Source organism: Daucus carota, chromosome 4, assembly GCF_001625215.2.
Source record: "Daucus carota subsp. sativus chromosome 4, DH1 v3.0, whole genome shotgun sequence".
Classification (NCBI taxonomy): Eukaryota; Viridiplantae; Streptophyta; class Magnoliopsida; order Apiales; family Apiaceae; genus Daucus; species Daucus carota.
In genome coordinates, this window is record NC_030384.2 from 28,124,467 (window position 1) to 28,188,029 (window position 63,563).

The window sequence follows — 63,563 nt, forward strand, 5'->3', positions numbered from 1 at the left end:
GCCACTTCTATAACTAAGTTGGGTTCTAACGGTTGAGTAGCACAATTCAATTTATCCACAAAGTTCTTTGATATAAAAGACTTAGTAGCTCCAGAATCAATTAATACTTTTGCATCTAAAGAATTCACAATAAGCATACCTGCAACCACATCTGAGTCCTGAACAGCATCTTTCATCGTCATATTAAAAGTTCTGGCTCTTAGTTGTACTGGAAGTGTCGGTGTTGGTGATCCAGCTATCCTCAGAACATTTGCTTGTTGAACAGGCTCCTTGCAATCTCTTGCCATATGGCCCAACTTGCCACACTTAAAACATGTCACGCCCTTCTTGCCCGAAGTACTAGTACATTCTGAAGAATAATGACCCTTCTTGTTACATTTGAAGCATGTGATGTTAGGCTTGTTACAGATTCCAGAATGCTTCCTCCCACAAGTCTTACATTCTGGGGCCGGAGGTCTATTACCTTTCTGTTGCTGATTCTGACCGGAGAAACGGTTACTCTGTCCAACATTTCCGGGCTTGGATCCTTGAAATCCTTTATTGGTTGGGTTGTCAGAACCTTTCCTGAATTTACCTTTAGACTTTCCACTTGATTGCCCTTGACTTTCTTCAGACCTTTCAAATTTTCTTTTCTTATTATCATTCTCTCTTTTTGACATCTCACTTTCACCTTCCACAATCATAGCCTTCTGAACCACTGCAGCATATGTTTGGAGTTCAAAAACGGCCACTCGACTACGTATCCATGACTTAAGACCTTGTTGAAACCGTTTTGCCTTTTTGTGTTCCGTATTCACATACTCTGGCACAAACCTTGCCAATTCTGAAAACTTTGCCTCATATTCTGCTACTGTCATACCTTCCTGCTTCAATTCTAAGAACTTGACTTCCAACTGATCTTGTAAGTATTGAGGTAGATACTTTTCCAAAAATAACTCCGTAAACCTTTCCCACGTAATAACACCATCTCCTTCTAAGGTCTTGGTGGACTCCCACCAAAAATTTGCCTCGTCTTTCAGGTAGAAACTTGCATATTCCGTTTTCTTATTTTCACCCACCTCCGTTAAAGCAAAAGCTTTTTCCATTTCCTTTATCCAGGTTTTCGCTTTAATTGGATCTGTAGTTCCCCTAAATTCAGGTGGGTGGAGGGATTGGAAAGCTTTAAAGCTTCCGACTCGAGGAGCTTGGGGCTGCTGGTTCAAAGCAGCGGTTTGCAGCTGAAGAAGACGGAGAATTTGAGTCATGGTAGGGTCTTCTTGATCCCGACCTTGATTCTGATTACCCTCATCTGGGTTTGTTGGTGTGGTTGACATTTTTCTGATGAATAGACAAGCAACCTATTAGGCAACATGCTAACATGGCAATATATCATAAAAGAATCTCTTCTTATCCACCTTATATATATAATTCCAACATTTTAAACTTTTAGCACATGCAGCTCTATTACCACATAAGTTGCTTGCCATATCATAGAAATCATAAGGTAAGAGTTCAGGGTATTATTCTGAAACATAGGTATTAAGCATAGGTATTATCTGAAACTAATGTGAAAGGAACAGTATGGTGCAACAATGTTATGAAAAGAAATGCATAGGTAGTTATAACGATAATCAGGGTTACAAAAACAAGTTTGAAATGAAAGACAACACAATAATGTGGCTACATGATCAAATAAGGGGGAAAACTGAGAAATATTCCATAAGTGTCACCAGCTGCAAACCAACTACTACAACCAACAAAACAAATCTAGGATAATATGGGTCATCTTGATGACTCGGCACCAACTCAAGTAACTCCAATCCTACTGGTGTAGAGATACAACAACTACAAGTCACATATTCCATCCACCTGGCCAACTTATACACCTTATAAGCCTAGCCTTGGCATCACAAGTCAATGACGCTCATCTAAACGTCTTCGACTCTAACTCAGACACGCTATTCTACTCTTATAAACTTAACTCGTTAAGACTATATCCAATAATCTCAACTGAACCCTATATGGGTTGGGAACGCACAATTAACTTATGTGGTTCTCCTAAGGCCTGCCTATTATAACTTGTTTCAGGGACCAAAACCTGTAGCTCTGATACCAACTGTGACGCCCTCCCAATCCGGGGTCTAGATTGAGGAGTCACAAATCAACTTTAACATGCACAACCTGGATTTAGCAATATAAATACTCAACCCCTTTACACCACAAGGATCTTTAACAGGTGATGGTATGAAACAAGTTACAACTACTAACCAAAATAATAAGTTATAAACTTATTACAAACCCTTAATAAATAGCATCAACCATAATTCCGACTTGGAATTATATAAAACATCTCAAAGGTACTGTTTACAACGGTCCATACTAACATACTTACTCCCCACTGACTATCCAAAGCGTCCTCTACCTGAGCTGGTAAAGTAATCTAATGAAACAGAGAGGGGGATGTAGACAGTCTAACGAACTGAGCACCTAGGACTGGCCATCTTCCTCTTGCTTAGCTGTCAGGGTTAGATAAACAACAGAATGAGCTACAAAAGCTCAGCAAGTAACTATAATGAACAAATAAATTAAACTATTCAACAAAATAAGATGGAGAGTTTTCGATTATAGACTAAAGTTACAAAGGTCATAATAGAGATTCAAAGTTCAGGATCATTACATAAAAACTATTTTTGTAAATGAATAATTCATAAAACATTCCTCTTTTCAAAACTTTCGTAAAATTACCCCTTTCATAACATTTTCCTTCAAATCAATCCTTTCATCAAAACTTTATTTTCCATCACAAAAATATATCATTTTCAAAACAGTCCAACACCTGGACAATTCTTTTCATAAAACATTTTACTCGATTGGAGTGTATAACGCTCTGGATTGCACGGGTGATCAGCCACGTACAATCCCCATACCGGACTTTACAGTCCCTCTGGACGTGAATAGGGTACCCGAAAGGCAACTTATTTGGCCTTTCAAATGCCAGCCCTCACTGGTCTTCATAATGTGCCAGCCCTCACTGGTCTTCATAATCAAATAGCTGGACCGGCGTTACTCGGCCACTTACGCCTCCAATCAATAGAATTCCGTGGAAAACCATTAAATTGGAAAACTTTCTTCTTTAAAAATATCTTTCGTTTTAAAAAAAAAACTTACCAACTTTCCAAATCATTTGGACACTTGCAATCACTTGCAAGTTTAAAATCATTCTTAATTTCAAATATAGAAACAAGATCCATATTCTTGTGGAGGTCAAGCATATGGAAAGGAAATATTATTCAATCAAAAGATAGATATTCAGGATAAGAATATACTGGATACGGAAACATGATCTTCATGAAAGAGCTCGCGTTCAAAAGTGAGACAATATATTCAATGAGAAAGGAAATCAGGCTTTCATAATTCAAAGGGTAGTTCAGAGGTGACAGTACTTATCATCATTTATCAATAAGTTGCTTAAGAGAGAGAGGAAAGTTACTTGCCTCAACTCGTTTTCCACTTGATAAAGTAATCCTCTAACTGTCACCTAATGGAGTCTTTCCTTTCTTAAGCTTCGCGACCTCGTCTTTCGAATCTACACGCGTAATAATGCTAACTTTAGTATCCCTTTCAATACTCAACATTCACTTAGGACGTCTAAACTAACCTACCCCATCGATTCACGTATCATTTACTCGTATATAAACTTCATACAAATACACATGACATAATCACATATAACTGTAACACGTAACACATAATAACATTTGTCACATAATATATTATAAGCAGGTAAGTTAATAAAATACATAGGCGCGCCTCTAAAAATTATTATTATTATTATATATAAAAATTCTGGCAGCACCTCCTTTGTTTTATCAACTTCCAGTCGGACTCAAGCCGACACCAACAACCCAAAACAACAGCATAATCAAGTAAAACTTCTATTACAAAAAAATATACATATATATATATATATATATATATATATATATATATATACCTCATTTAAAACCAACCAACAACTTTATTGTCTCATCTTTCACCATTTAACTAATACCAAAGTTAAAATTTTATAACTCAAACCAAAAATCTAATTATTCCAATAAATCCGGAAGTTCATTTACTTAAATTTTCATATTAAACACTTTTCCAGACTCATTCATATAGCCCTTCAAATAAATTAAATACTGATTTCAATATTCTAGCCAATGACAGCTCGCCACGTCATCATCTTCTTCACCACATCAACCAGAATTTCTCTCTCCTCGAAGTCAACTGTCATAGCCAAACTTTGACCGCCTATAACTCATTCATTTTTAATCCGATTAACATGATTCAAGAGCCTATTCCAGCTAATTTTTCACAAGGAATTCAAATATGTCATTTATTTTAAAATCAGAGTTCATATAAGCCCTGAACGAACTGATTTACAGTAGCAGCCATTCCACTTTATTCCGGAAAAATATAAACACATAATAACATAATATACTCATCATATGAACACAAAACATTTAGTCAAACATCAACAACACATAACCAAACTAATTAAACCCTTTTCAAAAATCCAACATGCAACTCAGATTTCACATTTAAACAAGATAATATGAATATTTTTTTGGACTCAAAGTAGCATCATCGTCCCCGCCGGCTCACCGGAGCTCATCACCGGCGGCGGCAAAACCCGGAGGTGCCCGAATCGGGTCTCCAATCACGGGTTTCACCAATGAACCATCGTTTAAGCCAAAGCCCCATGCTAATTTCATCAAAAACGAAGCATATTTTCAGAAATCAAACCCGCCACAAAGTGGGTTCTTCAAAAAATCAGACCATACATACAACTATACATACATACGAGCAAGTATCAAGAAGATGGTGACGAAAAGAAACTCAATTCAAGTCTCACCTCCAAGAGAGAGCAAGAGTTTATATCTAGTGAGAAGAGAAACAAAAGAGATAGGGTTTGGAGAGTTTTGCTCGCGACCCAGAAGAAGAGAATGGGGGGTGGGGGTCTGAATTAAGGGAGAAAAACGCAGGGGGTATAATGGTCATTCTGCATTAAAAACTGATTTTAACTTTACATTAATATATGCTGAAAATCCTGAAAGTGAGCTTGTAAATTATAAAACTGCTATGAAATTGCTCTGAAGAACTCGAACTATATTTTTAAAATATAGAATATGAAATTACCTCTCTCCCCATATTTTAAAAATAATTTTTGAGCGCATAGATTATTTTATATGAATTTTACAAGATAATGCACAATAATTGAAATAATGACTAAATAAATCATTTTAAAATAGTAAATCACTAAAATAGATTCAACGATCATTTTTAAAAAGTCTCTAGGGATATTCTAGAGATAATAAAGCAAATTACATGATTTTATCACATCTCAAATATTTTACAAAAATATGTAAGCTCATATACTCATAGTTTCACATGATAAAATATTTAAAATTATCTAAAGCCACATCAATCACATATTCCAACACGTACAAGTCATATAGCACGTAATCATACATCCCACAATCAAATCTCATACTTTCATTTAATTAATGTATCAAATTATATTTATTTACACTTTTCAATTTCCGTCATTTGCGTAAAATCCGATATCCTTTATCGGTCATAAATTCACTTATCCACATAACCGTATCAACACATACGGGTCACAAGATCATGTACCCATATATTTCCCATAAAGTTAATAACCCACTCATTTCTCGTTTAAATCCTCGTAAATTATCACTTTTCGGTTCCTTGACCGTTGACTCAAATTCATAAATCATATACCACCTCATCCAACTGGAATATAATATAATATTTATTTATTTTCTAATTTCACATAAAATGGCACATTTGCATATAATATTCGAAATACAAGTCGCGAAATTCCCGGATATTACAATTTGGGAGAAATGATACGGGACTCGCTGGGAGAGATGTCTAGGGTCTTTTTTTTTCTTCGGATCAGTCTGTTGGGAATTTAGGTATCATTAAACACTCATGACTCAACTACCATATCAACGGTAAAAAACTGAAAATAACTCATTCCAACCAAATATAACAATCACATTCTTTTGATATAAAATATGGGATGGCTTGAGTAAGTTTAATTTTTTTTTAAATAAATAAAGAATTGGATTGGAAGTTAGATGTTGATAAGTTAATTAAGTGTCTGAAAAATAAGTATAAACTCTGGGAAAGAAATTAGCATTTTCAACTCAAAAATATTTTTACTTATTTACACAAACGTGTCAACAAAAACAAAAGCTGAGTAGCCAAAGCTGCTCCGGATAACAAACACGCGGAATTTAAGTGATTTTTTTTTGTCAAGAATTCAAGTGATTTTGACTCGAATAAAGTCTTTGATTTATTTAGATGGTTTGAGATACAAAATTTTGACCCGGCTGGAACCAACATTTGCCCAGCCCACGATCCGCCTCCATTGAACACACGTTAACTTATTGGGAGTCGATAAAAGTCTATGAGATCGTTTGGGTGAGCTTAAAATAAATGTTTTTTTGCTTAAAGTAAAAAGGTGAAGTAAAAGTAGAAACAAGTTAAGACTTGTAAGTGATTAAACTGTTTGAGAAATAAGCAGAAATCTTAAAACAAAAGCGGGTAATCTTAACTTTTTTTTAAGTGCTTGTTGACTTTTTACACAAACAGTACAAATAAGTGCTTCTAGAAGTCGGTTTATAATTACCCGCCAAACACCACCTATATATCGAAATTGCTCTTAAATACAATAAAATTTCTTGAATATGAGATCGTTTGGGTATTACGAACACATCATATGACTTCTCCGCAGCACACCAGCAATGGAAGCAATGCTTAGCTTTGGACCGACAATAACAAAAAATTACAGGGTTCCCGCTGAACTCCGAGCAGTAAAACACAATGCATACACCCCTTGGATGTTCTTAATTGGTCCTCTTCATCGAGACAAGCTTGAGTTGAAATATATGGAGAAGGAGAAAAGGAGATACATGTCACATTTCTTTGACAGACTAGAAGAACAAGGCAACTATAAGCAAACATTTGTAAACAATGCTGAATCAAGCGTAAAATCTGACCAGACATTGGCCCGGGATAAGTGTCACAAACTTTTAATAGAACTGGAAAATGAGGCTCGAGAGTGGTACGCTGAAGATATCGATTTGGACAAACGTCAGCTAGTGGAGAGACTGCTCCTTGATGGTTGTTTTAAACTTGAACTCTTTTACAAGTAGAATCAGGTGAACTTACAGAAGAATAAAGACGATCCGCTATCAGGTAATTTGGCGATTGTAAGAACTCTGAGAAATGATTTGATGCTACTCGAGAACCAGATACTACCTTTTTTTGTTCTGCAAAGGCTTTTTGACCTGATACCGAAGAATGCATCTGTTGGCTATCCAGAAGTTTCTCTTCAAGAGTATGTTCTTCTGTGAAAGTTATGAGCAGCTTGATTCGCTCCCCAGAAGACGCTGATTTACTTGAGCGTTTAGGAATCATCAGCATAAAATCAGCTGAAACAGATATGAATGCTTCAATTTTCTTCAAATGTCTATGCAGAGAAGTTGTTTTGGTAGACTTCTGCTATGCAGATTTGTGCAAGAAGGTTAATGATTATCATATCCCTGTTTGGAGGTGGCGCAGAGTGAAAGGATATTTCAGAACTCAGTATGTTGAATGTAAACAAGATTATTGCCAGCGTTCTTTAAAATATTTAGTGACATCTTGTATCGTCGTTCTGGGATTCTTGCAGGCTTTCTATACCATTCGAGGTTATTATTATCCTCCATACCATTAACACTCGTTTCTTACTTGAGATCTCTTCAGAAACAGACTCGCCGCTCCATGCTTTGCTACTGTCTTCATCCCCCTCTTAATAATATGGTCTTCATCAAGATATGACTTCGAATGCCTAGCTACCCTCTCTTTTAAGAATATTAGTTCAGTTTGTCTTGTTGTTCTGTGATATAAACAAGAGCCAGCTTGGCTTTTGTGAGAAAGACTATGTATCTGTATTATGTTTTGTTTATTACAAGTTGATGAATGTTAATATGGTAAAAAGTTGTTTATTACAAGTTGTTTTGTTTAGCTAGAAGATTAACTGAATTGAGGTATGTTAGACGGAGGAATTTGGTAATCATTAATAAAGATGAGGTTCGTAGCCGGAACTAAGATATGAGGTGGTGGTGTTTACTCTAACTTACAATTCAATGCATCCATGTTGATAATGATAAATACTTGCCATTAATTTACAAATTACTGAACCAGCATTTCGAAATGAATAAGGAATTGAATGCTTTGTATTTACTTAAACCTACAGTCATAAAATGAATCTGCACATCACCTAAAAATCTTTAGACTATCTCTAGCTACTATATAGATCCTAATGTATCCAAACAAACAAATTAATGTGGTAGAGGCAATGAAGTTTTATGTACAGAATATTTGTTACCAGCTGGGGAACCACAATCAGAAATGAGAATTATATGAAACTGTAGCCAGATCTGCAATGACCATAGGCAACTTCTTGATGTAAATGATAAGTCTCCTTAAACTTTCCCTTGCTATTATAGTTAAGTCCAGAATGTCATCAGCGCTAGTGTAGATCCAAAGGTCGCTGGAGTTTACTCTCTTCAGACTGTCCCGACAGAATGGGCATGACTTGGAGCGGGAATGCCTGCAGGAATTGTACCACTTGCATGAAAATGTTTGTTTACACAATCAGGGAATTTTTTTGTAAAAGTTAAACTAGCAGATGCAGAACCGTGAGGATGTGATCCTAAGTATCACCCTCTTTTGATGCTCACAATGAGATGCAACAACTAATTACCACACTCGGACATCTTTATTTTATCCTGGGACGTACTTTCTATATATTACTATGTTGATAATTTATGATCCCGAAAGTAATGGAAATGCATATTGGCTACCATACCAGAGAGCAAGCATTTCTGTACAAGCACTCGTGATTGAGTGATCACTTCACAGTTCACATACTAGTATTAATCGGATTGATAAATATGATTCTGAGTCACATAGTAACGAAAACAACAAAAACAGTATGAGCTATGGCATAATGTGGTCATGTTCTACAGATGAGCTAACTGCTCCTAATTGAAAGGGTCGTCTTAATCTTAAGTGCAACCTTATTCAAGAAACCGAGAGCAGGTTTTGGCAAATGCTTAGGAAAAAAATCAGGAGTACACTTGAATGCTGAAATTAAATGTATTTGTATGTAACACACTCTGATGTTGAGTTCCCCAAGCTTATTTAAGAAGCTGCTAAATAAATTATGTTAATATTCAAACTAATGTCATCACTAAAAAGTTTGTGCAAAGAATTGGAACATTTCCTTACCACTCTCTATAGCACTTCATGCACAAGTTGTGATTGCAACTGGGTAAAACAATCTTGCTGTTCATCTCCATGCAAATGCCACATTCCTCCTCTCTCTCTATTTCAATTTCACTCAGCTTATCTCCATTCATCTCCTCCCTTCTTCTAAACTTTGTTGCACAAAGCTCTTTCTGTTTCGTATCTTCAATATCACTGATTCCGCTTTGAAGTTGCAGCAGCGAGGGGAAGATCACACCTATTAATGATGAGAAGATATGAGGACGAAAGCTACAATGTTTTTGTGAGTTTTCAACAAAAGCTTGTAACTACACGATTTTTAGAGTAAACAAGAGAGTAACATTCACTTAGGAACTATGCAACTCATGTAAAGGATCATACACAGAATATTTTTATTTCCAATGAATCACTGACCATAAAACTCTTTAATACTAGCTTTTCGCTCATGAACATACATTGATGTCTTGCCACCCTCATATGCCTGCAACGAACCAATCAAACATCATTCAACTTTAAAAGGCACCACAAGGGACAGAACAATCTATGCATAAAGCCAGAGATCTAACCTTATAAATTAATATCCTGAGCAATCCGAGGGCACCAGCAAGATGACAGTCGGTCCATTGAACAAGAAAGAGAAAAAAATGAGCACGAGAGCTGTAAGACAATCTCATCTGCAAGCATGCTCCATCATAGTCCTCGGGATACTCAGAAGCCCTGCATTTCAAAACAGAACATAAACCTCTGAAACTAATAAGTAATTCTTTTAAAAGCTCAAAATTTAAATCCACAGATTCTGACTACAAAATTAAAAGCCATAAAGGAATCACTTATAACTTGGCGGCAAAGGCCATCTCTTCCCCTTCTCGGTCCCATCCTCATTACAAGTTCATGATCGAGTTCGAATCCTTAACCCCTTCTCGTGTAATCAAAAATAAAAATCTAATACACTGAACAATATCTAATGTACCAATAGAAACTGAGTGGTGTTAATTATTAAATAACAAGATTAATCAACTACTAACCTACTTTACTATTCACAGCTTGTATAACCAACAACTGAAAATGAATTTAATTTTAAAAACTACGTAAAAAACAGATAACCAGATGATCAAACATGAAACAACCCAAAATTCAATTGAAACATTCTCCCTTTCTCTCTCTCTCTGTCTCTCTCCCACCCTCCCCCATCCCTCTACCTCTCTCCCCATCCTCTCGCTCTCTCTCATGCATAAACACATCACACATAGTAGTATAGTACTAAGATAATCGCTCTCTCTGTCTGTCTCTCTCTCTCTCTCTCCCTCCTCCCTCCCTCTCTCCCACCCTCTCGCGCTCTCTCATGCATAAACACATCACACATAGTAGTATAGTACTAACTACTAAGATAACTCTCCAAATAAACTACAAGTAAAATAATACCAAAACTGAAGAAAAGAGAGAGTAAGGAATAAGTACAGAGTATTAGCATGTTGAATATCAGCTTCAAGAGCTTTAAGTGAATCCTTAAAAGACTTCCTCATCCTCTTCTTCCTCCCCAACAAAAGCCCATCAAACTCCAAACCAAACCACTCTATAAAATATAAATATGTATATGAGTATGTGAAGTGGGTTTAAGAGAGTACTCGAACAAGGCGTTTGATCAAGAAATTCTCGTAAGCGAAAAAACAGGATTCGTGGGCTGGCTCTGTTTCACACACTGAGTGTGCGTTATGGCTTGGAGTGCACGTTTCTTATATATTTATCGTATCATAAGCTGTAATATCTAATTAATAGTATGTAATATATATGAATCTCTGACAAGTTGAGGAAGATAGCAAGATACTGTAATTTCTTACGTATGTCATTATATATCTATCAACATATTCTATGATTTTTTTGAGTGTTTGACTAATATTCTTCCTCTGTTTTCTTTATACAGCGCTTTCACGTGGGTTGTTTACGAATCGAGTTGTTCGCGAACAAACTCAAAATCGGCTCGATAAAAACTCGATTCGCTAAAAACTCGAGTTTGAGCTTACACACATATGTGTTCGTTAAGAAAACGAGCTTAAGTCGAGTTTTTAGTGTGTTCGGCTCGAGCTCGGCCTAAACTCTTTCGGCTCAAGTTCGACTCGTCAAAACTCGAAAAAATACAATATTTTCAGGATATTTTTATAATATATACATGTTACTGAACTCAGAATTAAACATCTAATAAATCTATAGATTTTAGTGATGTAACCAAAGTTTCGGAAAAAAGATAATTTTATTTGATTTGCTATTTTTTCAGTCAAGCATCAGTGTGACTAATACAACTAACCAGTGTTTAGTCTTGGATTGATGTTTTGATTTTTTTAAAAAAATATTTTTCATCGATCCAACCGTATGAAATATCAACATTTATATATTTTAGTGATGTAACCAAAATTCTGGAAAAAATAATCATTTTGTTTGCTATTTTATCATTCAAACATGGTAAATATAAATATTAAATTATATGAATTTAAAATATAAATAATAAATTATATTATGACGAAGTGGACTAAGAAATACATACAAATTGAAAAGGAGGTTTCGATTTATAAAAAAACTTAAATTTAAAGATGAAATTTAGGATGCTTCTAACTCTTAAAGCCACGTTACAAGTTTGGGGACGTGGATATACCACGTAGTTTATTACTATTATAGTGGTGGAGGTTGTCACGTTACCTTGCAATAGACAGAAATATGACCACAAGCAACACTAATCTTCCTTAAAACTTTAACCAAATTTTAAGCTACTGCATGATTGCAATGCTAAACCATATAGTATAATTTTAAAAAGAGCTTAACCACTAATGATCAGCATCGGGACCAATGACAAGTTCAAACAATTTATCAAATAAAAAAATTTACATGAACTTATAATCGAGTTTTGAATAAAATTTTACCAATTTAAGCTCCTGGAAATGAAGTCTAAGAGCAAATCCAATAGTAATATGTATAATAGTTCTCTATTTTCATTGGTGATACTGAATATGTAAATTTTTTGTTAAGGGTTCTAATAATTACTCCAATAAAGTTATCTATATTCATGCTTATGTAAATTTATACCTAAAAACTTTGTTGGATCAACAAATATAACCAACCAAACATGATTCACTATATTTTTTGCTAAGGAGAGGGGGTTCACTATATTTTGCTGAGGGAGGGAGGGTTGGAGTTCAAATTTTTTTAGATAATCTTTAAAAATGACACATAGATACCGAATAAGCGTCACCTAAATAATTTTATCTAAGAACTTTTATTATTGAAGATGCTCTTGAAATGAACGTGAGACCTTATTAGTGTTCGAGAAATGTCTGGAACTGCACTGAAGTGGATCAAGGTGGGGGACCGATGGCATGGTTGCTTAGGGGAACAAGTCTCTGATGTTCACATCACTTGTTATCCATTGAAGGATGTGGGAGTTGCAAGACAACTGTTCGAGTATGAAATGAATATTTTTATGATGTTCCTTTACGATGATTAGATGGATTAAATTGAAGAGTTAACTAATTGTATGGAAGTTCGTATTTCAACGGGAGTGTTGGAGTATCGGTTATAAAATTTTAATTTAATTAATATAAATAATATTTTTAATTATCCAAATATATATATATATATAATTTTATTATTTCTAAGTAGTCTTTAATATAATTATCAATTAATTATTAACATCTTTCTATTTTAATAATCATTTGACATTTTACCCAAATTTTAACGATCATTAAAATGATAGTCTTTGTTTGTCAGTTATATTATAAAATATAATATCTTACTATCTGTAAAAGTAATTATTTTGCTATACAATGCAAGTTGTTTGATGTATATAATAAAATAATAAATTATATTTTATCTAATTTTAACTTTAATACTCTAATATTTTTAAATATCATTACGTGAAATTGACAGGCATATTGTCCATGCATGTCCCACTTAGAGTTATTCTTGGAAAGTTTTTGGATGATTGTTTTTGTATCTAAACACGTCACCTTTGTTATATATGTCTTCATTGTCCTCGCACGAATATCTGCTTACGTGATTGTTGACATACAAATCGTTGAAATAATAACAATCATGGACTAAATGGAAACCATCATAGACCACATCACTGTATATGTATATCATCATCACATATTCAGAATTCACTCTTTCATCGACTCAATTCGTCCCGATTCACTAAACCCTCGTTAAAACTCCGGACAAATTTTAGACAATCCCAAAATTCTGGACAGGTTCCAGACAACCTCATCCTCTGTATATCATTATTTTTAAATAAAAAATAATCCCACTCAATCCATCTCCAACTCATTAAAAACGTCTAACCCTACTAATCTCACCTAAATCTCGTCTGGGTCCATTTTGAGATCAATTTTGATCCCAAAATCCATATTATTCTACATTCTAGTATTTGTATTGAAGTAAGATCCCGCATATAAAATACCAAACAAGATTTTATAACTTGCATCGTGTGCCGGTTTTCTCAATTTGAAATGACTAATTGCCCTGCAATTTCAAAATTTGAGGTTTTCTCGTGTCTTCGTTTTATGCTATTCAACCTGCTGCTTCTGCATATACTTGAAGAACATATCTACTCATTTGTTAACACGAACGTCAAGACATGTGAGAAATGCAACAGAGTCTCAATTTCCACAAACTTCTCTTTACAGCTTACAACCAGAACAAAAGTTGTCTTTTAGAAAATTAATCCATAATAATTTATCTCCGTACATTATACAGGATGTTTACAGAGTTATTTCCAACAATATTTTAAGGAGCTATATATCATGTATATTTTCCCATATCATTATCTACCAGACTGGCTAGCTACTGTTCCGGCACCAGGACATTGGAAGCTAAACCCGATGCTTCTGTTTCTGTATAAGACTAAGCTGCACCGTGAATATACAAAATGTTTACTACTCAAAAAATTATCATGTACATTGTCAGGTTCCGGGAGAGCAGTCATGAACAGATGCTAGGGGTGCAGGCAGATTCTGCTTCACGGAAAATTATATTTTGAAATCCATGTTTTGCCTCGGAGTTGAATTCTCGAACCCATCTATTCTTTATCATAAGTTCGCGGAAGCCCTAGTGTTGCTGAGAACTCCAAAATCTGTACAAACTACTCTTGATATCCTTTCTGAACAAGGCTCTTGTACTATAAGGAATCAATCATCTATGAATGGCCTTCAGTTGAATTCAGCATCTTTCTTGAATTTTGATCTCAAGTTGGCAAGTGCTTAACTGCTCAAGTCATCGAGACACTCACCAAGAACTACTTTCATTTAGGAAAGTGTGCATTAGGTTTCTGTGGTACTTTACTATTTATATCCTCCATAGCGTCTCTGCCTCTGCTGGAAAGAAACTAAAGCCTCTACAAAATCAGCTTCTCCAAAATCAGGCCAATGTGATTTTGAAAAGAATAGTTCTGTATAGGCCAATTGCCACAAAAAGAAATTGCTCACTCTAAGCTCACCACTGGTTCTAATAAGGAGGTCAGGGTACGGGTATTCAGCACAGTTTGTTTCAAGTTCTTGTTCAATAGATGACTCATTAATCTCTTCTGGTTCTATCAGGCCATCCTTTACTTTCTGAGCAATACTTTGACAAGCTTGCACAATATCGTACTTCCCACTATAGTTAACTGCAACAACAAGATGAAGTCCAGTATTATGCTTTGTGTTTTTCTCCACACGCGCTATCAAACGCTGCAGTGACGTCGGGAGCTTAGATGGATCCCCAATTATAGATACCTTAATATCCTCCCTGTGACGTAGAATTTTAAAGACCAAAACTGATTCCTATTTATTACAGTTTACTAAAAACACAGTGTTCCTGATACAACTAGGAAACAAAGAGAACAGTAAAAAAAGATGAAAAAATCTCCGAGCAACCATTTACTTGGCCAAAGCCCAAAAGATAATCTACAAAATAACTGACCAAGAATACTCCAACAGAAAGTAAACAAAATATTCATAGACAATCAACACTGGAACTTTATAACTAAGCTAAGCATATAGTATTATATTATGCTTTTGTCGCAACTGAGTTTAGGATTCCTGTAATTTACTTGGTGTTCGAGATACCTCACATAGGAAACAAGGAGAAAAAACAAAATTCAAGTCTTAGAAGCAAATATATGCTGTAAAGGGGGTTCACGTTGAAATTTGATATATACATACCACCCCCAAGATATGTTATGCTACTGCAGACTCTTGCATTAGAAACAAACATCAGGAAAACACACAAACTAGAAAAACTAAAAAGATGGCGTAGACAGTCTAACTCAGAACTATAAACACTACATGCATACAAATTTACAAACATAAGGCGGCTCTATAGTTCTTCAAAAAAATGATCAGAATATTAAGCGTCTCCTTTCGAACTGCATTATAGGGACGAGAAAGTCCGACACAAAACCTCAGTTGAACCTAAGTACCTAACTCAATGTAGACTCCATCAGACAGAAAAGCCTAGAGGATGGCACAACACAAGTCATTAACATAATAAGTCATTACTAAAAGTTTATTCATCAAGGTTTATACAATTGATTTTTCACTTGCGTTTTAAAACAACACAAATCCATCACAAAGATATGACCCCAGCAACATTGCTTGTAAAAAAAAGAAAGATACAAGCATATATATGTAGAAGGGTTTGGTTCCCTGCCAATCGATTGTTGCGACAAAGTATCCCCAATTTTTTTAATAACAGAAAGACATTAATCATAACAATCAATTGTTAAGGACCATCTCTCTAAATAGAAACCTAAATTTTACCTCATAAAGTTGTCCAGTTCAGCTTTAATTCCCTTTTCGAACAAATTCATCAAGAAATCAACTTCCATCTTCAAAACACAAGAAACAAATTTTTTTTTAAAAAAATTCAAAATCAAACAAATATAAAATCATTTATTTAAAATAAAATTTAAATGCAAAAAATGAATAATCATACTTTAGGTCTAACCCAGTTATCAGAAGAAAAGGCAAAAACAGTAAGCACCCTAATCCCCCATTTGCAACAAAGCTCCACCAAAACCCTAAAAGCCCGAATACCCGCTTCATAACCCGATCCGGAAGGCAATCCTCTCATCCGGGCCCACCTCCTATTTCCATCCATAATCACTGCCACATGTTCCGGCATCAATTCCCTCCGGAGACCATCTGGAATTGAACTTCTTTCCTCCTCCGGCGAAGCTCCGGCGCCGGAATAGTTTTTACCGGCGAGGTCAAATTCGTTTTGTTGGCGTGTCAAAATAGGGTCTTTACGAAGATGGGTCGGGTTGGAATGCAGTTTGGGGTTGTGGGTCGGGTTATCGGGTCGGCTTGATGGAGTAAGTGAGAGATGGGCAAAGAGTGAAAGCATTGTTAAAATGGAGGGAAAGATTGATGATAAGATAGATATTTGTAGGGAGGGAAATTGAACTGAACGGTAAAGGAGCATGGGCCCACATCCCAAGCTCTTCTGTGAACGGCGCCGTTTGAATCAAAATTTAGAACATGACTTTTTCGTTCATTGAAAGGATTTGAAATTGAAGTTTGAATTTTTATCAGTAGCTTACGATTATGATTTGATTTTATTGCAGAAAATAATTAATCTCATGGAAAGAAATAGAATAAACTGAAATTGCAAATTCAGTTTGTCTATGAACAAGAAAGTTATAAATAATGCAATTGTGAATCTCATCAAAATTCGATTTTTCTACGAATAAGAAAATTAGACGTAATGTAATTATGAATCTCATGAAAAATTCGGTCATGACTTAGGATAAACACCGATGACATTGCCTAACATGTAAGTCGGACAAGAAGCGGTGTTTTTTGTGGCGGACAAACCCTACTTTGCAAGGGAGATTATATAGTCTGTTGTTAACCTTCTGATTAAAAAAATAACTTTTTTTATTATATATCCAGGCCAGCTAGGTAAAAAAACTGGATCATCAATGTGATTACAGTTACAAGAAAACTAAAACTGACCAAGGTGGCAAGGTTATCCTTTTACAGAGACTATCAAAACAGGCGAACCACCTTCATCGTCATTCTTTGATGGACCAAGCCTACCTAAAGCACCTTCAACGGATGATAGTAACAAAGGCAACTTTCAGCTTTTTCCGAGAAGATGATTTCAAGCCCCATGAGTTTCTTCTATGAAAATATCTTTAGGGACCTTCAAACTTAACAGATTAATATCCCATCCAGCCTCTTTCAATTGCTGCAAGAAGTTCTCAAACCTAGTGCTTAACACATTTAAGCTTTCCTCAAGTTTATTAATGTAAGCATCAGTATCGGCCAAGTTCTGATAAAGCCAGTATGTTTGCCATACACTACGCAAAACTGTTAGACTTGTAGCTCCTTCCTGCAGTAAATGTTAAGGCATTGTATCAAAATTTGCAGTGATTTCAAATGAGATTCGCACTTATAAAGTGTATACCTTAAAGGAGACCAAGGCTTCAAATTCTTTTGGTTCCTTTTGGTTGACCACAAGAATGTATTTCTCTTTCTCATACAATAATAGAAGCATTTTGACCTGTGAAACATACTATAAAGAATTAAAAGAGGTTATCAAATATCAACCAGGATACAGCAAGTTCATAGTTACCGCACAAAAATTAATGCATTAGTAATATCGTAATTGCAGTAGTAGTGCAAACGTAGGCAGCAATTAATCATTCTGTTCTATAAATAGAGGCTTAAGCTCCTTGTAATTCCTGCAGCAGAAGTTAAAATTTACACACACAAAATACTTTGCCAGTCTATTTCTCCTCTCTATTATTGATCCAAGAAATATTTTCATGTTCTCTCACATTATCAGAGGGTATATGCGACCTAATGACCAAGGTTTATATTAGAAGAACACAGAAGTATGAATATTTCAAGTGCAAATGGAATATTTAGTTTGGCAAGAAATGCACGCTACGTCCACAAGGTCCTTTCAATGTGGGGTTAGAACTAACTAACTTTGCCGGCAAGGATTTTGCGAAGGTATTAGCTCCTTCGTAAGTCAGTCTTACAATTGAACAACTAATCTAGTGAAATTTAATGGATGAAGACCATATAAACTTCTAAGCAATTTCTAAGCCCACTTCAATCCATTCCCGGGTTGAAAAATTTAAAGTAATTTCCTTCCCTCTCCACTTCTCCCTACTCAATGCACTCTTCAAATGAGGCCCTCTAGTATTTTTATCTACGTTTATGAAGGTTTTTAACTTTCTAAAGATGTAGCTAACATTAGTTGGTGGTTAGATTAGTTGACTGAATTAAAATGCAAGTAAAAATTTCAACCTTCCGTAAAACCTATACATGACAAAAAACATTGCATTTTGACAAATAATTTAAGGATTTTGCTTAAGATGATACCTTGGAACCAGGTATGTCACCACCCTCGGAACCAGGTATCTCACCACCAACCATATTTTCCAAGGGAACACCGAAACGGATTCTGGGTTTAATAAATTTCTCCCACATCAATATATCTTCCTTGCTATTGCAATCATGAGATCCTGTTACAAACATATTAGGTCTGTTGGGCCATTGGCATTACAATCAAGTTCTTCCAAATTTTTCCATAGACCAAGGTTATAAAGCATACCAGGAATACTAGAGCCAGAAACATGTGATTGAACCAATATGCGAGCACGCTTGAGATTTATCTACAGAATTGAATAAAAATCAAACACAAATCAATAAAATATTGGATTTGGAACCTATTTTCTGCATCCTGATTGAACTATTAAACTAAGTCATACTGCTTTTAAGGTTGAAACATATATCTGGCCTACTGCCACATGAAACCAACAATTAGTACTATCTGTTTATAGCACATAGCCAACTTCATAGAGTAGCTGGTAAGATATTGAAGAAAAACATGATAGTAACCGATAATTTTAGAACAACTGATGCAGTAATTAGCTGAATCTATTTTAAAAATAGTATATGAAACTTGATTTTGGAAAAGAAGCTGTTATGCACCTTCAAGTTACATTTTTAGGATTTTTTTTTCTGTTTCGGGTTATAAGTTGAAGACTGAAGAATGAGGAACAGTGAAAAATAACTTACTGTGTTGAACTGCAAAACTGAGAGAGACTGATAACGTAACCAAAGATGCAGAATTCGCATGCTTGTCCATGTTAGCACTAGCACTGGGTAAGATGTTAAAAATCCAGGTGTATCCTGCGAGGAGATAACTATGAAGCTCATTACATATTCGAAACAATAAGACAATTGGTAATTAAATTTGTCATCACCAACAGACACCCTTTATGTTTGAAACCAAAGGTGATAACTTTAAGAAAGAGGATTGAAAACCTTAATTTTTTTCAGTTATGGCCTTCGGTTAAATGCCTTGGGCCTGGCAGGAGATGGCTTAGTACACAGATTTCAATTTAAGTAGGGTAATATAAATGTATTGCAGCATGTAATTTTCTTGTAAATGTCTCTTTAACTACTTCTCCGCTTGCTTCAATGGAAACTTAATATGGCAGGCTTAATATTTCTCTTTTAGTTATTCTCTACTTGAGTTGATTAGTAAGATGGAATAAGAATAAGATAAATTTAGCAAAAACAAATGAAGGATTAAAAGAATTAATGACGCTGTTCAGTACTAGTTTATACTGAGCACATTAATTCGGTGAATATATGTACACATACAAGGTACATATAATAACACGGGTTCGAACTAGAAGTGAACTGAACCGAATGAAATTCATATGTTTTCACAGCCTCTAAAATCAAACTCCAAACCAAACTTTGGTTTAGGTTTGAATAGGTAGTTTGGGCAGGTTATTTGGTTTGACCTGAATCATATCACTCCTCACAGGCTGAGATGGGGCTCAAGCAGATAAGTCAGGTAATGTCTAGGACGTGATTGTATACAATTTAAGGCTGGAGGTGGCGAAAGCTCAAACATGCCATTGCTTCTCTATTGCCATCTTTATTATTATAATTAATAGAATGAGTACAGCTAGCTACAGTCATAACAAGACATACCAAAATCAATATACCCAGACCGAGGCCTACCAATTGAGCAGCTACTTCCCAAACTTCCTCCTACAATATGACACGTCCACATAATATGAATATATATGTATATTTTCAACATAAACCAATATATATTATCGATTCTGCAGAGAAAACTATCAGAATCGAATATTTGGTTTGGATTAATAACTTGCATATTCTAATACAGTAGAGGGGTTCTTGTTGCCACACATTTATGCCAAAAAAATAAATTACATATAGAAGGAAACACGAGTTCTAATTAGTCTAGATAGTTGATACTACACAAAATACCTAAAGGTACTAGAAAATAGAAATGATAGGTGAAATAAAGTTTATTTTCGCGAAATAAAGTTTATTTTGGGTATTTTAAATTTTTCGTTCCACTAGAATTTGAAATTCAAGGGGAGAGGGAGCGAGGATCAAACTCTCAACCTTAAACATGTAGAGGGAGCAAGGAGCACAGCCACTGGGGTATCAAAGATCCTCGAGTAGAAAGTGGTGTTAAAATCACTAAACCGCAAAAAGGAAAAAAATTGAATAGCACACCTTTGCTGCAACCTCACCCAAATTTCCAGATATAGAAAAATGGTTTTGAATGACACGAAATGAAGGATCTTTTAGTCCCCTTGCCACTGCCTGACAAATTATGTCATGAAAAAATTGATCAAGTCTTAAACAACCATTACAAAATATATCATGCAATTCTAGTTATAAGTATCACTGCAGATACATTGTTTCACCACGATGCACAATCTAGATGCAAAAGAAAACAGTCCATAGTCTGCTTCATTGAACGTTTGTCAAAAGAAAGGTTACAGTATGTATAGCTCGTTTTTGGGGCATAATACCTTTGTCAAGTTCCCAAGAGATGCTAGGAGTAGAAAATTTGATGGATACAGTGGCGTAGTCAGATCAAATATGCTACATAAAGGACACCAATTTTCAGGACTCGGTGAATTTTTATATAAATAGGATAATTTCTGTAAACCAAAAGTTCTTATTAGATAGATACCTGCCAGCGCTGCCAATGAAGTCGGCATACATGCGCCACTGTTTTGGATCACCATCAAAAAGACTGCCAAACCGTCCACCTGAAAAAGATCAAAATATTAGTCATGAGTCATGACAATAATCATCAGCCTATTTTTCTTTAGCAAAAAAATGCGGACCGATGAATAGTCGTCCAACAGCACCAATCCCATCTTTTGATACCCATCTGCAATATAATATAACCAGAGTTTTGTCTATCAAAGAAATTCTTTTAATATGCCTCTTGACATGTAAAAAGAACACAATACAAAAATGATTCCTTTCAAATTAGAAGCTACATCAAATCTATTTGAATCACTATTGAACACAAATAATAATTGATGCCATACATACTATATATATATAACACAAGCGTTGAGATGAATAATGCTGAATCACCTAATAGCAGCAGCAGAAGCAGCAGCAGTAGTACCAGAAAAAGAGCCGACACCAACTGCCTGCAATTAGCCATCACAGTAGTCTAAATTAAAAATTCTGCAACAGTACAGACTAGACCACAAAAAGAAGGAACCAGTCTTATAAGAGCAAGATAAAACACATTTTGTACATCACATAAAAGAAGTCATTACAGCCAAACTAATGAGTTTAAGTGGTTGCAACATAAACAATTTGGGATTAAATGTCTTCAAAAAATGAAGCCACCTTTCCAAAAAGCAGGGCAAACGTTCATTTATTTTTTACGGTTTGATACTGCAAGTGTGTACCCCAGATTAAGCAAACATGTAGAAAATTATTTTCTACAAGGTGCGTTTATAAAGCATTGAAGACGCTTGAGTTATATGGACCTATGAGAACTTATTCACTTGATAAATAATAGGCTGAAGGAATTTTATTCCATATATTGATAATTATACTTAAATGCACATCATCTGAAGGAATGATATGATGTATTTTAAGATATTCAAAAAGTTTAAGAGTTGTGTTAAAAATGAAAATGATAGCCTAATACAATTCAACAAATTTAGTGAAGTGGATGGTATAAGTCGTTCCAAATACACACCAACAAAATGGTGAATCTGAAAAAAAAATGGAAGTCGTGGAGATAGCAAAATTAATGCTAAAAGAACAGAAGTTTGTTGATGAGTTTTGTGAAAAGCTATACAGAGGTATATGTTTATAACAGATTGCTAATGAACCTTAGTTATAACGATATTATATAAGAGAACTGTCATCTGGACTCGAACGGAAGTTTCTAGCATGAAAAAGTGTCCAAGAGTAGGACTTAGAAATATTTTGCATGTATTTGCCTTAAAGGGAACTGCTAAGTGTCCATACCCATCTTAGGGTATCGAGCGTCCCGGCAAGGGTACGAAGACACAATTGAAGAGTTAAGGTAATGGAGCTAGATACCAAATGAATGGAAAGAAATGATTGTTTTCCCCTGAAAGGGATCATTTCCATCTTAAAGTTTGGTGCTTAAATAATGTGAAAAGTTTTAAAAGACTTGAATTAACAATAACCAATAATCTGCAAGCAAATATTGTTGAAGTATAGAGGGAATGAAAAAGGGAAATACTTATCATAATCCTTTTAAAAAGGCTTGTAAATCGAAATCCCTAAAACATATATAGTTTTTCATCACATACCAAGTGGAACTAACGTCCTGAGTTAGATTGACGTGCCTTTAGAAGACTTGAAGTGACCAATGCGTGACAGATCCAGCCAGTAACATTTGTAGGAAATTGCAACATGATGTACTCCAAGTAATCAGCTGAAACTGATTCTGATACACATTTTAACAGTAGTTTAAACTCAAAACACAAAAACAATCAAGAAACAAATTTTGAAAAACTAAAACAAAACTATTTACCTAAATCACTACACAAATCAACACATTTAAGTAGTTTTTGTAAAGTAGCTGTTGCTTTATCAGTTCATTATAATTACTTAGCAGGGAGCTTTTATATTACTTGTAAATCACTCACAAAATAAACCCAAGAAAGCAAAGCCAGTTATATAGCATATAAATGTTTAGTACCTGGAAAGCCAGCAGGTAAGATGAAGTCTTTAACATTATCAGGTAACCACCAAAGTTCACCATTTGAGGACTCCGAATTTCCAACCCTGTCCGGTTTTGACTTTACGACATCAACATAGGTACTTAATCTTGAATTCTCATCCAAAATGTACCTAGATATAATCAAATTTACAGCAATTCATCAATATAATGATCCTAAATGCCCAAATACCGCAATGCCCCAATTTTTTGATGCGTAACTCTCGATTTCAACATAAAATCAGGGCAAACAAAAGAACTATTTAAATCACCTTTTAGAAGTACCATTCCCATATCTCTCCACCAAAATCACATGCGACTGCGACTGCGCCTCCTCTCTGAATAAAACAGCAATAGATAATACAAAAAATCAAGTTCTACTAATCCTAAACTACAACCTCTACCGGATTCGAAACACCATTTACAAATTAAAATATTCACATACACGACTAGCCATAAATTGAACATAAGATACAACTAATAATGCACAATACATCATTCTATAAATACTTAAAACAAAAAAATCACTAAGGCCGAGTTAGTTAAAAATTCAACTTCAACATAAGCTAATATGTATATATACCCATAAGGATAATACAAAGCTAGTGAAATAAACAAAGTGGGCTAGTATAAAAAACCTGTTAGGACGCTCAGAAACATCTTGAGATTCTCCTTGTGATGAATCAAACTTGCTATTGTAAGTAGAAAAATTTCTTAAACGCTGTGGCCCATTTGCAGACCATTTGAGATGGAAGATTGGAAATGATAACCGAAGAGTGCAACAAGACATTAAATTGAGTTTAAGAATTTTGGGTTTTAAGAAAATGGAGATGATGATATATATGTGTGTTTATGTTGTATTTTTCTTCTTTCTGGCGCCACTCAACTACACTATCTATCTACTTTATTTGACTTGCTGTTAAAATAAATTTTTACTTTTAAACTCTTTGCATTTGCGGTTGTGAGTAACTATTTAATTACTCAATTTAGTTATTTTTCCTTCTCGTCCGACTACAATCCGATTCTCGCCCTATTAAATCAAAGATCAAAGAAAAATTTAGAGATCGAAATTAGTTCGGGAATTAGTGGCTCCCCTCCTCGACCCGTGATTCCCCATTTCCATATATAATATTAATATATTATTATTATAAAAGTATTAATACTAAAAATATTACAAATATCTATATACGGGTCCTACACCTACTCCCCACAAACCTTTCTTAAAATAAAAACTACAAACTCAAATCAAAAAGTCTCTAAATCACATTGAAATATAATATATATGGTGTGCAAATTGATCGTTTGAAGATGAATAAAAAATCAGTGAAATCGAATTTAAAAAAAGTTCACTATTGAAGGGAAAGTTCAAATTAAAAACGGAGGAGATTCTATGAGATCATATGTGGAAGGGTGTATGTTAACTGTATGTGATGACTTCTATGGATCATTGAATTAGATTTATTCAAGAATTATATTAGTTCATAAATTGTATTTTAATCTTGATTTGTATTTGAATACTAGATGTATATTTGTAAGTAATTTCCGTCATTTTATTGATAAAATTATTTTATTTATAGTGTAAACAAATTACAATAAATTTTATTTTATCTGTTATTTTTCTTATTAGAAATAAGTATTAATTTGAATTGGCACTTAAAATATTACATAAAAGTAGAAGAATATAATAGTTATGACTTATTTATATAATTTTAATTAAAATTATATTTTAATATTTTCTAAAAAAAGATTAAATTTCCGAATTCCCGTGAGGATCCTTTTTACCGTTCGATGTGAGGATACAGGAATAAAATAATACTCATTTCGGGACAAGTTCGGGGATTTGTATTAGATTTGGACCACGAGTGGAGATAGCAATCCCTGATTTCTAAGTGACCCAGTGTTGTCTATATTAATTTAGTAATATATATCTTATTTATTATGATAGAATAAAATATGAGTGTTTATAGGAGACAATAAAACGAGGACGAAAATAGAGTTGGGCATTGGGTTAAGATTTCGTGTAAAATTAATTGTTTGATGCATTTTGATACTTTATAATTTCAAAACTAAGGAATGCAGAGACGTCGTATATTAGATAGCGTGGTGTTATTGAATTTTTTATAAAAGAGATACGAATAAGTGTGAACACTATTGCATGTAAGTTAATATAGCATGACATTTTAAAAAAATAAATAATTAAAAATGTTATTTTTTCCTTTATATATATGAGAATAAAAATAGAGATATTGTGTAGTTGCAATTATGTGTATGCAAAGGTGGTATAATGAACAATGGGGGATAATTAGTGAAGAGATGTGAACAAGTGAGAATTTGAATAATAATGTGAACAAGTGTGAATTGAGCTAAAATATATATAACGACAATATAATTCTTTTAGAAATAAATAATAAAATGCATTACTATCCTTTTCAAAAATCTAAAAGAGTCTTGCATCTACTTATTAAAAGTATCGTATGTATTAAAATGTGTGTGGTAAATAGTGGGGATAATGTACGCTCTAGTGAATAAAATTATTGAGGACAGTGTGTGGTATGGGTGAATAGTCACAAATATTGTTGATTGTAGTTAGAAAAAGTGTGATGTTATAATGCTGTGATGAACACTTTAAGATGATTTTTGATGTGGTGAATAATTGATATGGTGAGCATTTAGAGAGAGATAATGTAAGATGTTAAGATGATACGTTGAATGATACTATGATTTTTTTTAATGAGTATTAATGAATTATATATTATATATACTTTATTTCATCATTTTATATAATTTTAAACATGTTTTAATAAATTATTGAAAACTAGAAATGGACACATGATCACTAAATTTTTAAATCAACAACTTCTACACAGACAAAATTGAAAATAATATTATAATAATAATTTTTGGAATGGTAACATAGGATGTAGTAGGCAAAATCAATGACACACAAGAGTATGAAGTATATCTTAACGAAGGACAAAGATGATGAGCTAAAAAATTAACTCTATCACTGCATTTGTATTGATTACTTAAAGTCAAAATTATAATCCGTACATCACACTTATATTTCAACCGTTTTTCCACATCTTGGCACGTATTTTAAGGTTTGTTAAATATAGTTTCATAGCTTATTTTTAAAATTTTCTATTTATATAAATAACTTTCAAGATGAAACATTTATTTAATTAAAAAATTAAAATTATTTATGAAACTATATTTTATAATAGGCCTGCTAAGCCCTCTCTCAATTTAAAAAACCAAGGGAGACAAAAGGTATTTTATTTGCTAATAAAAAATTAATAAAATATTATATTTACTATTTAAAGTATACACTTGCTATTATAAATTTAATTATTATTATTTATATCTAATATAATATCTTAACAAAATTTTAATATTTCAAATTCCATATTTAAGTTAAGTTAATGTGTCCTTTTGGGGGTTGAAAGCCCGGTTTATCACATTTCCACGTTTTCACCGCTCAGTGCTCAAAATAACTCTTCGACGAAAGAAATGCCAAAATACCCATTAGAATACATACTAATGAACTGCGCAAGTATCATACATTCACCGGGCAGTTTTTGTTAATTTTTCACAAAAATATTTGACAACATATGCAACACATGCTCAAGTTGTGCTCATTATTGTTGCCCGAGATTTGATACAATATATTATAAGAGGAATTATTCTTGTGTTAACAAACAAAGATAATCAAATCAACTCAGTTCTTATTGAACAGTTACAAAACTCTCTCTAGAAAACCAGACGTTCTTAAAAGCTGCTAGGTTGTAATGATATTACTCGTGTTATGCATTCGCTTCTGAGCAAACCTAATCTCCGTGTTTATATAGTTCACATCTACGTCTATCAATCACAAGATATTCTTTATCAGTATTTATCTATTACTATGTATAAATATGATAAAATACTTTCCTATAAATAAGCTATATAGTATCAATCTTCTTTTATCCTCTATCAAACTCAATCTCCAGCTACGGATGATACTTGATACTGATTCAGTATCCACATACTGATCTGTTACATAGTTACTGATGCCGCCATCAGTTTCATTAGATCCAGATGCATTAATTAGTGAATCTTCCTACGTCACACTTATAATGATACATATTATATTAACACATGTTATTTTCTTATTGGGTTTTAAGATACAATTTATTTTCGGTACTCACTCTTGGGTGATTAGAGAGGTGGCGGAGGAATAGTATAGGATAAGAAAATTGACAAAAAAGAAGATGAACATCATATGTATGTATTATGAATTGACCGTAATTTACGCATGTTGAGTGTGCGTGAAAGATTGGATAGACAGGGTCTGTAAAAAATTTGTACAAGTGTGAGGGCCATTGAGTGTGACATCATTTCTATACTTAATACTTTCAAAATTTAAAGGAACGCGGAAACATTATGTGTATTATAGATAAATAGCTAGTTTGTGATGTTATTGAATTTTTTTACAAAGAGATATGAATAAGTTTGAATACTATTGCATGTAAGTTAATATGATATTACATTTTAAAAGAATAAATAATTACAAACATTCATTCTTTTTATATAGCAGAATAAAAATGGTAATCAGGGTTAGTTAGTAAAGAGAAGTGAAAAGTGTGAATTTGAACAATTATAGATAGTTAGTGAAAAGATGTGAACAAGTGTGAACTGATAAATGATATTTTGACCGTATAATTCTTTTAAAAACAAATAATAAAATGGATTACTATCTTTTTCATAAATCTAAAAGGTGCTCATATACTTATGAAAAGTGCCATATAATATTAAGATGTGTGATAAATATTGAGAATAATGTATGCTCTGGTGAATAAAATGTATTAAGGAGAATTTGTGGTGTGGGTGAATAGTCACAAATATTGTTGATAGTAGTTAGGAAAAGTTGTTATGCTGATGATGGTGTGATGAACACTTGGAGATAATTTGTGTTGTGCTCAAAGTTAAGGTGGTGAACACTTAGAGAGAGACGTTATATATATATATGATGTTAAGATGGTACATTGAATGATACTATGATTTTTTTAGGGACTCATCTAATAAGCAAAACCGAGAGAGTATGACACTTGGTAATGTGAGATCTTTGTAAGAGAATCCCCATCTAGTAACTAAATCCTAAATTCTTACATATTTCAAATTAAAAGCATATTATTTAGTTTCCATTCATATATGTTTAGAAAAATTAGATTTTTAGTAATTGATAATTTATAATTACTAAAATGTTATAAGTTTTGTTTATGTTTTCATGATGTGATACAGAATTCTAATGAGTATTAACAAATTATATTTATTTTTAGGGAAAAATATTTTTTTTGTCACCCAATTTATTGTGTTTCTAGAAACTTACCACTCAATTTTTTTTTCCTTTTACCGACTAATGTTAGGTTTGAATTTCTTTTTTGCCACTAACTTGAGTTCGGATTTGATTACTAGCATTGTAATAATTTTTTGTAGCATCATTAATACATAGTGATAGTATGTAATATTTTGATGACGTGGTGTATGTTTATATCTTTATATATAGAAATAATAACATAAAATGAGCCGATAAAAAATTAAAATCGGGAAAAATCATAATTAAAATTCTAGAAATTTATTAAATCATCAATATGAAATCTATGACTTCAAACAATTCATTCTCCCTCATAAGATAAAGTCTAATTGAGTGATACGATGGAACATGTTTCACTATTAAAGTTTCAATCGACTAGTTCTGCCTGAGATCTCTCTTAAATTTACCCTCATAATTTTTTATAGCTTTATATTATTACAATATTCAAGATAAAGATAAATAAATAGGGAGAAAAATTTAGTCTTCGATGATTGTCCTATGTAAAGCATCATTTTATGTTATTATTACTCTCTCCGTCCCTCTCATTTATTTACCGTTTTTTCTACTACTTAGCACGTAATTTAAGACTTTTACAAAACATAGTTTCAAACGCTAAATTTTAATTCGTAAGAAAAAAAATAGAATAATCTATGAAACTATATCTTTTAGAAGCCATAAAATGCGTGTCAAACTCTTATCACGCAAGATAAACGACCTTGGGAACATAAAAAGTACTATATATAAAGATATAGACATATATCAGATTACCAAAATATTACATACTAACTACCAATCTATTTTAATAATGCTACAAAGAATTAATATAATACTAATAATCGAATCCGAACATGGCAAACAAAAATATGAACCTAACATTAGTGAGTAAAATAAAAAAAAATTAGTTTAGTGGTAAGTTTTTAAAGACACAATTATAAGTTGAGTGACAAAAAAAAATTCATTTCCCCTTATTTTTATTACATCATTTTATATAATCTTAAACCTATTTTACTAAATTCTATGAATAACTAGAAATGGACTATGTACGTCCCACTGATCATTTTTCACTAAACTTGAAAAAGCGCTTTTAAACTTATTTCTATGAACAAATTACTATGCTAATTTTAAACCCATTTCACTAAACTTTTAAATCAACAACTTTTAAAAAAATTGAAAACAATATTGTAATTAATAATTTTTAGAATTGTAGCATAGAATGTAATATGCAAAATTAATGACACAGGAGTATGAGTATGAAGTATATCTTAACGAAAGGGCAAATATGATGAGTTATAAAATTAACTCTATACAAAATTAATGACACACAAGAGTATGTAGTGATTACTTAAAAGTCAAATTTATACTATATAAGTTCCACTCATTTTTCAACCGTTTTTTCACTGCATAGCACACGGTTTACTGTTTATTAAATATAGTTTCATAAATTAATTTTATATTTTTCCTTTTATAAAATAATTTAAATATTAAATTTTTATATAGAAAAAAGTGAAAATTATTTATGAAACCATCCATAGTAAACTTAATATATTAATGCCCGTCAAGCCCTCTCTCCTCAATTTTAAAAACCGAGAGAGACAAAAAGTATTGTATATGCTAATAAAAAATTAAATTTACTAATTAAAGTGAAGACACACTATTATAAATTGAATTATTATTATTTTTATATAATATAATATCTTAAAATATTTCATAAAATGACATGTGTTAATTTTTGATTGGAATAAGCCCTATTCATATAAATACCACCAATTAAAACATCTCATATTAATTTTTATATCATTTTATGAAAAATTTTGTTCCCAATTTTGTGCAGTTAGCACTACATATTTACAAAACTATCTTATCATGAATAGAATATGAATACTTGTCAATAATTAAACCAAATAATTAAACTATCTTATCGATATACAACAATACTCCGTGGAGTTTTCTTCATTTAAAAAGCTTATTATCTAACCGAAAAATATGAAAATGTCTCCGGAAATTTAGACAATAAAATTTAATGTCCGAAAAAACCCGTCCAAATCTATGCTACTTTCACCTCATCCCTCAAACATAGAAACAAGAACTCTCTATTAGTAATTGAAAATTACTATTAATTATTAAAATCTCAAAATCCATATAATTTTTCAAAATATACGGAGGTGTATTAGTATGGGATTTTAAAGGATATTTTTTGTATTCATGAAAATTGAGGGTATTCAATTGGGATTGTTTAAAATCTATTAAAATCATGGTGTATTCAATTGGGATTTTAAGTTATGCTATAAAATCTAGTGGTATTAATCACGTTTTTAAATTATGTTTTATAATTCGATGATATCCAATTAATATTGTTTAAAATCCATTAAAATATCATGGTATTCAAATGCCCATGGATTTTTTTCAATTTCCATAAATATGATGGATTTTGTGGGATTTCTCGATGTTTTTTAAAAACCCGTCAAAATTGAGCACGATTGGATAGCCCAGCGGTGGGTTTATCCTCTGTTGACCCGGGGCACCCGGGTTCGATTCTGGCTCACCCCGAGAATTATTAGAACAGATACTAAGTTGTAAGGCATATAAGCCTGCATTGTCAAAAAAAAAAAAATCCCGTCAAAATTCATGAGATTTCGAAGCATGCTTAAATCCTAAAGAATCCATATGAACTCTACGATATTTTATCAAAAATTCGCACAAAATCAAAATCACATGCAATCAATTAAAATCCATAGTTTAAAAATATTTCATTAAAATTTCAATCGAATACATCCCAGTTACGAATTGAAATTATACTTGACAATAGAGCAGCCTTGTAATGTGTAAATGTCCGCATCACCTTCATTGTCTCTCTGAACACATAATGCCCATCACGTCCGATTAATTTTTCTAGGAATTGCTTTAAGAGGTTCCGACATTCTTAGTGTTATACCAGTCCTCTCTGCCATGTTGATAGTCTGTGGAGTAAGGGAGTCGCCAAGCTCCCAGTCGAAAGTCCAAAGCAAGGTGGCCAAAGTGAGGTGAAGAACTCGGTGAGCCAATGCCATTCCAACACAAATCCGTCTCCCAGACCCAAACGGAAGCAACTCATAGTGTTGCCCTTTGTAATGGATGTTCGAGCCTATAAACCTTTCGGGCTTGAAAGACAAGGGGTCTTCCCATACATCAGGGTCCCTTCCGATTGCCCACACATTTACAAAAACTTGGGTGTTTTTGGGTATGTGATACCCCATGAAATTGGTGTCTTCCATTGAATTTCGCGGGAGCAGTAAAGGGACTGTCGGATGTAGTCTCAGGCTTTCCTTTACTACTGCTTGCAGATAGGGTAGTTTATCCATGTCACTCTCCATGACCCTTTTGTTAGGCATGATAACACTGTCAAGTTCTTCTTTGACCTTCTTCATTGATTCAGGGTTGCGTAATAGCTCTGCCATTGCCCATTTTATGCTACTGCTTGTAGTTTCTGACCCAGCGAAAAACATTTCCTGCACAATTACCGGCTCTCAATAACTGATGCAATAATCGACAAATTACTGCAGCCTAACTAAGGTGATGAAACCGTAATGTTATAATTCACATAGACAAAAAAGAAACAAGCCCTCGCCAATTGAAAAAAATATATAGTACGTATTTCCTTTCCGAAATCAAATGATGGCATTTTAAACTTGATTGTATGTGCAAAAGATCCATTGATTGCTGTCGATACTTGTTTTATGTGTCCAACTAGGAATTCAATTGAAAAAAAAGAAAGTTTAAGTGAAAGGATTTTGTTCATTACCAGTATGATGATAATTATATTCTTCTCAGAAATTTTGTCAGGTCCTTCTTTTCCGTCACCTTGATACTCCAAGAGGACATCCAAGAAGTCCTTATTCTTCATCACCTTCTCTGTCGATATAGATTCATGACCCCTTTCTTTCAAAAAGCTGCTTACGATATTTATGGCGACTCCCATGCCTTTAGCCATATTTTTTCTAACTCTGAATGGATCAAATGGCTTCAAGAATGGCAGGAAGTCTGCCAAGTTAGGTGTCCCCGCCCATTTCGTGACTTGGTTCATTGCATCGAAGAATTCTCGTCCTTCAGTGGAAGATAAATCCAGAAGATCTTTTGAAAGCATGAGGTTGCCCACCACGTTAAATGCCATGAGAAATAAGAGTTCGGACAGTTCCACCTCGCCTGATTTTCCCTCAACTTGCGAAGATGCAATGCTCTGTTCTATCCAGCAAACCAGCTTATCAACACACTTCTCCCGGATCTCAGTTGAATCATTGACTCGTCTATTGACTAGGAGCTCCATGGAGCAGAGCTTTCGTACTGTGCGCCAATATGGACCGTAATTGCCCATGGCTAATGACCCTTGGCAGTAGTCCCAGGCTGTATGTGCATCAGGGACCTTACGATCGGAGAAGGCAGCATCATGGTTCTTGAACAGATCGGCTGCAGCTTTGGCTGATTGTATCACCATGGTATTGACCAAACCCAGCTTCAACCAAATTACAGGTCCGTATCTCGGCCGAAGTTTGTATAAGTTGTGGTGTGGCATGCTTCCGAGATCGAAAATATTCCCAATCAAGGGCCATGCTAGCGGACCTGGTGGTTTCTGTTTAGTTGAAAAATAGCTTGCATGCATCCATTTCAGCATAACAGTAACAATTGCAGCTAAAAGAGAAGCGGTCAGCCAGGTAAATGAACTAGTGCTCTCCATTTCTAATCCTTTTCAGTTTTTTCTTCTGATTTCTGGGCTTCCTCAATATATGGTTGTAATTTTAATATGTGTACTATATATAAAACATTAAAGATGTTAAGGGGTATATTCAATTTGGGATTTTAAAAGTTTTTTTAATTCATGAAATCTGAAAGTATTCAATTGCGATTGTTTAAAATCCATTAAAATCTTGAGATATTCAATTGAAAATTTAAATTATGCTTTAAAATCTGAGAATATTCAATTGAGATTGTTAACAATCCATTAAAATCCGATGATATTTAAATGCTGATGGATTTTTTTTATTATATAAAATGATGGATTTCTAATCCTTTTCAGATTTTTCTGTTGAATTCTGGGCTTCTTCTATATATGGCTGTAGTTTTAGTATGTGTGTTAAGGGGTATATTCGATTGAGATTTTAAAAGATTTTTTTAATTCATGAAATAGGATGGTATTCAATTGGGATTGTTTTACATTCATTAAAATTTTGAGATATTTAATTGACATTTTAAATTATGCTACAAAATCTGGTGATATTCAATTACGATTTTAAATTATGTTTTAAAATCCGACAGTATTCAATTGGGATTGTTTAAAATCTATTAAAATTCGATGAAATTATGGATTTTTTTGGATTTCATAAAATGATGAATTTTGTAGGATTTCTTATTGTATTTTAAGTTCTTTTTTAAATCTCACAGAATTCCATGAGATTTTGAAGATTGTGCTTAAATTCTAAAAAAATCTATATCAACTCTGCGACATTTTATGAAGAATCCACAAATAATCAAAATCACATACAATTCATTAAAATCCATATTAAAATACATAGGTTAAAAACAATTCATTAAAATTTTAATCGAATACATTCCTGATAATACTTCCTCTTCACACTAAACATGACAACCCATGATGATCCAAATTAATATATACCACCAAATATGGTCACCAAAAAATGGTACAAAGTCTTTGAACGTTAAGCCATCAATGATGGCAACTAATAAATTCTTATTAATATAAATCAATTGACATAAATTAATATGCCTTAATTCTTTTTGAAATATAACTCGGTAATTTGATTCCTTCATATCCAAAATTATTGCACACTAACATATATACTATTCGTATATATAGTTTTATATATATATAAAATTATACCATACTTAAAATCAGTTCAAAAATCAATACAAATCAACAATCTATTCGTACATACACACCTAAAAACAAATTGAAAACTAAAATTTTTAATGTGGAAAATAGGATCATCGCGTTCCCAGAGAACCTATAAGATCAACACACACTAAACACATCCACACAATCAAGAACACCAATAACACATACAGAAAATTAAAACGGACCTGTTCTCGATCAATATTCTGGCCGACCACAACAAGTCCGCCAAAAGAAAACATGTTAGAAAAATATTGGCCACAAAAGTCAACATGATTCACAAACTAATATGAACAAATTCAAACTTAATTAGTTACAAATTAATGATTTCGTCCACCGAAAAAGCATATACAACCTCTGATCAGAAGAGATAAGAAATAAAAATGCAATAATGTATATGTGCTACCATTACAAAATACAAAAACTAATAAAACAAGTCAAAACACACAACAAACATCAAGAAAAGACATACCTTTTTAAAGAGATTGATAGAATTTGACTACAAATAAATTGAATGAATGATACTACCGTTTCCAAAATAAAACCCATGGATCACCTTCGATGGATCGGAATTCCGATGACGGAGTAGATCGGAGCATGAGGACAAAACTCGGCTCGGCCGTAACTGTGGGATGATAACAGATTTTGATTCACAGAAGACTTAAAAAATATTACTTTTTTGATGTGTTGTTTATGTACATAGCAAATATGTCAAATAGCTAAAAATGATACGTACATATCAAATTTGTATCTTATAGAAGTTTAATATTAATCGAAAATTTATTACAAATATTATATATAAGAAGATTAATCAAATTAGCACCTTCATGTTATTGAGTTACAATGAATCAATTCCAAGGTGGTAGGCTGCATGCGCTGCATATGTTGCGCAAAACATAGTCAAATTTAAGTATATGGAGTAGTTCTTTGCCAGTTGAGATCGGTTGAGATAATATGCTTATATTTTTCAAAAAGCAAAAAGTCATTTCTTTGACATGGACCATATCCATAGAAATTTCTGAGGGAATTAGACAGAGGAAATAAGACAGAAACAAACAGGTTCCCCAAAAGACTAGGTAGAAATCTTTAAACTGTGGCATCAACCTAGAGGGTAGATGAACCGGTTTTATTAGTAGTGAAGCACATAATCGTCTTGAGTACCAAGAAGATCAGGTGGAAGACGACCCTGAGGACACAAGCTTGCATGGGCCTGAGTTGCAGCAAAGACATTGAATGTCATTGATGGTTTGCCTCCGACGTGGAGTCTGGTTGAGCATAGGCTGTTCAAATTTTTGAGCATGACTTGTAACTTGAGATGGGGTTTTGAATGACACAAAATTCTGAGATATCTTCTTCCAATCCCCTTTCCCGTAAGTTTCTAATCCTGGAGAAAATGACCTGTCACACATTCCAACCCAAAACTTAACCTGTTTTACAGGGAAAAAAAGTAAACATTTTTACTGTGCAATAGAACATTTGATATTAGAAATTTCAAATTACTTATGTTCTTCTGTTGTCCATGGTATCCCTCTTTTCTTTGGCGTGGGAGTCTTGCCTTTAAGTTTCTCTGCCATGATATTTTCTGAATCTTCTTCATCCACCTGGGGATCCTCCATGACAATATCTTCAAAATTACCATCTGGTGACCTTATCAATTTCAGTTGGTTCATTAAAGTCTAATACAGAAGTTTGATAGATGCAATGGTTTTCCATGGCATTAGAAGAGCCACCCTTTCAAAAAATTGCAAGGAACCAGCAGTGGACAAATCATTTTCATTTTAATGTGCAGGGATTTCTTGAATGTAGGAATTGTCCATGTTTCTCACTGGGAAAAAGATGTGGCTATCCAGTGACATTATATATATAGACAGGAAAATCAATTAACAAAAAGATCAATGTAACATCACACAGGATATTATAAATAAGTATTCTAGTATCAGTTATAAATAAGTATTCTAACGTCAGCACCGTCCACAGATATATTAAATATATTAATTTTATTTTTTAATGTGCACCTATATATAATACTCCCTCTGTTTTGAAAATAGATTTTTAAAAATGTGGTAATCTACTTATTTAATATTTAGTCCTAAAGCCTTCTCCCTCTCTTGGCTCCCCTATCCAAAAGACTTTTTATTCATTTATAATAATAACATATATGTTATCAAATTTTGACTTGTTTATTAAAAAAATTTATATCTAAACAACAATATTTCAAAAAATATATATTAAAAATTGACAATGTACCAAATAAAAATATATTATGCTTCTAATAAATAATACATTTAAAATTTTTATTTATACTGTAAAAAGGAAAAGGTCAATTTCTTCAACGTGGCCCAATTCATAGAAACTTATGACATATATTTATAACATTCGTGACCAGATCGAGGAAACAGGGTGTTGGCCCCATTATCTCTATATCCATCCTTAATGTCCTCAATATGACATGCAAAAAAAATGGCTTCGAATATCATTTATTAACGCTACATCGTATATTGTTTAGGATATTTATAAAAAACTCTACATCGTCTATCGTTGTGTTAGGTTAAAATTATGTAGTGTTTTTTTGGGAACAAAACACTACACGATCTGGCCTTTTATTGCCAATTGAAAATGCTAGATTATGGGGCGTCAATAACTAGTATTTGGGGCCCTTTTTTTACTCTATTATCTGGGCATTACTTTCACATTTTATGAGACCAGCGGCCATTTTTTGAGGAAATAAGACAGAAACAGACAGGTTCCCAAAAGACACACACATATACATCTGTTCATAGTACATAGACCAGGTAGAAATCCTTAAATTGTGGCATCCACATAGATCAACAGGTTTTATTTATAGGGAAGCAGATAATCGGCTTGAGTAGCAAGAAGATCAGGTGGAAGACGACCCTGAGGACACAAGCTTGCATGGGCCTGAGTTGCAGCAAAGACAGTGAATTTCATTGATGGTTTGCCTACGTTTCTCAGGTGGAGTCTGGTTGTGCATACACTCTTCAAATTTTTGATCATGACTTGCAACTCATGATGGGGTTTTCGATTACACGAAATTCTGTGATATCTTCTTCCAATCTCCTTTCCTGTATGTTTCTTCTAATCCTCGCAAAAATGCCCTGTCACACATTCCACCCCAAAACTTAACGTGCTTTTACAGGAAAAAAGTAAACATTTTTACTGTGCAATAGAACATTTGATATTAGAAATTAAAATAACTAATGTTCTTCTATTGTCCATGCTATCCCTCTTTTCTTTGGCCTGGGAGTCTTGCCTTTAAGTTCCTCTGCCATGATATTTTCTGAATCTTCTTCATCCACCTGGGGATCCTATATGACAATATCTTCAGAATTACCATCTGATGACGACCTTATCAATTCCAGTTGGTTCATTAAAGTCTGATACAGAAGTTTGATAGATGCAATGGTTTTCCGTGGCATTAGAAGAGCCACCCTTTCAAAAAATTGCAAGGAACCAGCAGTGTACACATCATTTTCATTTTGAAGTGGAGGGATTTCTTGAATTTAGGAATTGGCCATGTTTCTCACTCGGAAAGAGATGTGGGGATCCAGTGACATTATATAGACAGGAAAATCAATTAACAAAAAGATCCATGTAACATCACAGATGTCAGTCGGATATTATAAATAAGTATTCTAGTATCAGTAGCATATTATAAATAAGTATTCTAATGTCAGCACCGTCTTACAAATAAATTAAATGTGTTAAAGTGCACATATATATAATATTATGAAATAAAATGCTTACATCGTTTAATGGAAAATAGATTTTTAAAAATGTGGTAATCTACATATTTAGTGTTAAAACCTTCTCCCTCTCTTCGCTCCCCTATCCACAAGAACTTTTATTCATTTATAAAAATAACATATATATGTTACCAAATTTTGACATGTTTAAAAAAAAATTATATCTAAACAACAATATTTCAAAAAAAAAAAGTATTAAAAAATGACAATTTACCAAATAAAAATATATTATGCTTCTAATAAATATTACATTTCAAATTTTTATTTATACTTTAAGAAGTAAAAAGTCAATTTTTTCAACATGGCTCAATTCATAGAAACTTATGACCTACATTATCACTATATTCATCCTTAGTGTCCTCAATATCACATGCAAAAAAATGGCTTCGAATATCATTTATTAACGCTACATCGAATATCAATTAGGATATTCATAAAAAACTCTACATCGTCTATGGTTGTGTTAGGTTAAAATTATGAAGTGTTTTGTTGGGTTTAAACAACAAAACACTGATCTGATCCTTTTTTTGACTCTATTATCTGGGCATTACTTTCACATTTTATGACACCCGCGGCCATTTTTTGAGGAAATAAGACAGAAACAAACAGGTTCCCAAAGGACACACACACATACATCTGTTCATAGTACATAGACCAGGTAGAAATCCTTAAACTGTAGCATCCACATAGATCAACAGGTTTTATTAATAGTGAAGCACATAATCAGCTTGAGTTGCAAGAAGATCAGGTGGAAGACGACCCTGAGGACACAAGCTTGCATGGGCCTGAGTTGCAGCAAAGACAGTGAATGTCATTGATGGTTTGCCTACGTTTCTCAGGTGGAGTCTGGTTATGCGCATACGCTGTTCAAATTTTTGAGCATGACTTGCAACTTGTGATGGGGTTTTGGATGACACAAAATTCTGTGATATCTTCTTCCAATCCCCTTTCCCGTATGTTTTTAATCCTCGCAAAAATGACCCGTCACACATTTTAAACCCAAAACTTAACGTGTTTTACAGGAAAAAAAGGAAACATTTTTACTGTCCAATAGAACATTTGATATTAGAAATTTAAAATTACTTATGTTCTTCTATTGTCCATGGTATCCCTCTTTTTTTTGGCCTGGGAGTCTTGCCTTTAAGCTCCTCTTTCATGATTGTTTCAGAATCTTCTTCATCCATCTGGGGATCCTCCATGACAATACCTTCAAAATTAACATCTGATGACCTTATCAATTTCAGTTCATTCATTAAAGTCTGATACCGAAGTTTGATAGATGCAATGGTTTTCCATGGCATTACAAGTGCCACCCTTTCAAAAAATTGCAAGGAACCATTTTCTTCGAAGTCTAACATAATAGTTTCAAACAATTTAACATCTTTGAAGGTCCATCCATCTGCAGTGTACACATCATTTTCATTTTGATGTGGAGGGATTTCTTGAATGTATGAGTTGTCCATGTTTCTCACTTGGAAAGAGATGTGGCGATCGAGTAACAATTTATAGACTGAAAAATCAATCACAGATGATATTCGGATATTATAATTTAGTATTCTACTGTCAGTCAGATATTATAAACAAATATTCTGATGTTAGCACCACCGCCCCTCACAGATATATTAATTAAATCTGTTAATTTTATTTTTTAATATAAACGTATATATAATATTGTGAAATAAAATGCTTACATCATTAAATTGAAAAAAGATTTTTAAAATGTGCAACATTGTTATCTACTTATTTAGTCCTAAATCCTATTCCCTCCCCGGTTCGCCCTATCAAAATTCACCTTTTATTCAGTTATAATAATAACATACTCCCTCTGTCCCACCCAATTCTTTACATTGGGTTTGGGCACGGAGGTTAAGAAATATGTATAAAGTAGTGGAAAAGAGAAGGAAAAGTGGGTGAAGTGGTGGGACCCATTGATTTTTAATATATAAAAGAGAGTTGGTGGAGTAAAAGTAGTGTGAAAGGGAAAGAAAAGTGGGAAAATGGTGGGACCCATTAACTATTTTAGGAAAGTTTTGTGATGTAAAGAAATGGGTGGGACGGCCAAATAAGGAAACTGTAAAGAATCTGGTGGGACGGAGGGAGTATATGTTACCAAAATTTTGACATGTTTTTTAGAAAATTTAGTTATTATCATATGATTATTTATTTAATAATAATAATTAATATACTACTATAAAAAAAATTCTTTATTGAATAGGATTTGGTAATATACCAATTATTCCACTAACGTATTTTCATCACCAAGAAAACTATTCGTTTTAATTTTAAAAACTCAAACAATTTAATTTACGAACAACTCTATATAATTCCTATCTTGTTTTTGAATTCAAATAGAGTCTATATTAATATTATTAGACAAATTAAAATTTAATTCCAAATTTAATTTTGTCATTGTCTTTCACTAAATTTTGATAAAGATGATAAGGTGTAGGTAACATGTGACAAATGGACACTCAACGAAAATGAAGTCATTGTCACTATTATTTATAAAACAATTATTGATTTTACAACCTATTGTAAAAGAATCGAAACATAAGGAATTGTCAAAAAAAATAAAAAAAAAATACACAAGACATTCTCAAAAACATTTGGTAACAAATTAGTATTTTTGACTTAAAATTGGTTAACTTCGTTAACTTCTATGAACTACAAAAACTTCAACTAGCATTGTACATTATATTTCTCTAGACATATAAGACAATCATGAATTAATAGGTTTAAATTTTATTAAGGATTAAAAACCCTACAAGCCAACTTATATGATGTTGGTGCTCAAATTTTTTTCATCACTTTACAAATTTATAATACAACATAATGATTTTACTAAATTAAAACATATCACTATGAAATAAATTCATATAATGAAATGTATTTAAGAATAATTAATAAAATCAAATTTAAAATAGGATCAAATTTTAATTCATAGAAAATTTTATATCTTAACAACAATATTTAAAAAAAATGACAATGTAACCAAATAAAAATATATCATGCTTCTAATAAATAATAAATTTCAAATTTTTATTCACTTCGTAAAAAGCAAAGAGTCAATCTTTTCAACATCGATCATATTCATACAAACTTAAGACATATATTTATAACATTCATGAGGGAATTAGACCAAGGATCAAAAATGTTCTTAATGTACGTACTTAATGTCTTAAATATCAAGATCCAATAAATGACCTCCAATATCATTTATTAATGCTGCATTGTGGAGCATAGAAAACATTGCACTGTCTAACATTCTGTTAAACGCAAAGCTACGTACGTCAAATTAGCCACATCTACTGTTTTCTTACCAAATTGAAGACAATAGATTATCAGGCCTTAATACGTCACTTTTTCCAACTCTATTATATATTATGGACATTATTTCTAGATTTTGTGAGATTATGGGACATTTTTCGAGGAAATAAGACAGAAACAAACAGGTTATGGGCACACACATATACATCTGTTCATGGTACATAGACCAGGTAGAAATTTTTAAACTGTGACATCCACATAGATCAACCTCAGGTGCAAGACGACCCCTCAAAACTTAACGTGTTTTACAGGAAAAAAAGAAAACATTTTTACTGTACAATAGAAACATTTGATATTAGAAATGAGTTTTATATCAACTAGCTACCCGATCTCCAAGGCGACTCATTCAAACCACTAAAATACTATTCTTCTTATTATCATCACCATCGACCTAAAAAACTGAACCCTCGCATCAACTACCTCAAACTCATCAGTTATTAAGCATGACCGGAAGTCCGGAACATGATCTTCATGTGGATGGAAGAAAAGAAAAAGGTTCTACCTTATGGTCCTACCTTGTGATCTTCCTTGATCTCAAAGACTCGGTTTGAATCCCAGTTAAAAATCACAGGTCAAGGAATGTAAATGAATTGAAAATTATCTATATTCATGCTTAGGTTTTTTCATTAGCCTGTCACTAGAAATTTTTCAAAGTTTCCTTGACTACCTGACTGAGTCCCTTTTGTAAATAGACGTCAGAGGCAGACATACAACCAAAATGATTACTACAGAGAGTTACCATCTGCTGTCAAAATTTTTTAAGAAAGTTAACGGAATGATATATAATAGTATTTTACGGGCTTAAATGAGTCGCTGTGGAGATCGGGTAGCTAGTTGATATATTTTTCTGAGTTTGGTGAGCAATTTGATATAAAACCCTATTAGACATTTAAAATTACTTATGTTCTTCTATTGTCCATGGTATCCCTCTTTTCTTTGGCCTGGGAGTCTTGACTTTAAGCAACGGCATGCCATTTAAAAAAAAAATCAGAAAAAGGTATGCCACTTTCTGTATCTTTGTTTATGCAATTTACAATATCATATATCTTTGCTTTTATTTTCTTATTTCTTTCCAATATGTCATACATATTAACAGTAGCACATGAAGCATGGCAGATTTGATATGTACTGGTCCTAAATGTAATTAATCAAACTCTCATCAAGAACCACCATTGTAAAATCATAAAATCCCGTTTTAGGCAAAAATAAAATACTAGATTGTGTTATTCTCCTTACATGTCTCTAACAACACAGTTTGTCTCCTAAAGATGGTATCCACACTTCGGTCACGTCCCTTTTTTCTGGAATCAGGAAAGAGAATTAACTAGAGAACATCAAATTGATGGCTTAATCTATATTGTGCTCATGACAGGGCAAAGAGTGATAAATTACTCATTCAGACCGATACAAAATAACAAATGATTGAAAGACAAAAAATTATATCTCACGTCAGCCTTTTTACCATTTGTTCCTCTGATCAACGGTGACATAGTTTGATCCCTGATATTGTGATCTATGACACTGAGAGGAGTTCGATCTCGATAGTGAATGACATGGGATCATATCAAAAAACTGACGGCATACTTGCAAGTATCAAATGTAAAATGTAACCAATATACAGCTAGATAACCTAATTATGAGCATGATACTTTAAATCAAGAAATAATTAATTAGCAACCATCCATAATCATCAAGTGAAAATAAATATACTTTTATGGTTATGTGATGGGTGCATAGAGTTTAGGAACTTACATATATATCCTTTCACTTAAATATATATGTTTCATCTTGTTTTTTACAATGGAAGCGCCTAGTTGTATCATTTCACATTGCTGAGAATCCAGCCATGCTAACTACATGAAAGATTGTAGATACAATCTTAGTAATGGCAGATATAGGATATGTATGGTTTTAAAAGAAGATATAAACATTAATAGAAATTGATTCATTCACCAATTATCGTTATAAGTATAGCCGTTTACATATTGAAGGAGCAATGTGCACCTTAGTCCAGCTGAATTGTGCATAACGACCTGTGTATTAGTACATGCGCCATTCAAGATGTAAGCAATGCACAACATTGTAGATGCAACTTAATAACATAATATATATTTTAGAACTCCTAAAATTGATATCAACACCGGAAAAGCTGCTCAAGTGAATTAGGAAATACACTATATAAGCTATTTGCATCAAGGATTACTTTACCTGTTAACGGCATTTGCTCATGGTTGTTGGATGGAGTTCATTTGCCTATAAACTAAAAACTATATTACGTCAGATTATTTTCTTATTATTTTAGCAAAAAAAGAACCTTGTATTTCATCTGTATTGTTATCAAATTTTAAGTTCTCGAGGAATTTTAAAGACAACAAATATCAAGCAGCAATAATTCATCAGAGTACCTGCAGGATCCCTGTTTGCAGAAGTTGTATTCTTATTTTGCATCTTTTGAGCTACCTGTTCTGTAAATAAGCATCTGGTGCTGTCCCATGATCTCAGCACTTCTAAAATACAAACTCATCGAATTATTGCACAATTAGCATCAATTATTATTTGACATATATCCAGGGTAATAAATTATTTTCAAAAATCCTAAATAGTTACCACATAGAAATTAAATTTTAGAGGGATCTGAACCGCGTCTCTGACCTAATATAGACAGAGAATTTATGATACCTGTCACAGTCATCAATTAAATGCAAAATGTGTGTGTTTATTGACTAACAGACATGGAATCAATCCAGAGATCCTACCTCACATATCCTACTATTCAGTTGAGAATGAAAAGGTCGATTAGGGTCGATAGTTCAATCTGCATCCAACATCCAAAGACTATGTTATCACAGGGAGCAACAAAATATCAAACATACAAAAACTAATACCATGTAAATTCAAACTATTCTTGTAAATTGCACTTTACAATAATAAAAAAAAAGATTTCCATTAAGTTGCAGTGGGATTCTTAAAAGATCGATAATAATATGTCTATTAATTAAAAGTAAAAATGCAAGATAAAACTTAATGAGACTACCTCTTGAAGGTTGCTCTCATATATACAGGCTGATGATTTACTGATTTTGAAGATCGTGGAACATCTCTGTCACCAAGAGCTCCACTGCTGAAGCATCATACATGTTTTAATTTCAGGGATCTAATACAAAGTAGTTTCAAACTCTATCATGCTTGAAGGATCTGGTTTGGAAATGTTTGTAATATAAAAACAATTAAAGATTGTAAAGATTTGTAATGTAGTGGAAATTAAAAGAAATCTAACAAGTAAAGTGATGAAGGAAATATGAAGTAAAAAAAATAAATCAATATCAATGAATTTTCAGTGGTTCCCTCCCCATCACGGTACTATGAAAGTTAATGTACATAACAGACTATCCCCATTCTCTTTTCTAACTCGGAATGCTTTTACTTTGGGTGTTATACCAGGGGATGAATAGGGTTCGCTTTTGTGTAATTTTTTTAGTACAACTCCAAATATGAAAGCGATTGAATATTGAGATATCTTTCAATAAAATATGACTAAATTTTCAACGAGGTTTTAGAAATATCCGGTGAATATTGACAATAGTTGGGCGTTTTATCTTGTGAAACTACAAAGATGATGTTATTAATAAACTTTATGACATATACCCAATGGGGTCATTTCAATCATTTTAATATAACAAGGCATCAATATATCTTGCCCATTTAGGAGGACAAATTCCTAAGTTTTTATTATTGATTACATGGATGCATTATCTTCATAATTATTAAAAAATGGAGATGACCCTTGGTTTGGAATATTGCCTTTGCTATAGGTAATTGGAATGAGGTGGTAAAGATTTTTCGAAGGGAGAAGAATTCGTGAAAAAATTCCTCCGGCATGTGATGGAATTCTAGAGATTCATGATCATGATATTACTCTAGAAGACATGAATTAATTTAAGCATATATTCTATAATTTAAACTCGTTTTGCTATTAATGATTTCGGTAATCGGTTAGATTTTTGCTTTTATTATGTAATGTTTGCTTTTTATTCAACTTATAGTGTGTTATGATGGTAACGCTAATGGTTTGTAATAATATTCCAACTAGAATGGTATTGGTTTACAACTAATAATTTTTTATCTTGGGTTTTTAGGGTATAGATGGCTACAACACTCTTCTCTAATGTTAATAGGACAATGACTTTGTATGAGCAAATAAATATTTGATTAAAGAACAAACAATGCAATATAACACTTTTCTAGCTAACTTGGTTCTGCAGATAACAATTAAATAACTCATTGTATGAATAATAATTTAATGATGAAATATTTAAAGTGCTGTGTAACCGACTCATTTGCATAACACTACAACTGTCTCTTAAATATAAACATGACGGTTACTGTGTGGCAAAATTGTTTTGAACAAGTGTGAGGGCCATAAGATGTGACATTATGATGGTATGACTTCTTAGAAATAAATTATTTGATGCATTTTGATACTATATAATTTCAAAATTTAAAGAAATGTGCATACGCCATGTATTGTACATAGATAGCTACTATGTGGCGGTATTGAATTTTTTTATAAAAGATATATGGATAATTATGAACACTGCTATATGTAAGTTAATTTTGTATGACATTTCAAATAATAAATAATTAGAAACATTCTTTTTTTTACTTATATCGGAATTAAAATGGAGATATTGTGTACTTAAGATTATGTGTGATGCAAAGGTGGTATAATATTAGTAAGTGTGAACACTGTTACATGTAATTATTATTAATTAATTGCTAATGTAACTTTGATGTAATTATTATAAATAGTGTTATAACTTGGTAGGGGAGTACCTATAGCGTCACATGTTCTGAAGGAGGACATGAATTGATGGTGAATTTGGAGGGGGGAAAAACACGCACGTGCAGGAAATTGGAACTAATAAGGATTTCCTGTTATCATGCATGTGCATGTATACGGTTAAGGAATGAATTGTGACCCCTACATGTTAGTGATTTTTACAAAAAGAACAAGTACATGAAGGTAATTTTATTATACTCTCTTCCCAGTTAAATTAGTCATTCACTCGTTCACTACGAATTAAAATTACTTTATAAAGTTTTATAGTCATACTCTTGAACCCATTGTTGATCCTTATTTTAGGATGACACTCCTGAACATTTTCCTCTGCCACCTATTATTACATCAAACAAATAGGCGAAAGAAAAAGAGGAACAAGACCAATGACATACCTAATGACGCCACCAAATTACCTAGGGTTGGCACAAAAGTCCTTTGCAAATATTACAAAGCAAGAAGTCATTATTCTAGGACTTGTCCAGCCAAGGTATGTTTTTTTTGTCAAATACCCCAATTTGCCTCAACTTATAATTATTTTTTGTCTTTTCTTAATGTAGAAAAGTGACGAAATTCAAAAAGATGGGAAGAAAGGAGGGAGCCCCAAATTACTAAAACTATAGTTAATTAATGCAAAACATCAAAAAGGTAACAAATTTATGTTCTTTTCTTCTTATCTAATAAAATAAAAATTAATGTTGTGTTTTTATGTCATAAAAACGACATAAAAACACAAGCTGAGACTATTGACAACTCCACTGCTTCAATTGTAGCACAGGAGAATTGAAAGTCCACAAAGAGAGGCATGTAGAAGCTTACAGCAACAGAAACCAGCAAAGAACAAAAAAGGGTGCCTCAACCATCAAACCAGTTCCAAAGGGAGGGAGTGTTGGAATTAATGCACTTTCACATTCATGTATCTCTAGTACGTATTTTCTAGTAAGATCTGTTCTAATTATATGTTCATGAACATAGTATTCAGATCATCTGGGATTCATTGAATCTGATATCTACAATTATTCTAGAAACATCTGTAAGGTCATATATATTACATTGTACTTCTTCAGCATGAATATATACAAAATCACAAGTTTCATATAGATATTAAGAGCTCTGCAGTAGCAACTCAATAAAAATTCCTACAAATTGGTATCAGAGCTAGGTTTTGTTTTGACAGCAATTGTGCCTTTGCCTTTGGCTTCAGCTACTGTCCCATTTCCCATTCTCACCTTTGGATTTACTGTAGTATCCAGGTGCACAAAAATATTTTCATTTTCACACATATGATTGCTGCAGCCACTATCGAGGAACCAAACATTATTATCTTCATGGTGACTAGAATGACACGCATAAAATAAACAATCTTCCTCTTTGTTATCCACCTTTTCTTCAGTAAAATTTGCTCTTTCCTGCAATTTAAATCTGCAATCTTTCTCGAGGTGACCAAATCTATTACAATAATGACATTGTGGTTTCCCTTTAAACCAGCATTTAGATGTCATATGACTAGTCTTTTTGCAAATTTTGCAGAATAGTTTAGAGTTAAAGCTTGTACCTCTGTCATTGTTTTCTACCTTCTTGTTGCTGTTGAAATATTCATTCTTTTTCCTCCAATCAGCCTTTTTCTGCTCCTGATTGTAACCACCCTTCCTTGTAAATGGTTGTGCCTTCAACTTTGTCTTTGACTGAAATGCATTCTCTGTTTGCTCCGTTTGTTTAAATCTTCTCTTTTCATGTGCTTGGAGAGAACCCATTAATTCTTTTACTGACAACTTGGTGAGATCTTTAGTTTCTTCAATAACAGCAACAATATTTTCATACTTGTCCGTCAAACTGATCAAGATTTTTTCCACAACATGTTGGTCAGATATATCATCACCATAAGTTCTCATTTGGTTCACAATTTCCATTACTCGAGCATGATAACTTTGAATATTTTCAGAATCCTTCATTTTTAGATTCTGAAAATCTTTTTTAAGAGCTTGAAGATTGATACTTCTCACCTTCTCATCTCCATGAAATTCAGTCTCGAGGATTTCCCATGCTTCTTTTGCCGTATTTGCCCTTGAAATCCTTGAAAAAATTAGTTTTGTGACACCCATCTGAAGCTTGCTTAGTGCTGTGGCATCTTGGCGACGAAATGCTTCAATTTTCTTTAATTCTGCTTCATCCGGGATGCAGTTGAAGAAGGTGAAATTAGACTACAGTATTGCAAGTCTCAAGAACAACTCGCTGATATTTTTACAAAAGCCCTCCCCAAAGAGAAGTTCTGCTATCTACGAGATCGCATTGGAGTTGTCAAACAAGTGCTTTAAGGGGGAGTGTTGGAATTAATGCACTTTCACATTCATGTATCTCTAGTATTTTCTAGTAAGATCTGTTTTAATTATATGTTCATGAACATAGTATTCAGATCATCTGGGATTCATTGAATTTGATATCTACAATTATTCTAGAAACATCTGTAAGGTCATATATATTACATTGTACTTCTTCAGCATGAATATATACAAAATCACAAGTTTCATATAGATATTAAGAGCTCTGCAGTAGCAACTCAATAAAAATTCCTACAAATAGGGAGAAGGTAGTGGAACGAAGAAACCTAGGAAGAGACTGGCTGCTGAGACATTCACTACTCTCAGACAAATGAATGCATGTAGCCAAGAAAGTTGGGAAGAGAGTGGCTACTTAAACTATAATCACATTTGATTATGATTGTATCAGTTTATCTGGATTGCAATTTCTTGATGATATTTTGATGCTATATTGCAAGTTATTAATGGCCATTTTAGGCTTTCGATTATGATTATATTAGTTTGTCGGGATTGTTACTTCCTATGAAAACTTTGCTTTTATTTCAAGTTTTGTATGTTTATTCTAAATTTTGCATTCAGGGATCATCGTTCATAGTTCATATTCATTTTGATTTTAATATCAAACAACCAGTTGAGTTATAACATTAGTTCATAGTCTGTGAGTCATCACTCCACATTACAATTATCATTATAGACTACCACAAATTACTGAGAACATTACAACCATTACATTACTATCTGTCTTAAAAAATAATTGCAAACCAACAATGAAAAACATACAAGAACAAAACCACAGCAAAATTATTTCAGTTCCTTCTTCACCTTAGATACTCCTTGTAAAACACCCTGGACTCATCTTTAACCGTAACCATCTCACTAAAATGCTCATCGTCCTTGTTATTCAAATTTCTTAATAGTCTGTTTATTACACTCTTGTTGCGCGCATCGAACTCGGGTTCGACTCACCTAAAAAAACTACTCTTTTCATTGACTCAAGTTAAGAATCTTCTCCCCGGATTATACTTCGTCCATGATGTCTTCTCCACTGCCCAGTTTTCATACCAACATTGTTGATTCTTTGTTGCATAATTAATTATTAAGAGTTTTGTGGTTTGTTTCAACTTTTAGGTTATATGCATACAAAGCTTATACATATTCTCACAGAACGTTGAAGGCATGAAAAATCCAAATCACCCTTAACGATCGTTAATGACGTCTAGTCAGGTGAGGCGGGGACCTTTTTGCTGAAAAAAGATTTGTTCAGCCATACCAAAATGCTGACTTTTAAAAGTCATCCAACAACTTACAATTTTAAAACAGTACAATTTTCTCTTATAAAAATAAGATTTAATAATGTCCTAGATTTGTCACCAAACTAAGTATCAAAAAGTTTCATATTATAGTCTCGTGTTTCCCTTATTTTTACAAATGCACAATCAAGGACTAATTATATGATCATTTGAAGGGCACTAGTTAATTAAAAGGTGTAATTTCGGGACACCCCAACTATGCCCGTCACAGACCCAATATGTTTAATGTAGATCTGACTCATCGAGCAGCGAGAGTGCGGAAAAAGTTTATGCCCGCACGATTTAAATATCGAATGCTTTGGTTAATAACCATGCTTTCTCCAACTCAAGCTACACGCGCCAGACACTAGTTAACTTTATGGGAAAGTTAGATTGATTTCTTAGATTAACTGATGTTCTGACATGCAGGATCTTGTAAGAGAATTTACAAAATATCTATGTTGAGTGATTTTGGTAGTTGTTTGCTTATCGTCGATAAGACGGCACGATGCAATGGATAGACGGCAGTAATTGTGACATAGCATAATGAAGCCATGAATAATTGCAGTCTTGTTGTGTATTAAACTGTGAAAAGCATGTCAATTCATGGGGCACCTCTCCTCTTCTAGCCGGCTAGAGCTGGTATTCAAAATCTAGCAATGCATGCAAGACACAGAAAAATGCCAAATCTAGTTAAACTTTTTTGACCACTTAGTGCAGTCCCTTGACTCATGTGTCACTCTCTTCCCCAAGCTTATTTGCTACAAGTTCCCCATGAAGGATTATTTTCATAAGTCACTTGCCCTTTTATGTTACCTTTCTTCCTGCATGTACAAATCAAGAATTTTTCCTTGCAAAAAAAAAAAATCAAGATTTTTAATACTTACTCGGTCTCAATTCTTTTGTCTTGTTTGACTTTTTGTAGTCAATTTGACTGAAATTTACATATATTAAATAATTGAAAAAAAATATAAAAGGTATATTACAAAAATCTACATTTATTCTACTTTAAGATGTATTTTTCGATTTTTAGTAAATCATGCAAGAATAATTACTCAGGTCAAAATTTAGTCAATTCAACTATAAAAAGTCAAACAAGACAAAAGAACTGTGGGACGGTTGGAGTATTACTATAAATGTTGCCATTATAGGTGAGTACTTTGTGTACATTAGTTGTTGAGTGATGCTCTTTAGCTTGATACTTGACACTGTTTAGAGTGGATAATTTGGATCAGCAATGGCTACAGAAGAGCTGGCAAAGTCGATGAGCCGAAGGACGAGTATGAATAGATCATCCGGCAGTTTAAGATGGTCCTCAGCAAGTCTCCGGGAGGTGTTTGATTCCCCAGGAGGAGATTTATTTCAGCAGAATGGAAGAGAGGATGATGAGCAAGATCTCAAGTGGGCCGCCATCGAAAGGCTTCCCACATATGATAGGTTAAGACATGGAATGGTAAAGCAAGTTCTTGAAGATGGAAATGTAGTTCATCACACAATGAATGTGGCTACTTTGGGAGTGCAAGACAAGAAGATCCTTCTGGAGAGTATACTTAGAGTTGTTGAAGAGGATAATGAGAGGCTTCTACGTAGAATTCGTGATCGAACTGACAGGTGAGAAGTAAAACTGTGATACCTTTAAGGTGTCAAGTATGATTATAGATTTTTAATTTTTTTTTGGCAGAATCGATGGATTTATAAAATTGTTTTGCAATAGGGTTGGAATCAGTATTCCCAAGGTTGAAGTGCGGTTTCAACACTTGTCAGTTGAAGCAGATGCCTATATCGGATCGAGGTCACTTCCAACGCTCCCAAATGCCTTCTTAAATACCATAGAGGTACTCTCTGTTGTGTACAAATCCTATTGACAATACCCTTTTCATTGTCATAAGTTGTGTAGGTTTATGCAAGCTAGTTTGCCTTATTTCAATAGATATCAAAAATAAAAACAAGAGTCATTTTCCATGAAGGAATTTCGTAAGGAAAAACAGAATGAAACTTTGCTGGAGGAATAGAGCATGCATATATGAATATCCGGGATCAGGATTTTTGCTTATCCAGAAGCAAGTCGTGCAATTTATTCATCTCTTGCTAAAACTATGATGAGTTTGAACTCTCGTATGATATGTTTTTCTGCGGAACTCACAGCTTTTTGATATAGCCACAGTTTAACTAATTTATTATTTGACAATTTGTTTTTTAGAGATGATTAATGATCCTATAAGAATATCAATCTTAACTAATGTCATACTTCTCTTATAAATTTCTTTCGTAAACAGGATGTTCTTCGTATGTTAAGACTTGCTCCATCAATGAGAAAGACAGTTGAAATACTCCATAAGGTGAATGGAGTGGTAAAACCATCAAGGTACATGAAAATCTACCATTATAGATGTTATCACCCGAATTCTAGAAAAGAAAAAAAAAGGTCCTTCGTACTCTAACCAAGACAGTGGTCATAAAAGCAACAGTCGTGCAGATGATACAGAAAAAGTATTCAGAACTCAAAGCATGTCCTTGAACATTTTTATTTTCACACGGTTGCTGCATAAAATGTGCATTACCAAAAATTCTGTGTCCAAAAATGTCACAAACAGTTCGTTAGTTCTATTTTATGGATTGAATTTCTTATAGTATTCTGTCAATTCTCTTATTTTTTATTTTTTACAGGTTGACACTTCTTTTGGGGCCTCCGGGGTCTGGAAAGACTACTTTCTTAAAGACCCTTGCAGGGGTTCTGGGAAAGGATCTAAGGGTGTGTAAACGACACCTTTCACTGTGTGAAAATTGACCATTTTGCCTGTGTTGCTGATATTTGCTTCTCTATTTAGTTACATTTTATAATATTTTGGCCAGGTCACTGGACAAGTAAGTTATTGCGGCCATGACATGTCAGAATTCATTCCACAGAGGACCTGTGCATATATAGGGCAACATGATCTTCACCATGGTGAATTAACAGTAAGAGAGACATTGGACTTCTCTGGACGTTGTCTGGGAGTTGGAACAAGATATGATCTCCTGTCAGAACTGACAAGAAGAGAAAAAGATGCAGGCATCAAGCCAGATGCAGAGATAGATGCTTTCATGAAAGCCACGGCTATGTCAGGCCAACACTCTAGTTTGGTCACTGATTATGTTCTCAAGGTTTGCATGTTTCTTTTTTTATCTTTATTTACTATCTAAAATGAGTCATGTATCAACTGTAAGTTTATGTACCAGATACTGGGATTGGACATTTGTGCTGATATAATGGTAGGAGATGTGATGAGAAGGGGCATCTCTGGTGGGCAGAAGAAGCGTGTCACTACCGGTATATGAACAAGCTATTGTGTTTTTAATATTTCAGATTATTCCTATTACACTTGCTGATCTGACAACATTGTATTAGGGGAAATGCTGGGTGGCCCTGCAAAGGTTTTTTTCATGGATGATATTTCAACAGGTCTAGACAGTTCTACCACTTATCAAATTGTCAAGTATATGAGGCAAATGGTCCATATCATGGATGTAAGCATGATAATATCTCTTCTCCAGCCTGCACCTGAAACTTTTGATCTTTTTGATGACATCATACTCCTTTCAGAAGGTCAAATTGTCTATCAAGGTCCCCGAGATAATATTCTTGAATTCTTTGAAACTGTGGGATTCAAATGCCCTGATAGAAAAGGAGTTGGGGACTTTCTTCAGGAGGTTACTTCAGAGAAAGATCAAGAACAATACTGGTACAATAAGAATGAACCATACCACTATGTTTCTGTTCCTGAATTTGTCCACCAATTTGGCTCGTTTCATGTTGGCCAGAGAATCACTGACGATCTCTCGATTCCTTATGATAGAGCTCAAACCCATCCGGCTGCATTAGTGAAAGAAAGATATGGTATTTCCAACATGGAACTCCTCAAGGCATCCTTCTCAAGGGAATGGTTATTGATGAAGCGCAACTCCTTCTTATACATATTCAAGACCGTCCAGATCACTATCATGTCAATTATTGCTTTTACAGTGTTCTTTAGATCACAGATGCCTAGTGGTCAAGCTGCAGATGGAGGAAAGTTTTTTGGTGCACTTTTTTTCGGTCTCACCAATGTGATGTTCAATGGGGCAGCAGAGCTAGGACTTACACTGATGAGACTTCCTGTCTTCTTTAAGCAAAGAGATTCATTGTTTTTTCCAGCATGGGCGTTTGCAATACCAATATGTGTCCTTAGAATACCTATATCAGTTATGGAGTCATTGATATGGACAATTCTAACATATTACACAATGGGTTTTGCTCCAGATGCTACTCGGTATGCATTAAATTTGTTCTTGAAACTGGTTATATTGTCTTCTTGGAGGGAATTCAACATTTGCAGAAACAATGGCTGAATTGGCAACTTTCAATTTTATGTTAGTTTTAATAGCAATGTATATATAATATATACTAAAAGAAATATTAATTTGGCTTGTATTGTAGGTTCCTGTGCCAATTGTTGGCGTATGTTGGCATAAATCAAATGGCTTTGTCTCTCTTCCGTTTCATTGCAGCGGTTTCAAGGATACAGGTTGTTTCAAGTTCACTTGGTACTTTTGCGTTGCTATTGGTCTTACTCCTTGGTGGATTTATAGTCGCAAAAGGTAGGTTACTGGATTAATAGAATCTTGCGCTACCTCTAGACCTTACACTTCTAATATTTATGAGATATGACTACAATGTCATGGTCCTATTCTCCCGAGAGTCCACAATTGCCACATACACAGAACTTGGCTAAAGTAGACCCTTTTTCATATGTTGCAGATGACATAGTATCTTGGCTGAAATGGGGCTATTATATTTCTCCATTGATGTATGGGCAGAATGCCATAGCTGTCAATGAATTTCTTGATGAGAGATGGAATGGTGTAAGTTCAACTGATTTGATTTTATCAGTTGCCTTTGCATACATTGATTGACACTATATGAGGATCATTACGGAAACTTAATAAGTTATTTTTAACAGCCCAATACAGACACAAGGATAGATCAACCAACCATCGGAAAGGTTCTTCTGGCAAGCAGAGGGATGTTTCTGGATGGATATATGTACTGGATATGTGTATTTGCATTATTTGCCTATTCAATCGTCTTAAACATCCTCTTTATCCTGGCACTGACATACCTAAACCGTAAGATGCATCTTTTGACTAGCATCAATTAGAAAGATGGTTTTTTTGGGCTGTATCTAAGAATTTGATAATGAATGCAGCCTTTGGAAGTTCCAAGTCTGTCGTTAATGATGATGCTAACAGTAAGAAAAAGAACAAGTTCTCCTCCAACTTAAAGGTGTCTGCTGACCAGAACTCAGCATCCAATGCTCCTTTGCATAAAGGTTTTGCCACTTTAGCTTGATACTTATGGAAACCCTTTTATTCAGTAAAAATTTATGTGATTTAAACTACAACAGGTATAGATATGGCAGTAAGGAACACTCCACATCGCACCAATTTTGGCGTTGAAAAAGACAACAAAAGAGGAATGGTGCTTCCTTTCAAGCCCCTCTCACTTGCATTTGAACATGTAAATTACTATGTTGATATGCCCCCTGTAAGTCACTTGTCCTAATTCCCTCTTCTGCTATATGTTACTTTTCCGGTATATTATCACTACTGTTCTTAAAATATTTTAGATTAATGTACCCATATACACTGGTGGAGACTGTTGTGCTAGTATTATGACTAATAGTTTTCCATCAGAGTAGAATATATGCGGTGATTGTTGATGCTGTAGATTCTTACAGTAAAAACCATGTGTTTATTCAGGAAATGAAGAGTCAAGGAATTCTAGAGCATCGTCTCCAATTGCTACGAGATGTGAGTGGTGCTTTCAGGCCTGGTGTTTTGACAGCATTAGTTGGTGTGAGTGGTGCTGGAAAGACCACATTGATGGATGTGTTGGCAGGAAGAAAAACTGGAGGGTACATTGAAGGAAGTATTAGCATTTCAGGTTATCCAAAGAACCAAGCAACTTTTGCCCGCGTCAGTGGTTATTGTGAACAGAACGACATTCATTCTCCACATGTTACCATCCATGAATCTCTTGTGTACTCAGCATGGTTACGCCTTGGTCCAGATGTGTCGAATGAAATACAAAAGGTACGGTTAGTTTGATTTCGCTCGCTACTTTGATTGCAGACATGTCTGTGTCTACTAATTTTGTGTAAATAAATCAGATAAGGTTGACATTTTAAAAAATTGTCGTTTTTCAGATGTTTGTTGAGGAAATAATGGAGTTAGTTGAGTTAAATGGGCTGAGAAACGCGCTAGTTGGACTCCCAGGAGTAAATGGTCTATCAACTGAACAAAGAAAGAGGCTTACTATTGCAGTAGAATTGGTTGCTAATCCCTCGATCATTTTTTTGGATGAGCCAACATCAGGCTTAGATGCTAGAGCAGCGGCAATTGTCATGAGAACTGTGAGGAACACAGTGGATACAGGGAGAACTGTTGTGTGTACAATTCATCAGCCAAGCATAGATATTTTTGAAGCTTTTGACGAGGTGCATACTAAATTTAATTTCCTTCACTTGTTATATATGTTGAAACAACAATCTTGCAATATGGTAGAAAGTAACCATATGCTTGCAAATCAAGTCATACGTGTGCAGTTCTTCAAGAACTTAATATCTGTGATTATAAAATTATATCTAGCCCGCCATTTACACGTACCCCTCACATATAAGCTGGTTTAACGATGACATGTTTCACAAGTTACAGAATCGGAAGTGAAGCACATGTTTTATCAAGCTTAACATCATTCAACTAATTACATGTACTGAGCAACCAGTTAAACTATTTCATATGTTCAATGTTCAAATTTACCAGCTTTGGTACATGTGGTGCTTTTAACTACAACTGAAATTTGGTGATTTTATGAAAAGTTATAAATTGCATCTATTTATAGAGCTTATTCGTAAATTGACATACGAAGATTACTCTTCCACAAGGAGGTGTATCTAGTACTTCACAATTTTAACTTGCCTGATGTTGGACTCTGTACATATATTAGAGGTTTATATAAGATTTGAAGAAAGTAGCTTTGCTTTCCTTAAAACTTGTAACTTGTCATTATCAGCTTCTGTTGATGAAAAGAGGAGGCCAAGTTATTTATGCTGGAGCTCTCGGACAACAGTCTCATATGCTCGTAAAATATTTTGAAGTGAGTGCTACATATTTTCGGTACTTATTAGTTAGTGCAAGATGTTTCAGCAGATAGAAATCCCATATCAATGTTGTATTTTTTTTTCAATTCTGAATTGATAATATCAGATGTATTGCAGTCAGTTTCAGGAATTCCCAAATGTAAAGACGGTCAAAATCCAGCAACATGGATGCTGGATGTCAGCTCTGCAGCTGTGGAGTCCCAGCTTGATATTGACTTTGCAGAAATTTATGAAAAATCTGATCTGTACAGGTATGCAGTTTTGTCTAACTACTCACTGCAGTCTCGGACGAGTCTTTTCAATGTTAACAGCAACATCCTTTCCCATTCAGGAGCAATATAAAACTCATTAAAGAACTAAGCAATCAAGCACAAGGCTCTGAGGACTTGCATTTTCCGACCCAATATGCACAACCCTTTTTTACTCAATGTAAGGCTTGCTTATGGAAGCAGCACTGGTCAGACTGGAGGCATCCAGAGTACAATGCTATCCGCTTCCTGATGTCAACAGGATTTGGTATAATATTTGGATTAATTTTTTGGGGACAAGGGCAAAATATGTAAGCACGAGATCTTACTATGTAATCATAGCATGCCCTCTTTGTTGGCGTAATATTGGTATTTATAACTCTACTGGTATATCTACAGCCAAAAAGAACAAGACCTCTTAAATCTGCTAGGAGCTATGTATTCTTCTATTTTGTTTCTTGGGGGAACAAGTGTGGGGGCTGTACAGTCTGTTGTTGCAGTCGAAAGAACAGTTTTCTATCGCGAAAGAGCAGCAGGGATGTATTCAGCACTGCCATATGCATTTGCTCAGGTAACACATAACACTACTGTCAATTTGATTAATATTAGTGTTCCACATTTGCTCAGAACGATTGTTTGTTATGCTGCAGGTGGCTATCGAGGTTGTTTATGTTTTCATCCAGACATTCATCTATAGCCTTCTACTGTTTACTATGATTGGATTCCCCCTGCAAATCGAAAAGTTTCTTTTCTTCTTCTTTTTTGTGTGCATGTGTTTTGTTTATTTCACATTGTACGGAATGATGCTTGTTGCCCTCACTCCAAACTTCCAAGTTGCTGCTATTACCATGTCATTCTTCCTCGGTTTATGGAACTTGTTCTCCGGCTTCCTCATCCCTAGGACTGTAAGAAAAACTACATAATGCTGGAATTTATTCTTAGTTCATCTAACTAAATATAACATCTGCATTGTTCGGAAATTGCAGCAAATACCAATCTGGTGGAGATGGTACTACTGGGGCTCCCCGATCGCATGGACAATCTATGGCTTGATCACATCTCAGCTTGGTGAGAGTAAGGACCTTGTCGTGAGATTTGAAGAAGATAGTGTATCAGTAAAAGATTATCTGAAAGATGTTTTAGGATACGAATCTGATTTCCTCGGGTATGTTGTTTTAGCACATATTGGTTGGGCAGTTCTTTTCGCCTTTGTTTTTGCTTATGGCATTAAGTTTCTGAATTTCCAAAGGAGATAAATGACAGTATTCAGTACTTTTACCTAGTTACATGTCTTGCAACTTTTGCATCATGTGTTTGACATTAATTTCCCCTGTACAAAATGAAAAGATTTTTACCAAGGCACGAAGGAATAATGAATGTAACATTGACATGTTAGGAACGTGTATTTCATTTCAAATGTTGGAATTCAAATGACATGATTTGAGCTGTCGTTTCAAATTCTCAAGTTTACCAGCGGGAAAGAAACTACCAAAATGAATGGGCCTTAAGCCAAGCTAACTATTTTGTATGGTCTTGAAACTACCAAAATATGTAGCATCCCTACAAAATTTGAGCTGGGAGGTAAATTTAGTACAAGCTCAGAGCACATATCCTACAAGTGCTTATGGCTGGACAAGCAATGCCCACAAAAAATGAGTTCTATATATTGAATGGTTTAACAAAAATAATCTACACTGTGTAATCAGTAGCACTCTGCTTTTGCTTCTTCTGATTGTCCTCCACAATTCTTTGCAACTCCTTTTCGCCCGTTGCAATCAAGCGTTTAACAGTGTCAAAGGTTGTAAGCCTAATGCTGCAATGATAAATGGATGAAGATGGTAACTATGAACAATACACCAAGTCCCGCCACAACAAGAAGAGTAGTTCAGTTTATAAGCATAAGTTATTTAACTAAGTGCACCAACAAATCATGAACTTTAACGAGATCATTACATAATTCAAAGACACGACTAGCTGGAAACCTGAAACTAACTGGCCGATTATTTTATTTTTTTTTAAAAAGGCCAAACGTATATGAATGTGAACGACATAGTAAACGATCTAAAGAAAGATGAAAGGAGGAAAAAAACTAAATGAAAGGAAAACACATAAACCTGCTGTTGGGTAATGTTTTCAGTGCATTCGGGAGAAAGCCCCTGTATAATCCAGCCAAACCATCTCGTTCCACAATACCTACAACGTAAAACACTGCAAATGGAAACAGGCGCAACAAAGAAAAAGATAGCGCATGAAATGTTTATCAGTAATCGCTATTTTTCAATAAAAAAGCAATCACCTGGAAATGCATCAAAAAATGTCTTGTAAGGTGCATTCTTCAGTTGCATTTGTCGTCGCACTGTGTCCAAGGGGTAACACATCAGTGTGGCAATGGTAGCTGACACCAAAGCAGTAACTAGTGACGCTTCAGTCTTCTTTTGATATTTCTCTGGCAATGATTTTTTCACCCTACATCAGAAAATAACTCAAGTCCAAATTCAAGAAGATAGTCCTTCATTATCTACTAAACTTCAAAACATTTTGCAGACTGCATAAGCTCACAAGTCAAAAACACAAAAGTTCACAGCAATGTAAGGGGCTATGCCAATAAGAGAAGGCCCAAGCCCCTTGTAAAACGCTGCTAGTCCCTCGTCTCTCAGCATGTTTAGGGTAACCTGAAAAAAGTACAATAAGAACACTTTACTTTCAGATTCCAGACGGTGTTTTTCTAAAGCTTAGATATAATCAGCATAAACTATTTTAACCTCTGACATTGTTCTGCGCCCTGGTTCAACAGCTAACCGTAACCTCAGCACATCTAGGGGATACGTAACCTTCAAGAATTCAAAGGAAAAGATTGAAATCTAAGTCCACTCAGAGACACAACTAGTACTCAAGATATGATACTGATGTATGATTAACAAATTACATATTCACTGACAATAGATATTAGTTGTCAAGATTCTTGAACAAGAACTTCTTTTACTTACATAAAATTGTAACAAGACTGACACCACTCTTTCGACGTTATTAACAGTTATATACTACGTTTACGTGCTTGTGTTTTTAGTTTTAACAATTCCATCTGCTCTATAACTTACGAAAGTTGAGGTCATGCCTGCACATGCGCCTGCTGCAAGTCTTCCTATAACAGAGAGCTCACCATCCTCTCCTTCGAACAGTTTCTACAATTCCAAAACTAAGACAGATTAAAAACTGCAATTACTGTAAGACTAACAAAATTTGCACACTGGATTTAGCATTACCTTGTAGGTTTCGTAAGCAAACAATTGTACTGCACTATAAGGTATGACACGTATCACCTACACAATAAGCTAAAATAAAATCAGCATATAACAACACTGCAGACTTTAAAACATTTATAAGGAAAGTCTTGAATTCAGTAAGGAAAACGTCTATTTCAAATATAAACACGAGTGATGACATGAAGGACCTGAGGAAGGTTTCCTTTCCAGTACCCTCTTAGTCCATCTTCCTTCCCAATTACTGCAAGCGCCTGCATTTATGTTCCACACGCACAATGAATTACTTGAACAATGCAAGAGGAGCAAAACATCATGAATTTGGTATATATATCTTAATCCTTAAATTTTGGGCTACAGATGATACTTATGTGAAGGTCAATTGCGATGCTACTATGTTCACAGTCCACAGACAAAGGTAACATCTTAACTTGTATATAGAGAAAAAAAAGATAGAAACAGATACCTCTAAGAATCCAAATGAGTTTCTAGCACCCTCCCCGCCTGCTCTCAGACCATGAGTCTGCAGTATAGAATACGTCTGGCTAGCTTATACAGCATATAAAATTGAAAAAACAATAGCAACATACACCCTGATGTTTACATAATTTAACACCCCTGCATTTCAATCCTTCAACTCTAGTAATAATCTAATCAAACTCCAACACGAACTCTGGCTAAATATTCGATAAAAACTCCTCAAAATCAAAATTTCAAGTGCCCAAATTGTCAATAAGTCCAAAAAATTGAGCTGTGGCTCATGCCACTCAATTTCATAAAAAAATGTGAACAAATTAACAAATTTACAGGGGAAATGTAATGTATAAATTTTTCGAAGAATTGGTCATCTCATCATTTGCATGTATCTACATTAATCCAACATAATTCACAACCACAAATGCGCATAAATTTGACCTGCATAAGCAGCTTGACACGGTCTAGGGGCGCAGTACAAGACTTAGCAGCAGCTCCAGCCACTGCACCAGCCGCAAACAGAGCGGCCTCTCTTGGAACCAACGCGAACATGGCCAACGGATACTTCAACAGCTGCGCCATGCTTGGCGCAAACTCTCTGTCCTCCCTCTTTTCCACCAGTGAAACACAGGCAAAACCTGCACTAGAAAGCTGCAGCTTGGCTCCTGAATTGCACGCACTAGTGGGTGCACAAGGTGAAGAGTCGAGGCCCGGAATGCGGTGCCATGTGAAGGTTGGTCCGTCGGGTTTTGAGGGGTTTGGTGAGGCCATTTCAGGGAGAATGGAGGGAGTTTTGTTGGTTTGAAGATGAAGAAGATAAGGTAAAGTCTCGAGGTTTATATGAGCAGGGTAAATTACACTTTGTGGCTGTTATCTTTGGGCTCCTTCAATTTACTAACCACCCTGAACGAATTCTTTACAAAACTAACCACCCTTTTTTTCACTTTACAAAACTAACCACCCTAATTCATATACACCAGGGGCGAACACCACAGAAGAAGGGATACATGTTCGCCCTTGCCAAGGGCGAACACCACATAAGAATGCATAAATGTTTGCCCCCCATAAGGGCGAACATAGTGGTTTATATGAAAACAAATTTTCAAGAAGCATATGATTGTTTGCATATATTGATTTGGACATAAAGTGCTTGTGAGGGCTTTCCACTTCCAGGATGGTGATATATGTAATGGTATGGTGTTTTTGCACTCACTCATCTTCTTCGCCAATACAAGAGAGCCAATTGTGATCTGGAACAACATGTTTTGATTACACAATGCTTAGTTCATTGCTCTTGCTTGCAAGCTTTATCTGCCTACAAACTTTTCCTCCTCAATTATTGCAATGTTACATGTAAACTCTAGATTAATATTCCTTTCTTTGATTTTTTATTCTTGACACATTTTTTAACATATATAAAGTATTTTCCTCAAAAAAAAACATATATAAAGTATAATTTATTGTCTTTAAAATTTTTATTATCTTATAAAAACATGAATATTAAATTTTAATAAAAAAACAAGTTTATGATTGTTTATATAATCCCACAAAATTTAAAAAATTTCAAAATTTATTTCAAAATTTTAAGAATATTGAATAATTCTACAAAATTTATTATTTTACAAAGTTCATTTTCCACTAGCATTTGAATATCACTAGATTTTAATAATTTAAAAAATCCTAATTGATTCCAAAATATTTCTTAAAGTCCGAACAAATATATCCGAATTTCACAAATAAAAAACTTTTAAATATCAATTAAATACTCTCTTAATTTACTTAATTTAGTCCTTCATTTAATCACCAAACCGAAAAACTTCAATTTCTGAAACTATATCGAGAGAGAAATTATTTGCAAAATCCAAAATATATCAAATGAATAATTTCAGGAACAAACTTTTACTCCATCATATTAAGATCATGACAGCAGAAGCAAAAACTTTTATTTATATTGACTCCACTGGACTATGTTCGCCCTTATGGGGGGCGAACATTTATGCATTCCTCTGTGGTGTTCGCCCTTGACAAGGGCGAACATGTATCCCTTCTTCTGTGGTGTTCGCCCCTGGTGTATATGAATTAGGGTGGTTAGTTTTGTAAAGTGAAAAAAAGGATGGTTAGTTTTGTAAAGAATTCGTTCAGGGTGGTTAGTAAATTGAAGGAGCCGTTATCTTTGCTTAGCTTTTCGATTTGGTCTCAAACTTTTAATGTCGGCAGAAGTTGTCCCCAACTTTGATTACATTCGCTGCCGCACCTGT

General features: G+C 33.9%; 7 protein-coding genes across 8 annotated transcripts; 1 reads left to right on the forward strand and 6 right to left on the reverse strand.

Annotated features, from left to right (window-relative positions):
- Positions 1 to 8,196: 8,196 nt before the first annotated feature.
- LOC108217853 (E3 ubiquitin-protein ligase AIRP2) lies at positions 8,197 to 11,117 on the reverse strand. Its single transcript, XM_017390742.2, has 5 exons — positions 10,786 to 11,117; positions 9,894 to 10,044; positions 9,742 to 9,808; positions 9,331 to 9,565; positions 8,197 to 8,650 (listed from the first exon to the last, which is right to left on the reverse strand). The coding sequence occupies exons 1-5, from the start codon at positions 10,848 to 10,850 to the stop codon at positions 8,443 to 8,445; spliced, it is 726 nt and encodes a 241-aa protein (XP_017246231.1). The 5' UTR covers positions 10,851 to 11,117; the 3' UTR covers positions 8,197 to 8,442.
- Positions 11,118 to 14,234: 3,117 nt separating this feature from the next.
- LOC108216475 (cis-prenyltransferase 4, chloroplastic) lies at positions 14,235 to 16,811 on the reverse strand. Of its 2 annotated transcripts, none has more exons than XM_064091040.1 (3): positions 16,300 to 16,811; positions 16,113 to 16,180; positions 14,235 to 15,099 (listed from the first exon to the last, which is right to left on the reverse strand). In XM_064091040.1, exons 1-3 carry the CDS (start codon positions 16,774 to 16,776, stop codon positions 14,655 to 14,657), a joined length of 990 nt encoding a protein of 329 aa, XP_063947110.1. In that variant the 5' UTR covers positions 16,777 to 16,811; the 3' UTR covers positions 14,235 to 14,654. The 2 variants fall into 2 exon arrangements, with proteins under 2 accessions (XP_063947110.1, XP_017244728.1); XM_017389239.2 differs by having other exon boundaries at positions 16,288 to 16,802.
- A 402-nt stretch (positions 16,812 to 17,213) lies between these two features.
- On the reverse strand, positions 17,214 to 24,234 carry LOC108216078 (protein root UVB sensitive 5). Its single transcript, XM_064092610.1, has 15 exons — positions 24,015 to 24,234; positions 23,649 to 23,714; positions 23,359 to 23,510; positions 22,999 to 23,103; positions 21,759 to 21,813; positions 21,500 to 21,546; positions 21,343 to 21,421; positions 21,179 to 21,251; positions 20,877 to 20,966; positions 20,319 to 20,378; positions 19,389 to 19,502; positions 18,922 to 18,982; positions 18,690 to 18,832; positions 17,764 to 17,859; positions 17,214 to 17,688 (listed from the first exon to the last, which is right to left on the reverse strand). Exons 1-15 carry the CDS (start codon positions 24,164 to 24,166, stop codon positions 17,458 to 17,460), a joined length of 1,524 nt encoding a protein of 507 aa, XP_063948680.1. The 5' UTR covers positions 24,167 to 24,234; the 3' UTR covers positions 17,214 to 17,457.
- Positions 24,235 to 31,599: 7,365 nt separating this feature from the next.
- Positions 31,600 to 33,453, reverse strand: LOC108217130 (iridoid oxidase). Its single transcript, XM_017389979.2, has 2 exons — positions 32,508 to 33,453; positions 31,600 to 32,214 (listed from the first exon to the last, which is right to left on the reverse strand). The coding sequence occupies exons 1-2, from the start codon at positions 33,435 to 33,437 to the stop codon at positions 31,600 to 31,602; spliced, it is 1,545 nt and encodes a 514-aa protein (XP_017245468.1). The 5' UTR covers positions 33,438 to 33,453.
- Positions 33,454 to 35,739: 2,286 nt separating this feature from the next.
- Positions 35,740 to 39,837, reverse strand: LOC108217131 (transcription factor DIVARICATA-like). The gene is made up of 4 exons (XM_017389980.1): positions 39,458 to 39,837; positions 36,111 to 36,257; positions 35,921 to 36,008; positions 35,740 to 35,820 (listed from the first exon to the last, which is right to left on the reverse strand). The coding sequence occupies exons 1-4, from the start codon at positions 39,835 to 39,837 to the stop codon at positions 35,740 to 35,742; spliced, it is 696 nt and encodes a 231-aa protein (XP_017245469.1).
- Positions 39,838 to 51,321: 11,484 nt separating this feature from the next.
- Positions 51,322 to 58,857, forward strand: LOC108217693 (pleiotropic drug resistance protein 2). The gene is made up of 20 exons (XM_017390574.2): positions 51,322 to 51,756; positions 51,860 to 51,980; positions 52,422 to 52,510; positions 52,813 to 52,897; positions 52,999 to 53,289; positions 53,365 to 53,455; positions 53,534 to 54,434; positions 54,602 to 54,762; positions 54,923 to 55,026; positions 55,125 to 55,290; positions 55,371 to 55,493; positions 55,569 to 55,708; positions 55,924 to 56,256; positions 56,370 to 56,660; positions 57,236 to 57,319; positions 57,441 to 57,574; positions 57,655 to 57,882; positions 57,971 to 58,142; positions 58,222 to 58,476; positions 58,558 to 58,857. The coding sequence occupies exons 1-20, from the start codon at positions 51,383 to 51,385 to the stop codon at positions 58,825 to 58,827; spliced, it is 4,413 nt and encodes a 1,470-aa protein (XP_017246063.1). The 5' UTR covers positions 51,322 to 51,382; the 3' UTR covers positions 58,828 to 58,857.
- A 308-nt stretch (positions 58,858 to 59,165) lies between these two features.
- On the reverse strand, positions 59,166 to 62,119 carry LOC108216870 (probable envelope ADP,ATP carrier protein, chloroplastic). The gene is made up of 10 exons (XM_017389725.2): positions 61,747 to 62,119; positions 61,298 to 61,354; positions 61,023 to 61,085; positions 60,835 to 60,891; positions 60,670 to 60,753; positions 60,334 to 60,402; positions 60,131 to 60,243; positions 59,868 to 60,037; positions 59,686 to 59,764; positions 59,166 to 59,384 (listed from the first exon to the last, which is right to left on the reverse strand). Exons 1-10 carry the CDS (start codon positions 62,074 to 62,076, stop codon positions 59,261 to 59,263), a joined length of 1,146 nt encoding a protein of 381 aa, XP_017245214.1. The 5' UTR covers positions 62,077 to 62,119; the 3' UTR covers positions 59,166 to 59,260.
- Between the last annotated feature and the right edge of the window lie 1,444 nt (positions 62,120 to 63,563).

Coding starts and splice junctions, on each gene's coding strand:
- LOC108217853 (XM_017390742.2), bottom strand. CDS start 10,850: ATGAGGAAGTCTTTTAAGGATTCACTTAAAGCTCTTGAAGCTGATATT. Junction 9,566..9,741: donor TAGTATTAAAGAGTTTTATG/GTCAGTGATTCA, acceptor CATCATTAATAG/GTGTGATCTTCCCCTCGCTG. Junction 8,651..9,330: donor ATGAAGTGCTATAGAGAGTG/GTAAGGAAATGT, acceptor CAATTCCTGCAG/GCATTCCCGCTCCAAGTCAT.
- LOC108216475 (XM_017389239.2), bottom strand. CDS start 16,776: ATGCTCCTTTACCGTTCAGTTCAATTTCCCTCCCTACAAATATCTATC. Junction 16,181..16,287: donor ATAACTGGGTTAGACCTAAA/GTATGATTATTC, acceptor TGTGTTTTGAAG/ATGGAAGTTGATTTCTTGAT. Junction 15,100..16,112: donor GAACTGGACAACTTTATGAG/GTAAAATTTAGG, acceptor TCTACGTCACAG/GGAGGATATTAAGGTATCTA.
- LOC108216078 (XM_064092610.1), bottom strand. CDS start 24,166: ATGTCTTGTTGCACTCTTCGGTTATCATTTCCAATCTTCCATCTCAAA. Junction 23,104..23,358: donor CTTACCTGCTGGCTTTCCAG/GTACTAAACATT, acceptor AATGTGTATCAG/AATCAGTTTCAGCTGATTAC. Junction 21,252..21,342: donor TTCATTGGCAGCGCTGGCAG/GTATCTATCTAA, acceptor TCCTTTATGTAG/CATATTTGATCTGACTACGC.
- LOC108217130 (XM_017389979.2), bottom strand. CDS start 33,437: ATGGAGAGCACTAGTTCATTTACCTGGCTGACCGCTTCTCTTTTAGCT. Junction 32,215..32,507: donor ATATAATTATCATCATACTG/GTAATGAACAAA, acceptor GTAATTGTGCAG/GAAATGTTTTTCGCTGGGTC.
- LOC108217131 (XM_017389980.1), bottom strand. CDS start 39,837: ATGGACAACTCATACATTCAAGAAATCCCTCCACATCAAAATGAAAAT. Junction 36,258..39,457: donor TGGACAATAGAAGAACATAA/GTAATTTTAAAT, acceptor GAAATTGATAAG/GTCACCAGATGGTAATTTTG. Junction 35,821..35,920: donor CATTCAAAACCCCATCTCAA/GTTACAAGTCAT, acceptor GCTGCAACTCAG/GCCCATGCAAGCTTGTGTCC.
- LOC108217693 (XM_017390574.2), top strand. CDS start 51,383: ATGGCTACAGAAGAGCTGGCAAAGTCGATGAGCCGAAGGACGAGTATG. Junction 52,898..52,998: donor TTCTGGGAAAGGATCTAAGG/GTGTGTAAACGA, acceptor TATTTTGGCCAG/GTCACTGGACAAGTAAGTTA. Junction 57,575..57,654: donor GAAAAATCTGATCTGTACAG/GTATGCAGTTTT, acceptor TTTCCCATTCAG/GAGCAATATAAAACTCATTA.
- LOC108216870 (XM_017389725.2), bottom strand. CDS start 62,076: ATGGCCTCACCAAACCCCTCAAAACCCGACGGACCAACCTTCACATGG. Junction 60,892..61,022: donor GGAAAGGAAACCTTCCTCAG/GTCCTTCATGTC, acceptor CTTATTGTGTAG/GTGATACGTGTCATACCTTA. Junction 59,385..59,685: donor AAAACATTACCCAACAGCAG/GTTTATGTGTTT, acceptor TTATCATTGCAG/CATTAGGCTTACAACCTTTG.